The 72,089-nt window shown below is 44.7% G+C and overlaps 1 long non-coding RNA gene across 1 annotated transcript; it reads right to left on the bottom strand.

Annotated features, from left to right (window-relative positions):
• Positions 1-26,096: 26,096 nt before the first annotated feature.
• On the bottom strand, positions 26,097-64,531 carry LOC144149441 (uncharacterized). The gene is made up of 5 exons (XR_013318308.1): positions 64,417-64,531; positions 34,753-34,910; positions 34,515-34,612; positions 29,836-29,931; positions 26,097-26,243 (listed from the first exon to the last, which is right to left on the bottom strand). It is a non-coding gene; the product is annotated as an uncharacterized LOC144149441 (long non-coding RNA).
• Positions 64,532-72,089: the final 7,558 nt, after the last annotated feature.

The following is a 72,089-nucleotide window of genomic DNA, read 5'->3' as shown; positions in this document are numbered from 1 at the left end:
CAAGATCTCGACATCAGAAATTCATAGGGAAGGCAACTTATAAATTGTATTTTCTTAAAAAGTAAGGGCGCACACCTCCCATACGTCGGTTCAAGTGAGGTTCCCAGCAATGGTAGAAAAAAATAGCTACAAACAGCGCATACACTCCGCGTCCCAGCATTCAGTCCTGCAAACAAGGGGCACAAAAAACCAAACAAGTAAAGGACCAACAGCCGTCAGATATGCCCAACACGTGTGCCTCGAGGTGCGGGTGGAATGCGTTGACTTTCTTTTATTACTATTTTATGTGCGTACTAGTCGTGTGGCTAAAATATCTGCATCCCGCTGCTGTGTGTGACAACAAATAGATCACCATCTAGGTCCTACCACCACAATGATACAAAATGTATCCCTTCTTCTCGTCGTTGGGATGGTAGATCAGAATTTTTCGGAACATAACTTTACAAACATAAGTACTTTTCAATATTTCTAAAAACATTGCCAAAGGACATATAAACTCCACAAGCAGCGAGGGCAAGCTATCATGAGGGTCCTCTTGTTCCAAACCGTCACTTTTTCACGAATTTGTCTCTTCCATCAACACGCGCATCCTTTGATTCCCGATGTCTTACCCAAATGTTCGCGCCAAGGTGCAGTCGCCTTCGCTTCGAACGCTAAATTGTTTGATTATCACTTTCATTCGTGAGACACAAAACAGTTTAACGCAGCGTGTGCTCGTTACAACCGGCGTGAGCGCGCATTTCTGATGCCTCGACAGACTCCATATTACACAATTTTTCTGTATATTGTGTGCTTCTCTATACGGTAAGTAAAATAAACTTTTCGAGACCTGCGTTGTGATGTTCACCTATTTGCAAAAACTCAACACTGCCAGTTCAAGTGGTGCTCAGAATTTCGTTTGCGAAATCGATTTAGTTTTGTAAAGACACTCAGAATTCAATTATGGGTAAAAATATTGCTCAAATCGAAAGGCTATAGCACGAAATCTTAAAACACAATTATGCGCAATGATCAGGTTTTCCCGCACAGAATACTCCACGAAAGGAATCGAAAAATATTTATTGTTAAACTTGAGATGTGGTTAACTGTCGCACCCGGTTTGTGTCAATTTATATTGTATTTCTGGATCTTTTTCTCCACAGATAGGTTCCACTGGAAGAATTCTACCCGTCGGCCATCTCAACTTGCAAACAACGCCGCGGCGGCTGTTGCCAGAAATTTGCAACAACGGGGTAAATGACCTCAAAACAAACAACCCAAACCATTGCTGTTTGACAGTAAAATGGTTTTATTTAAACACTTGATTCTGTATGTGTTTTCTTGTAATCCAATAATTTGTCATCATTGTCATCATTGTCCTCATCAGCAGCAGCCCGTTCGTGTATATTGCAGAGCCACTTCCTCTGTCAAAAATCTCCAGCCACGTCGATGATTGTCAATTTATTTGGAAATTTTTATGAAATGTACTCAACCAAGATCGCCCAATTCTTGCTGGATAAGAAAATTGTGTTTCTATCCAAGGGAGCCTCACCAGGTGCGGTTTCTCCTCTCTCGTACAGCCTCCCGACGTGTCCGGCAATGTGGTGACCAAACCATAAAGAGTTTCGGACTTGGTTATATTATGAAGGGCGGTGCCTGAGCATGATTCAAGGTTCCTCAGAATGCACGAACCGATTATTTATGCAAGCAGTTTGTGACATCTTGAAAGCGGTTCTATTCTCAACCTGCGTCAGGATGTGCTGAATGTATGCGCTATTTATATACCTAAGCACACATGCCAGCCCATGGCATGACCTGTACATTCGACGTATATTTATTTCTTCCACGTTTAAAGACATCCAATAGGAAGACTGACGTCCATACACTGTAAATAATAGACGTTTAGCTGATGATTTTTTTAACTCCAGTTTTTACTCCACATTCAAGGTATCAAATAACACCAAGGTAATGCGCTTAGTGACCATCAACCCGCTGTTTTATTTCGTGTCGAAGAGGAGCGGTCAGTACATTTATACCCAGAAAAGGTTTATTGAAAAGGCATGAAGCCAGGTAAAGAAATTATACTACAGAATTGGCACAATCAATACGGAAGCCCTAAGGAACCCACCACAATCTGCGTACTATACTGAAGGAGGTCCTGTTCAACCCGTTGATGTACATCCTTTGGCAGGGCTGAAATAAAACAACTGTTGAGAATGTAGTTAGTAGTTTAACAAGACTGTGTTGGGCCAAAGAACCGAGAACACATGAAAACAGACACGGACTCCCAAGAAGGCTAAATAAGATGTGAGTAGCTTTTGTCAGTTTCTCAGTTCTGCGGTAACTCAACGCCGAATGGCATTACTGTGCTGTGTTCTGCTACTTGTGCTGACACTTGCGTATTTGAATAGTTGAGGCGCCTTTTTAAAACCCGTTTTATATTATGGTATTGCTACTGCATGGGAACTCACGCAGAACCTCCGTGGTTATTCTTTGCGTGAGACCATCGGCGCCGCGAGGGATTGTCAAGGCATTGATTTTTGAGTAGTGTGCAGCAAGCGCAAAGTCCTCACATTTATTCAGGTAGAAGAGAACGGTACCAGAGCAATTGTTTGTCAAACGGTCTGAACGCAACACACAACCGTCAACGTGTCCACACTGCTCTACACTTACATGCTTCACATAGGCAGGCGTGGATTTACCAAGTCGCTACACAAGTTATGGCAAAGCATTCGATAGATGGAATTTTTTTCGAAATATCCGTCAGTTTGATTTGTACGCGTTGACCTGGTATTACCACTCTATATGGCCCTATGATCCTGCCTAATACTCCTTAGAACGCCCGTAAAATATTTCCAGGCGCAGCTGTCATAAGCGATGATATCAACTACGCCTTCGCCGGAAATATCAGAACTAAGGCACAATATTGACACTGCTGAAACACACTCCGCAGAAAATTATAATTTCTTGTCTTTTCAACAAAAAACACCACAAAACGCTTACATTATGCCCGGCTGCATAAACTCCCAAAACGAAGTTTCCGCATTCAACGTTAGCAATTCATACAAGGAATCATTTTAAACGCTTGCATGAGAGTATATACGATGCAATGCCGATTAGCTCATTTAGTATTGAAGACAAGGGGCTTCGTTTTCTTCACGCAGAACATGAAACCCCAGTTCACCGCAGACCATCAATACTACACTTTTGAACGTGCATACAAATAAAAGCTTTGCTCCTTGACACTTCTTTCACTCTTTCTCCCAAAAAGTCATTCCGAATGGCGACTGTACTCCCATACGTCCCAACGGAACAACCTAATTGCGATAAAAAGGTACTGTTTAAAGCTGAACTGAAGACACCGCCATTTTTATCCATGTAATTCCTGGCACACGACTGGCCTTGAAGAAAAAAATATATTTGTTGGAATATAATACAGATGACAAACTACAACAATTTCTTGCAGCCTCATACAAGAAACTTGAAGTAGCTATGACCTAACTGTCAGTGCCACAAGTGTAACTCATCATCACCATCATCTTGATCATCCAAAGCTTATTTCGAGAAGACGAGTGGGAAAACGACTTTTTTTCCACTGGAAAAAAAATTTTGAAATTTATTACATACATTTCTTTCCTTCCCGGGAACGACAACTGCGTAGCTGTCTTCAACTAGTTTATGTTGTGACTTTTGCAAAGCAGAGTAATATTTTTTTCGCAACTTCGAGACCCTGCCTTGTATTTGTACAAGAGCAGTGGAGGGAGTGGGAGATAAATATGCGAGGAGCAAAGTGGTCCAGCGGGCCCCGAAAAAGTTAAAGCCCTCCCTCGTTTTCCAAAAGGAGCCGCGGAGTTATGGCGAGGGAAAATATGCAAGTACTAAAGAGGTCCAGCGGTCCCCGAAGTAGTGAAATTAAGAAAAAGAAAGCAGTGCACAATGCTGCAAAAAAGAAAACAAGGTAGCACCAATTCCACACTAGTTCCACGAGTCTCATAGAAAACGACAATGGCTGCGAGCCACAAGAAAAAATATAGCATGCAGGAACGTGGGTCGCCCATGAAAAAAACCGCTTAATTAATAAAGGGCAACCAAGTAAACGAGAAAATGTTGCCTTCACAAAGCAGGGATTGACATGTCTGCTGGAACCAAAGGCGGCATGATATGCAACCACATATGCTGATGTAAATTACGTTCTGCTGGAAACAACAATGAAAATAATAAAACACTGCCCTATATTGGTAATGACCGTGAATTAAGCACTTGTTATGAGCTTACACACAGTTACTCGCGTTTTAAATCGATAAGTGTAGGTACGGCTGTATATATGGGCAACTGGGGTAATCAGGTAACTGATATACACCCTGCATTGAAGCCATTGGTTTGGTTTATGCTAGTTTAGTTCGGGCTTAACCGAACGAATTCTTTGTCCACCAAAAACATCTTCTTAAACGGAAACTGCCAGCGATGCACATGCTTGCTTTTTTATAGTACGATACTATAACCACGCACGTGACACCGTTTGCTGACCCGAATCACATTGTTGCAACAAAACACGTCCCATATGCTACCCAAATTTTATATTTTTCCAACACAGTGGCAGCAGTGTCTTCCTAAGGGAGTTACGTAAAACGAAATAGTTGATCTTAAAAATTAAGGTTACATTAAATTGCTCTGGTTAGGCAGTACCGGACGCCACATGGCCATAGTTCACATGTTCACTGGACGTACCGTTTGTCAGGCACCGCCAATTTGTATTCCTTACATCATCAAAGGGGTAGTTCGAAAAAAATTCACAGCATATCCACGGGGTGAATGATGATGAGTGCGCGAAGCTCCTGAGGGGAAATCATCGGTAAAACCGTGAATCTTCAGTGAAAGTTTGCCCAGTACATCTGTGTCCGAACGTAACGTCTAGAAAGTCTCGCTTAAACCGCGCGTCGGCACCTTGGGGCTGAGCTCGCCTGATGCGTTTTGCAGACGCCTCACGAGCTCTCACTGCATCGGGGTCTGCCTGCCGATACGCGCGCTTTCTCTCCGCTTCCCGTTCTCTGACGTTTTGGAGATCCTCTTCGCGCCGCCGCCATGCCGCTTCGCGTACGGCAGGATCCTCGCGCCGTTGCCGTGACGCTTGGGCCTCTCGTTCTCGAACGCTGGGATCTTGGCGGCGTCGTCGCGCAGCCAGACGACACGCTTCGGCCTCCCGCTCTCGTACGGCAGGATCTTGGCGGCGGCGTCGCGCAGCTTCACGGAGCGCTTCTGCCTCGCGGGCTCGCACATCTGCAGCCTTATCCATCGGGCGACTCCGAGCGCGCGCCAACAGCGAACGGATTTTATTACAACGCTCCCCGCCATCTAGTAAACAATCCAAGAACTAAACTAGAGGTAGCCACGCCATCTAGTAAAGAATCCAAGCGCATCTTTTCATCATATACAAGTACAGTCGAACACGGGTATATCGAATTATTGTCTATATCGAACTCATAAATTATCCCCTTGAAAATTCTGTGTAAAAGTATAGGAATTCGTACGTTTATATCGAACCGTATTTTTCCCGACACTGGGTATATCGAACGCCGGTCGAGCTGGAAGGTGCGCTTCGGCGGTCGCTGCATCCCTGATTGAGGTTGAGGAGGATGTCGAGGAATGCGCGGGCATGGCGAAGACTGGCTCGCGGAACTTATCTCCCCTACCGGGACGAATTTGCGCTTGCCCAGTCGGGCCCCGCTACCGGCCGAACGGAGCCCGGTATGCTACATCTCTCTAGGCACACAAGCCCAAACGCTCGGAAAATGTGACAGTGTGAGGTAAAGATGCCCCGACTGCGCACGTTCTTTTTTTTCGGCTGCGTACGTTCCCCGGCTTGCCGAAAAAGAATTTTTTTCTCTCTTTCTCCGGGTCTGTCTTCCCCCGATGTCGTCTCGGGAAATGGAACAGGCAACGATGGCGCTGACGGCCTCCTCCTTCTTTTGCATTTTGCTGCTGTTGCGGCTGTTTGGCGAGTTGTCCCGCACCTTTCGGATATCACTGTTTCTCTCGGAGATGACCATCGCGAGCGCTTTGTTGGAGTCCGTTCAGAGACCCTTGGAATTGTTACCTTCAAAGTTCTTGTGGTACGTGCGCGCTGTTCTTCTTTTGCGTGCGTGTTGTGCATGGTGTGCGAAGGCGCAGCGTACTGCTGGAATTTTCTAGTTGTGCAGCCTCAAAAAGATCGAGACCAGCGTCGTTAATTTCATTTCCAGGACGAAGAAGCAGGCCAAGATCAGCAATTTTTTTTTCACGGAATTAAAGCGTCCTGTTGCGTCGTGAGTGCGTAATTAGTTGTCATTATTGAATGCGACAATCGGTGAGTGATCGTCCGCCATAGGTGAGGTCTCAGAGCCCATATTTTTTATATCGAATTTTTCATATATCGAAATATTTCGCGATCCCCTTGGAGTTCGATATATCCGTGTTCGACTGTACCGTCACCTAGTAAACAATCCAAGAACTAAACTAGAGGTAGCCACGCCATCTAGTAAACAATCCAAGAACTAAACTAGAGGTGGCTACATACATACGTCGAAGATGGACAGACCCACGCCTTAAGGAGCTTCGCCCCTAAAAGAAATTGTTGGTTTTCATTGATTGATGTGCGACGTTTTGACCCAGTTAGACAGCTCAAAGTTTGGCTACACTGAACATTATACTCTTTCTAACGTTGTATGGTTTGTAACAAAGCTGACGAATGGTCTGTTTTATGGTTTCTTAAAAACGTAAATAGAAGCTATTGTTCACTGTAGAAGAAAAGTGGAGAGGGTTGATAATGCTCAGTTTAAGTGTTAGGTGAAATCCGATGTACGTTTCTGCTACTTCCACCCCCTCTCGTCAGACACCCATGTTACATCATTCCTAGGAGGAGATTGCACTGCGGGCGGCTGCTCTTCACTGAATTCTAAGTAACTGTCTATGAAAGGGTTTAATCACGTTCAGGTTCGAAATGTGGGGTACTTGTAAAACGAATCCAGGTTTGTTCCCCCTGTTATTTCAGATCCTGGTTGGGGATACCGATTCGGCAGCATAGCTTCTCCTACAAAATATTTGTACGTAACAAAGGCGTGCGGAAAAAAGGAAAAAAAAATTAAAATTATTTCATGATTGCGAACAAACGTTTGGATGTCGTCGGGAATCGAATCGCAGACTGAGCAACACTTGGCGTCGCATAACACCTCGTGTTCGTCGACAGCAAATGTCCCTTCAGTTTATATAGGAAATCGAAATGGGTAGGAATTTTGAGAATATAAATTTTCGCATATAAAATTTTGCCCTATCGGTTGCTCTAGAAGTTTGCACCCAACAACATCAACTACTGCCACTACCTCCCTTTGGTAGCAGCGACACAAGCCGTCAGCATTGGAATGAAATTTGCCTCTTTTCTAAGACCCTGCACAGAGAAGTTTTTCTGCAGAGAACCAATCAAGTGTAAGATAGGTCTGTTTCCGACGACATATTCGTACCCCAACTAAGGAAGCAATTATAAGTTCCAACCATTACAAAAAAAGGTCGGAATTGCCACTGTGTGCAAGAACAACGCCCACACAAACCAACATACACGCACAACCGGAAAAAGGCGGGTGAAAGGAAACGTTGACGTACACCGTTCAGGTGTTAACGGTGGCACAAAATTCAATGCTGGCCTGCTCTAGCGGGATATCGAAATCCAGAATTTGCGTGCGGACCGTTACAGCCCGCTGCGCACGTAACGTCGACACTGCGGCACTGCAACTCCCAGAAAAATTTAGCCTTATGCTGTATGTGGACACGACTTCCAGGGTGACACAAGGTCCCGTTGAGAGAGGGCTTCACGTTTTGCCCCCAAATCATCTTGGCGATCAAGCTTCGCAATTCACACAGTGTAGGCCGTGCTTTGTGCTCGCAAGGCGAGCACACGGTTGGTATCTGAGATGAACGGTGACCCTCAAAAGCGACTACCCCTTTGGGTTTTTTCTTCACCTTACATACCACGGGCATCCCGACTAAAACCTCACGGCCATTTGCGAGCACCCAGTGGGCGCAACTAGGCGTCTTTTTTTACACACTCATGGTAAAGCTATCGAATAGTAATTGTATTTTGGAGCCTCGTTAGTATTCTCAGGGTCTGTGCGATCGCTGATTCCGACTCGTTGTGTTGTTTTACCTCTACCTCTGCTTCATACCACGCTTTTTCTCTCTTCCTCACAGCCTCTTTATGCGCTCTCTTAATGTTTTCTCGGTCTCCACACCTGTGCTGTTTCTTCTCGTCAGCCTCCTCGTGTTCAATTCCACTTTAAAGTTTCACTCGCACAGGCTTGCTCACAACGTTCGCAAACTGTTGAAGTACTGTTCTCTTCCTTTTCCGCGTTTTCTCGTTTACTCTCACTTTTTTGTCGCGTTGGTTTACATATTTCTCCTTCCAGCGAGGGGGAAATGCAGGTTTATTACCCAAGACCAGGTGCTGCTGTTAGAGCCCCCCCCCCCCCCCCCTCCCCTGGTGGGCCGCCCCTAGTGCGCGGCGCCCTGGCTTTGTCTTGCGCTGGCGGCCCTTTTCATGAGTATACGCTGGTTCCCTATGTAGAAATATATTGCAGGACACCCACCGCACGTATGAGTGGAAAGCGTAAGGGTTTTTCCACCGCCCATATTTCCGATAAAAAATCTTCTTTGCAGTTCGACTATTTCTCGCCCGCTCATCCGAACTTTTATGAAGGAGCTTCTTCTCTCTCTGTAAAGGCTGCGACGTGCTCGAAAACAAGGTAAGACGAAGGTTAAATAAAACTGCTAACTCTGTTGCCAACGTGCCCAAAGGAGCTTCGATATTTAAATGAGCCTTGGGGAAACAAAGACTGTGTTCCTGCACTGCCTGTTTCATTAACACGCATTTTGCGAGGAAATCTGATATCTCAACAAAAAAAAAACCACGTCCTTTGTGGCTACCGGGAACCTCAATACATTCCAACCCATCCAGTTTACGGATGAGCCTTGGATGTATGGCCTGAAAAATGCCACGTTTTTTAGGCAGAGCATTTCAGTAACTCACAATGTCACCCGCGTTGACGTCCGTAGTCGTAGTCCGCACCCCTGCCCCTACACTATATAAAAAAAATACTATCCGGCGCCCGGTTTCAATCCCTCGACAATGCGGGCGGAACGCAATATACATGGTGCTCTACCCACTGCGCCACAAAGCCGACACAGAATGGGAGGCTTCGAACGCGCCTTATATCCTTGACTGATTCAAACTACGTCAAGAAGCTGCTGATACAACGCATTCACTACCACCAACTCCTCAAACACTAAGCGTTAACGCAATACACCCACCCCCTATGCGACGGATTTACTCGAGTCCCCACGCGGGGAGATTGGCCCAATTTTTATTGTCATCGTCAAAAAGAAGGCCACTAAAAGAAACAAAAGATAAAAAGAGAAGCCTATGCCTTTTTAACGGCTTTTATAGCGGCCGCAGCTTTTTAAGCTCTACTAATCTATCTGGGTTTTTTTCTCGCCCCACCGTATGATTACGTCGAATCCTTCGGCTATTTATTGCCAACTGTTATACAATTTGACCAGTTGTACGTCAGCCATCGTGTCTGTCTGCCTTCTCTGTGGTGCAAGTATTCCCTCGCTCTTACCCAAGTGGGCTCCGTTAAACTACGGGAATTTTGGCATACAGTCGCAAAGAACCGGGGTTGCCGGCACTTGTAATCGCTCATCCTCGAACTTTTTTTATTCCTCCTTCGTTGTCTGCGCCTTTAGAAGGCGCTTCCGGGTCCACCTTCCCTACCTCCTTTTAATTTGTGTCTTTCTTCTGCCCGAAAAACGGCACTTGAGGCACTCTTTATCAACAGTGGAATATTTGGAGCGGATACTTGATGGTCTCCCACTTTTCGATCTCCCACGCGGCAACAAAAAAAAAAAAACGACGCTGCCATTACAAATCGGCAATTTCAGTCGCCGTTTTCTATGTTTTTCGGCCCGGCCTATCATATATGCGCTTCCTCATGGGATAGTGTGTTGTGAGAACAAAAACGACGGTGCCATTAGAAATCGGCCATTTCAGTCGCCGTTTCCTAAGTTTTTCGGCCCGGCCTATCATATATACGCTTCCTCATCGGACAGTGTGTTGTGAGAACGAATTTCTCTAAGCTGATGCACCTTGCTACCTCATCCTGTTTTCCCTACTTTTCGGCGCTCTTTACCCACTCGACAAGGTTCAACCTCAAGCTATAGCTGCATTCTCAATGCAACTAATCCGCCGACATTGCTGCTTGCCTAATCTTTGGCAGAACGCTTCTAGAAAAAATCGACATCTTTTTGGTATACAGAGTTTTAGTGTTGTATTTCTGCGACTGCTCTTTCCCAGGAAATCCTGGGGCCGGGCATTCTTTTGGAGTGGCATCTTTTCGCATGACAGTGCAACGTTAATTTTACGTAATGTAATGTCCTCCCCTGTCTTAAATGGTTGAAGCGGGGATGTAATTCCGCAAATTGTCTCTGACTCAAGAGCATAGGGACTGTAAGCTTGAAAGAATGCTTGCTAGATTATGCTATTCCAGCCTCAGCCGTATCTCCTCTAGCTCAAAACCACGACGTTGCGTTTCGAATTCTCGTTTCTTTTGCTCAGATTTCTCGGCTCTCTCGTGGTGCTTTCATGGTATTTCCACAAGACGCTCTTTGCATAACGTTTTGGCAGCTGCGCTGTAATTTTCTTTGGCCGCCACTCTTAACTCGATGAACTCGCAATCGATAGTGTTCAGCACGCGAATGGCGTCGATAATGTGAGAGATTCGCATACTTTGTGCATAAACTCCACTTTTGATAGGTTGCCTATCAAGACAGGTCGAATGTGCCCAAAAAATTGATGTTATTGGCTACTGCAATCAGGATCTGGGTACCTCATTCTCCTTGATATTCTGACACAAAAAAATTGTCGTCAAATTTAACACATCTGCTTGAACTATTCCAAAGAACACACACGTGGCATATTCATTGGACAGGAACATTTTTCACTAAAAAAACACACCAGCTCTAGCAAGTCTCGGCAATGCACGAGCCTTCCAAATTTGAAAGGGACAAAATTAGACTACATTGCCGTAGTCATCGCCTTCCGTTACCGCGTTCCATCCCACCGCACCCAGCTAATTGTTAGAGATCATGGTTTCGGATTAAATTTTGGTAGCGTGGCGGTTGTCTTGGAAATGTCGATAAGGAAAACGAAGCATGCTGTTGAAGGAGAAAACATTTTACAATAATTTACATGATGGTTATAAGAATTGGAAGTCCAGGTTCGCATCTAAACCACAACCAGCAAAAGCAACACTTGGCCCCGCATATAATCGCCATTTTCAGCAGAAGGTTCCTACACTTGCCCTACCGAATCGAAATGTCTGGTCCAATTAAAAGCATACAGTTCAAAACACATAGGCCCGCCCGGGCTCGAATTCGTCCCCGATGCATGCACATGCGTGCACGAGGGCGAAAAGCGGTTGGCGCCGCTGAGACGGGAAGAATTTTGTCCGACAACGGGAACAGGATATACCTGTGTGCTCCACTCACATAGCTCGCCGATTACCGATTCCACGGTCCACGCTGCGGAAGTCGCCCTCTTTGTCATCTGGTCCACATCTTTTATTGAAAGAGATTTATGTGTGGTGCTAATGTGTACTAGACCAACTTTCATCAATACGGGGTCCTAGACGGCATGTACCGAATCCTGTGCCAGGGACAAAACACGCGAAATAGCTTCGACGTACCGCGTCATGTTAGGTATGTCCAGAAACCAAACTGATCATGAAAGTGTTCTTGCCAGATAAGTTAAGCAATCATCGATCGGGGATCTTACGCAAACCTAAAGCATGCCATCAAAGTTTATTTACATTGTCCTTGAGTAATCTGAATTACGCCCCTGTAAATCGTCAGCACATCGCTTTTCCGAATTGCTGCCGTGTAAATGCACAGCAGATTGTTTTTTTTGTCTGACATCTTCAATGTAGGAGTAAAATTCTTTGCTTATATTATAGTTCTGTGTACTAACAGACGTAGCTGCCTTTATGTGAAGCAGTTAGGTGGTGATTGATTATTTTGATAATTGGTTTTAAACCATGATAGACTTGTGTCTTGGCAATGGGTCATTTCCTCGGACCCCTGTAATTTCTTTCGTTTTATTTTGCTGCGTTTGTTTTTATGCACTGCTCACGTCGGAATTCACTTCATTCGTAATGTTAAGTACGATATTTTTTCATCCAACTTTACTTTGTTCAGCAAGTGGATAATTTTTCTTTCTTTCTTCAGAAAGCTTTACTGCACGTAATTTCCTCCAGGCAGATTTTTTCAAGCCCACGCGCACCAAGTATAGAAAGGAATGGGCTTGTTGTATATTCAAGAAAATCGATCAATATTACGTAAAGAACGATAAATCAAGCCGCATTCAACACGGGTAAATAATAATTTCCCATCTTAATTGGCTTTCACTAAACTTAATTCCGTATTTTTCTGCGGCAAGTGCTTTACAATAAATTTGCGCGACCATTATTTATCGTGATGGAATGTTCTTTGCATGAGTCCACCTCATAAAAACGAGTGTACAGGTGTTTAACGGCACGCTGCGCACACACGCGCGCAAACACCCTGTCACCCTCCCCTCACTTGCGCACCCCCCCCCAAACACACCCACACACCCACTCACCGTCACGCACGCACGCATGCACGCACATGCACAAGCACACTCAAACGGACACATGTGTGTGTAGAAAACGACGGAGAAGAAAAAAGGAAGAAGTGGAGGAGAAAAAAATCGCCACCTGATTGTTCAACATTTTTACTCATCATCAACGTGGTTTTGTAGAATAAAAATTGGCCGCGTATCTGATCCTTTCGTTGCAAATCACCACAAAAGACGCTAGTCATTACCGTCTTTTGCCAAGAAATGCCTCCCTTCACTTTACCGCTCAGTTCTCATATTATTCTTCTTGCGTCGCGCTCCTCCGAAGGTAAAGACGCCAAAGGTTTTCTTAAATCATTTTAGACGCGACGCAGCTTACGGTCAAGCCTGTTCCCTCCGCCGTTGTGTGGGCGCCGCCCGGCGTCCACACCCCCCACTCTGCATGCCTGGCCAGGCACAGCTGATGATGATTGTGGCAGGAGGCCCCTAGGGAATGGCCAAACACAGAATCCATAGAGATAGCTTCGCGTTCAACCGCCGTCGTCATCTTCCCGCAGGGGAATGCTGAGTACCACACCCCCACTGCGCAACCTGGCCAAGCCCCGCTAATGATTATTGTTGCAGGATGCCCCTAGGGATTGGCCAACCAAAAAATTCATCACGAGACAGCTTCGCTTTCAATCACCGTCGTCATCTTGCCAGACGCAGCTGTGGATGCAACCTTGTCTGTAGGGGATGCCGCATCATACACTGCTTCCTCTCCACCGGGCCAAAGCACACGCAAGGGCCCGGAGCAGATGGAGACGGAGGAAACCGCAGTAGTTCCTACCACGCCGCACCATAAGGGCCACCCGGAGCACTCCTGACGCCCTCGGCGGTCGCGGCTCGCATGAAAGGCACCGGAAAGGGTGCCACGTCCGTGGTGTCCGGTCCGCCGGGTACCCTTTTCAGATCTGATGACGACATAGATGTGGGACCTTTCCTGTCTACGTCGCGCCGGAAGGAGCGGGTACCATCATCCAAACCTCCTGAGAAGGTAAAAAGCCCTCCCAAGAGTACAAGCACGGAAAGACCTTACGTCAATAGTAACACTCAAGTAGCTCTAACACATCATACTTGGAAGAAAAAATATTGTTCACTGGTACTGCAGATGGCTTCTGAATACTCTTGACGACGTGTACGAGATCCTGCATGGCAATCAGCCAAGTTTAATTTGTGTTCAAGAAATAAGTCTGAATTCTAAGCACACAAATTTCTTATATAGCTATATGGTATTCAGAAAGAATAGGAATGGCTGCACAAACTCTTCTGGTGGCATGGCCATAATCGCCCTGAAATCCTTAGCAAGGCACCCTTTCACTCTGAACAGTGTACTTGATGGTGTAGCAATACGCACAATAATATTTAGTAGGTTAATAACGGTATGAACCATTTACATTTCTCCTAATCTTGCACTTTTGAGCTCTGATTTGAGGCGCTCGTCGACCAGTTGCTCGAACCATACATTCTAACGGACGACCTTTATGTACAAAATTCTCTTTGGGACTCTTCTCGTACAAATTCCCGAGGTTGCCTGATAGAGAATTTTCTTTGGGGCTCTTCTCGCAAGAATGCGCGAGGTGGCCTGAAAGAGAAGTTTTTAACATCCTCTGGAGCATGCTTTTCAACAAGAAACCACATACATACCATAATATAGGACACAACACATACTCTTAACTCGACTTGGCTATTGGCTCCGCAGATCTCTTTCCCCTTCTCTAATTTGGTGTGGGCACGGACCTATGTGGTGGTGACCACTCCGCCACCTCGCTAACATTTATAGGTAAAGGCCCATGCAGTCCATCTTGTGAAAACATGTTCTATGAAGCAAGAGCTAACTGGAATACAGACACATCCAAACTACACCACACATCCATTGAACACCTACACGTTGATGAAGCTACCCAACTCATAACGGCGCACGTTCTCGACGCCGCCTAAAAGTGCATTCCCCACGCCTCTGGCGCCCCGCGCCACCAGAGGAAGTCGTCGTGGAGTGAGGACTGTAGGCGAGCGTGAGAGGCCCAGAACAAGACGTGGGGTATGCTCCGTCGGTATGCCACGTCGGGTAACCTTTTGTTGTTCAAACGGGCTAAGGCGTCAGGAAAACGTGTGTGCCGTGAGGCCAAACGAGGTAGTTGTCGTTCCATCTTAACATCAATAAACTCCTACACAGGCACACGAAAAGTATGGACACAAATACACAAACTCAAGAGACAACAAACACAGAGCCTGTATCTGGTCAGCACAACAGGGGACACACTCGAAGACCTGGCTGACACACTCGCATAACACTTCAAACACGTGTCCAGTTCAGCGCAGTACACAAACACTTTCATAAAACACAAACAAACGGCTGAAAAGAGGCCTACACTAGATAACAACATGTCAACATCTCCTTATAAATCAGAGTTTTCACTGCTTGAGCTGAGGGCTCTTCTGAGCACGTGTAAAACCTCACCTCCATGCTCAGACAACCTCACATATACGATAATACAACACCTACACGAAGACACACTTGAAAAAATTCTACATCTATATAATAAAATATGGCTTTTGGGCCACAATTCACACTCATGGAGGGAGGCCATAGTAGTAGGTTTCTTGAAGGAGGGAAAGGATCCGTCGTCCCCCTCAAGTTACCATCCTATAGCCCTAATGAGGTGTCTGTGCAAGCTCTTTGAGAAATGATTAGTGGGCGGCTCGTGTACTTGGTTCACTACAACGGTCTTCTCAATATCTTCAGGTAGGCTTTAGGGTGGTGCGATCGACGAACGATCAACTGGTAGCACTTGAATCGTACATCAAGGATGCCTTCGTGCGTAGGCATTTTTGTTTAACTGTGTTTGTACCTCGAGGAGGACGACGACACCGCTTGATGTTATGGGATTCTTATTGATCTCAATTCATTCGGTGTTTCGGGTAACATGATAAACATACTTGTTAGTTACTTGTCACAGAGAACGTTTCGAGTAAGAGTTGGTTGTGGACTCTTAAAGGTTCACTTGAAAGAAAATGGCGTGCCGCAAGGTGGCTTGTTGAGTTACACTCTCTGCATAGTAAAAGATGAACTCTCTTGGGAAGGCACTGCCACCTCCAATCTCTTATTAGATGTATGTAGACGACATTCAGGCATCTTTTAAATCAAGAAATATGTCAATATGCGAACGTCAAGTTCAGCTTGGTGTCAAGAAACTTGCCGGCTGGAAAGACAATATAGGCTTTAAACTGAATCCTTCAAAAAGCTCTTTCGTTGTGTTTCCCAGGAAGCGTGGGGTCTATCCGGACCCAGATATTACTCTTAATGGCGTGTCGCTTCCTGTGAACAAGGAGCACAACTTTTTAGGTGTTGCGCTTGAACACAAACTCACATTCATTCCACAAATCAAGGAACTTAAGCATAAATGTTTGAAAACAATGAATAGCCTTAAGGTTGTCTGCTACCATTCGTATGAGGCTGACAAATAACTCCTGCTATACCTGTATACGGCTTTGTTTGGGTCCCGTTCGTTCTATGGCAGTGTAGTGTATGGGTCAGCGACTAAAACAGCGTTGCGAATGCTTGACCCAGTGCTACGCTTGGGGCTACGTCTTGCGTCGGGTGCTTTCGGACTAGCCCGGTCCAATGTTTGTATGTCGAGTGTAACAAGCGGTCCTTTGAGAACCAACAAACGTACACGAACTTGGTTTACGCATTTAAAATTTCATCGCTGAACAACCATCCTTTTTTTCCTGTCTCGATCAATACATCCACATCTCTCCTCTTTGTAAATCGCCCATCTGTTCCTCTGCCCTTTTCGCTTAGAGTGAGAGAGCAAGCCTAGAATCTCAGCGCTTGGTTTTTAGACGTGTACAAATCATCCTTTTTAGGGATTTTACCGCCTTCGAAAGTTCGTTCTGTGTCCTCCGAACTTTCTTTTATGAAACGTGACAAAAATCGCGTATTGTGAGCTGCAATAAAGCAGCACTTTCTGTCTTTGCCGTTTAAATACAACATGTGCGGAATTTTGCTTTGACGCTTCTAAAACCTTCACTATGGTGTCCTGCGCTGCTCATGGTCCGGATTTAAATGCAGCCAGAACCATGAGCGTGCACACAGCATTTTTTCCAGGAGAAGCATATGAATCTTTACTGATTGTATGACACATTCTCGAAAATGGAATTCCCAATTCCATCATCTATGAAGATTCTGTGAGTATTGTTCGCACACTATCATCGCACAAGCCCCAAAAAAACTACAAATTTAATCTTGAATTCAACACTATCATGTCTGCGTATGCGCAAAAACATGAGCTGCTCCTTTGCTGGGTTCCAGGACATGCTGGGATGGCTGGGAACGAGTTGGTAGACGAGAGGGCCCCTGCTGCAGCAATCGGAAACACTGTAGACGTAATAACCGTACCATATACAGACCTCAAGCCGCACGTAAAGCAACATTTGCCTATAAAATGGCAAACACACTAGAGTGAACAGACAGAAAACAAGTTACACGTTACAAAACCACGCTTGATACCATACACCACTGACACATGCAACAGACACACGGAAGTCGCCTTGGCTAGGGTACGGATAGGGGACACCTATGCAACGCACTCGTTTCGGCTAACAGGATCATCAAGACCCCGGTGCAGCACATCGGTGAGGCCGTATCCGTAGTTCACATACTCATTCAATGCACCGCACTTTACACAACGCGATGCAAACACTTCCCACAACTATACAGACTTCACGTCCCACTACACCCAACTTCTTTTTTGTCTGACAATCCAATGTTTTCTGTCAAGTGTGTTTTTAACATACTCATTCAATGCACCGCACTTTACACAACGCGATGCAAACACTTCCCACAACTATACAGACTTCACGTCCCACTACACCCAACTTCTTTTTTGTCTGACAATCCAATGTTTTCTGTCAAGTGTGTTTTTAAATATTTAGAAGAAGCAAAATTTTTAGACCTCATTTTATACCACGCATGATCACTCCATGGCCCTATACACAAGCCAGGCTTATGGTAGTTTTCTGATTTTACTTGTGTTTCTTCAGACTTATCTTAGTGTTTACGGTTTCACCTCTGATATATAACCATTGTTTTGACACTGTTTGCCCCAGTTGGCCTTGCGCCAATAACATCCAACCATAATCATTATTTAGCGCAAGCTTAAAGTCGTTGACTAGCACATCAAGCCACACCGAGCTCATTGCAAGCTGTTCAAAGTTAAGCAGATATTAACAGGCAGGGACGGCCAGACACTTCATGTTTGCTGAAGACACCTGACGGACAGTGAGTTCATCAGGTGACCGGTACAGCTTTTGTACTGCATGGACGGATACTACAACTGAATTTCGGGGGCGGGAACACGTAGAAAACCAGGGATAAGTGACGAAGAACTAAAGAGAAAGGAGTCGCCATTGCCCGTTATATTTTTAGATGTAATCATCATACTTTCTAGAATAAAAATGTGTTGTTCGCAACGTCACCATGGCCTCTGCGATTCATTTGTAAGTATTTTAAATATACTGTGGGCGTGTGTGAGCGCCGTGCCTTGTCTTATGATATATACACATATATACACTACAACGGAACAAAAAAAATACGACGACCCACAACCATTACCCTTGCGCATCACTTTTTACCCACGTGGCTTTACAAATAGTTAAACCAAAGATTCTGGCATCCTTTACCTGGCTTTCGCTGGAACCACGTCTGTTTATGTCAATGTAGCCGCGTGACGGAACACAGCAGTAACGGCTGAACTAAACCGGAGAGGATTGTCTTGCGAAAGGGAAAGAGAAGAGTGCACGCGTGGCTATGGCCTTATCTAAATCACTGCCCGCCCCTCAGTCCTCTTTTATGCGTCGACGCCAAAGAGCGCCGTCCCTGCCCTCTCCCTCAGCTGACGCTATTCACGTGACGCTACTCGTTTCGCTGGTAATCCAAACCACCTTAACTCCTTTATCATACATTATGTCGTTCTCACTTCACATGAGGGCTTTGAATGAGCGTAGGTTTTAGTCTGGCCGATGTGCTCGCTGAGTGCACCTTCTGTCTCTCCGTCTCTTTGTGTGGGCGTAGCTTTGTCGGGAAGACGAAGAGTTCTTGCTCCGTTTCTCTATTCGGGTCGGGGTGCTATTCCAGGCCGTGGCAGTAATTTCTTCAATTTGGCCTCGCGTTTTCGGCTGCGGTGGACACGAAAATTTTATTAGCTGGTAGACGCATACTCTTTCGCTCGAAAAATGATCATGAATCTTAAAATGAAGGCCTTCTCAATTTTCTGAAGCCCCCGTAACTATATCAGAAATGCTTAGCTCAGCTCTGGACAGCACCTATTTCAGTGCTCGTATGGCTGACATTCATACATAGCGAAATTTGCGCTCTCATTTCTAATTATTTTGCTTCAGTGAGGCTGTCATGTGCTTACCGTCTCGGGAAGAAGATTGAGCATTGGCATATAGAGCTTCATGTGCACACTGCTGGCGAATCCCTTGGATTTTATCACCTCAGAACCTGTTTTGTAGGCGCGCAATAATGTGTTGCCACAAACGTATGTGCGGTTTTGTTTGCCCGTACCAGAGAGCACGAAGCGCAGTAACTACTCTAACCGCTGCATGCTCTTCTTTGGTAAGCGATAGTAAAATTGTCCATATGATTCGTCATCTTTACATCCGATGAGTGCAAAACGGCATCTTCGTAGGTTCGCCGAGGACGCGCTACCTTTTCATTTCTGTAGTAAGTGGCAGGTGGATAAAACATTTGTGTACAACTAAGACGTTTTCTTTCTGAAGGCATGAGAAGTTGAGAGTCTTACAAGCGGGCTAGAGGAGAAAGATAAACGCGCAGGATATCGGACGTCGTTTTTCAGGAATCCGAACACCGCCCGCAGCATAGCGGACGTCTTATCTATGGCCCAGCAGATGTGCGACTTTGACCTTCTGCTGTTTACGTTCCGGTATTCCGTCGGCCACATGCCAAATAGATCATTTCAAGGTGGTGGATACCTCGTGATCAGGAATTTGGCGGTTAGGAAAGTTTATCAGCAAGACGGGGAGGATTGTATGCGTTTGTCTTTCACGCACTGCGAGTTGTTCATCGGAAACGTGGTGTCTCACCTATCAACCTTCGGGTGAAGGGTTGCGGTGTTGGGGTACGTCTCGACAGCTTCGAAGATGTTCAAGAAATGTTTCGTTTACTTTATTATATCTACAGTGCAGACGATGCTTCTCCTTGCCGGATCGACAAAAAGCCACCCAAAAACAGCTTCTAGGCTTCCTAACGCATTGTGGAGACTCAATACCGTGCTGCGTTTAAATGGCGGCCTCCAAAATCTCGAAAGAAAGAGGCGAAACAGCCTGTAACGGCGGCAAATATCGACGAGAAATTTGTGAGCTTTCGGATGTAGTAAAAAAGCTATACTTTGCACAAAGAGCATTGAGCACCGAACTTAACGACTGCAGTTGTTCCTTTATGCCGTTGACAACGTCTTTCAGTGCTCCTTCAAAAAAATGCGCACCAATGCAACCTACGAAGACGGTCTGAAAGCGAAGCTGTAAATAACAACCACGACGATTACCCATGCGAAGCCACATGAAATCCCTTACGTGGTGCTACAAGAGTGAAACCAAAGACATGTAAATTCACTTCCAAAACCCTTTGTTACTTCAAAGCGATATTCTTTGCTAAGGTAAAATAGATTCGCAGGTATTGTGGTTGGTTGATATCTATTGGTAAAACACGTAAGTGGAGTTTTTTTATATAAAATCAAATAAGCTTGAAGTCATTATTATACCGTCTCACTAGCCCCGCGTCTGTGATGCTGCCGACGGAGGCGACGAGGTCGGCGGCAGAGACGGAAAAGTGAGATGACATGCGTTGGTGTAAGATTCCTGTGTGTTTTAATAACTCCGAGCATATGCGCAAGGCGGGCACGCAGCCGCTATCGGTGCGTTGGGTGTAGCGCAAAGCGGCGTGAGGTGTTGGGGTGTTCTATCACGTGGCATTCGGTGACATCACAGGGGTAAACTCACAGATTGACTCGGTGAGTTAAGCGTCTGTCTCCCCCGCATCGCGGTGAGCTCCTAGCTTAATCGGGAACAGCGTGGTCTCCCGCACCGTTTCTCTATTCATTCTAGGTTTGATTCGTGGCGGTGCAGGTAACTTCATGACTTCCAGTAGCTCAAGAAAAAAATGGCAGAGATAAAGGGAGGCGACCGGCACAAGCGCGTAACACGGCGTCCCATTCGCGGGGCATACAAGGGGCGCAGGAAATTTGTGCAGAAAATAACCCATCACACACCGACCCTTATTTTGTCGTGGTGCGCTTCACACATTTCTTGCATGGACACTTTGAGCCTACGCTGATTGTTGGTGCCGCCACCAATGGCGTAATGATTTCCGGACGAGTAGCTTCTGTTCATCACCAAGGAAAAACAATGACGGCTACCATCTCAGAATGCTGGCATGGCGTCCTGCTGGCATAGGGAGACGTAACCTCACATGCAATCCCCCTCAGGACAAAGCGCGTGTGAGGTAGCCCTGCGCCTTAACGGGTTGGGAACGAAATTTATGGGCGCACCTGGCAGTTCACGGACGCTTTGAAAGTTCTCCATAAAGCACTGTTAAACTTGTTGCTTCAGACCTACAGATTAAATGACATCAATAGTACATGCTCGTAGGGCACCTGGTATCCACACGCGGCACGGAGCAATGTGGCGCATCGGTTACTAGAACATGGCCGACCAGGAAAAATTCTGGTCTTTATACAGAAATACAAACAAAATATTGGGGCCTGATGTTAATCGAACCGGCTATAAATTAACATCAGGCGCTTGCGATAACAAAGTACTGTGTATGAAACTGATCGCTTTTGTTGTAGCTTTAAAAACTAAAAAAAAACACGTAAGAAACTATTCTAGGACGTTCATACTGCCCTGAGAGCTACCAACATGTGTGTGAATATTTAAATATCCCCTTCTCTATAAAAGTTCTACCCCAAGGTAATGCGGAATGTTTATTAGAATAACGCCCTACTGTATGTTGTATTTTCTTAAATTATATAGTTTTCCGCGAAAGTAAACAAACTATTGCATACGAGTGTACGTTGTCAATCAGAGTATTTATCGAGCGTCAATACTTATCCCTTCCTTGCAGCCCGTGTACAACGAATACTCTCAAAAAATATCTGAATCGCAGCTTCCCTACCCAAAATTCAATTCAATGACTTCGTTAATCCAACACGTTAAAAATATAGAACATATTTTTGGTTTGAATTACATAACAGCGCTTTGATAAAACAGAGCAATAACATCATTTCAGCCTGTAGCAGTACTCGAGCTTTACTAACAAAGAAGAACATCCGTAGCTATGACACGTTTCTCATGCACGGGCGCCCTGTTGGCCGTTACACCCAGCTTGCGGCACTAATCCCCGACTCGGTGCACCATACAATAAGGTAACTGTGATGATGCTGATGGTTGGTTTTTTTTGGCGCAAGGCATGCTAAGGCAAAGATCGTCAGACAAAAGTATATATCAGAAAAAAGTGGTACTAATTGTGTAAGCCAGAATAACCCTAAAATCAATTAAAGGCAATCGTGAAGGCTGGTGTGTAGGGCCAGTTGTGATTATGCATGATAGGAAATGAGGTTTAATGTGAAAACATCAGACAAAATATTAAAAACGCGTGAAACCGAAACCATGGCATTGCCACACCAAACACAAGGGTGGGTGGAGCGGAATATGCTGTGTGTATAGTTCTCTGAAGTGCCTGTGTCTTGTTGTGTCGAGTGATTTGCATGTGGGTAAGGCGTGGACTACAGATAGGCCCTCGCCACAATTTTAACGCAAGGGTCTTGGCGATCCAGTAAGCAGGTGGGAGGGTGTTAAATGTGTGGGCTATTCATAACCTAGCTGCGGTCACTTCTGTGTGTCTGTGAAAGCGTGAAATACTCCTAGGGGTGTTTCAAGGTGTCCCCACGGCCTCGGTGAGGCCTAAAAGTCTTTAAGAGTTTACCGAAAGATCTTGACAAGCACAGGGAAACTATTAGGTGAAAAAAAACAACTCTTCGCTACCATCGCATTTCTCTCAGTCTGTGAAGCAAGCCGAAAGTGGGATTGATGTTTTGTAAAAGCCGCCTTTCCTCTTGTTTGTAGCCTTAGTTTCTGTGCTTTATCAAACTGGAACGTTGAATTCATCTTTGCAAAAACTATTATCCGGTAGTTGTCACCACGGTCCTTCTTGGGCCTGCACTGTTTTTTGTAACGAAAGAGGCAGCACGTGGAGAATCAGCAGAGCATGCCAGGTTGTAAACTTTTTTTTTTACTTTTTGCGCTCCATTTTAGCTTGGGGACGGCATACTGCTAAGGAGGATCTACTGAATTCTTCGTAGCTCTGCTGCTGAATATTCTTCACGCATAAGAAGTGCGCTATAAGATTGCTGCCATAACAACTCTTTAGGTTTTGAATTCGATGATAACTCGCTCATAACGGCCGATACGCACCACGGAAAAGCACCATGAAATGTTTTTAGGTCGGGCATATCCCACTCACGTGACCGGTTTAGGGCTCCGCGCCACTGCCGAGGATTCTTCGCAGACTCTCTTTGTAAGCATGCAAACACTTTTTCTGTCCTGACGTCAAGATTTGGAACGGGTTTGGGTGGATTGATTCAGCTTGGAGGAAGGGCAGGGTCGCGTTGGCTGTATGAAATTTGTCGTTGTAGCATGGTGGAATGCTGTGAGACAGTGCGAAATTTTGTGTTACGACGCACCCTCCGCTCGCCCGTTCTCTTGTTTTTTCATGCTTGGTGCGTATCAGAGCTAGACTAATGGAATACGTTTTGAAGCGCCCCTTATCCGTAGCCCTCGGCCTCCTCAGCGTCTATCGCGTAAATGCCAATTCAGGTGCTAATCTTTCTAATAAGTTTTGAAGCGCCCCTTATCCGTAGCCCTCTGGCCTCCTAAGCGTCTATCGCCTAAATCCCACTTCAGGATATATTCTTTCTAATAGGGTTATGCGTCTAATAAATATAGTTTATGTAGTCCGCATTTGGGCTTGAATAACACGTGTAAACTTGTATTGGCAGAATTTAAACAAAAAAAAATGGCACTTGAGAAATGATAGTGGAGTGGTATGGCGAACGCTGATATCGTCAATTTAGTATAAACAGTAGAAGAGAGGGACCTATTGCGGTTGGTGTGGAAGATGCACAAAAATTACAGAAAGCAAGTAACATGTCCACAATCTACAGACGCACAAATTCCTAGTATCTGGAGTGCGTCTCATTGAAGCAGGACCGCAGAGAACCGTATAAATGGAATGTCACGTGTGCATCCTGAACCCGGTCTTGGGTCAACCCAATGTTACTTTGGTAATCTGGTTCCCCCGTCTTTATGGCGTATAATAGTGGATATGATTGTTATACATAGCTCCGGATGATTGCATAGTCCTGTGTGTGGCACCTTGTCTGGTGAAATGGGGATGATGACCTCGCGGTTTTTGTACTTCCGGGTATTTACATTTTCGTTTCTCAGACAATAACTACCTTTCTGTGTTACGTTTGCCTCGTATCGTTCTGTGTAATTGGCGGCCTCATCTTGTATCAAGTGGCAATGTAACACAAGCATTAGTTGAGCTAGAAACTGAAAAGTACGCAGGCGTTTACAAAGCTGGCTATAGAGCCCACGCATTTTTACTTGAAAGTACGGAATTATAAAATAAACCCACGTAGCACCCCCATGAATTTCATAAATAATGTTTTTTAACAGCCGCGTTTGCGGCTAGTGGGTTCTGCGACTTAAACAATATCTAGTATGCGTTGGTCGGAACAGTCATCGAGAAAGTCTTTGAATTTGCCTTTGGACTAACGTCATGACATTCGTCTCCAATCAAACGGAGACAAAAGCAGTTACCTGGACCAACAGAGCTAAGGGTGGAGACTTTTCTTGTATCAAAACAAAGCTTATGATAACCAAAGATCGTATGCGGTCTCATAAGAACCTAAGCTTCAGTATTATATAGTAAAACAGTGACCCGTTCGTTGCATAAATGCAGGTTCATTTTACAATTTCACACACAAGCCAAGGAGCAAACGGAAACCGTGCAGAAGTAATTGGCGGTGTAGAAAGGCGCCGCATTCATTATTTATCATCGGACCGTTACAACATGCTGGAAGGTCGATCCTCAAAGCTAGCCTATTTGTTCCAAGCGTACCAGTATAGCACCAGGGCCAATGGGACCACAAAGCTGCTCAGACGATTTTCTTCAATAGTAGTGACATCGTTCAGAGACTTAGCTTAAGAGATAAAAATAAATAACAATATTTTCCAATAGGTATATATGAGAGGCCACGAATATGTAATTCAACAGTGACTGACCAAGGTAATGGGTATTATGAACCAAATGCAGGGTCTGACTAAGCTAAACCTACTCGTGCGTGTTCAAATTAATATGTTATAGCTTAACAATAAATATTTTTTTTCTTTTTCTGACAGTTGTATTATAGCTACCTGAAGATGAATCTCAGCGTAGCGTTGTTTCATGGGCTAAAAAAACTGTTCCTGCCACAGTTTCGAGTGTCATGATCTCTACGCAGTTTTACCCCCCACTAACTTTGGTTAATTCATACTATCTCCTTGCACGCCTCATACTGGTACAGGTAGATAGATGCAAATTTGGTCCTAGCTACAGAACCAACTAATAGGAACATTTTCCATATGTTTATTTACCCTATGTGATGCACGGGTCGGGGTATCAAGAATTTATTTATTGAGGGGGTTATTTTTGTGTTTGTAAGTGAAGGGGTTCTTTGAGAAGAAAAAGTTGTGTTTATTTATTTATTCTCCATAAAGGAAAGAGTAAGAAATTTTGTAGCATTAGCGGTTTTCACAAAAACTGTTGCACGGCCGCACGCAAACTATAAATCTGTGGAGCCAATATTGTCTAATGAAAGTGCTCATTATGGAAGACAAAACCACAACGCATACTGGTTGGGTGCCCTTTTAGTGTTTTCAAAGTCTTATGCATCGCCATTGACCCCGAATTGTTGTCAGAGAAGCATACTATCTGGTATCCTTAGTTTCCTCATGGTGCTTCAAAACCACAGGTGAGTACATCCCTTCCCCTAACACGAGTGTGTAAATTGCGTTATCACAGCTCGAAATAACAACGTGGCGCCTTCGCCCGTCTCAACTATTATCGCATATTTATAACGAACGAAACCGTGAATACCGCCTATAGGAAGAAACGATACACTCTGTGGCGCGTTTATGTCTAAGATATGGTACCGGAGCAGCCGCAGAGAAATAAATAATTAGCAAAATATGGCTCGAATAAACTTTTAGTCAAAACAGCAGCTTGGGACGGATTCAAACGACTTTTTTATTACAAGAAATTTTAGTTACAGGTTTCTGCATTCGTAGCTATGTGATACACACGGGGAAGATTTGACTGCTCCAATAGGGCATTTTGTGTGTCCGGTGCACTGGTAGAACTCAGAGACGCAATACCTGTAATTTCCGTCTTTCTTTACACGCAGTAGACACATCTGTTTTATACCTTTGAAATAAAAAAACAGGATCCAAGCAATTGTAAACATGGGGAATAATAATTTTAGACATAAAGCTCACGACAATAATGAGGAAACGCAATACAAGGTCACGAATTTCTTTGTGACAGCATGCTCCCCAATTTAGGCAGTGCTGTACATTACATTGCGCTGCACACGAACGTATTCTTTTTGAAAAAAAGCAATGGTAAGGAGACCATGCACCTGAGTTTCAGATTTGTTTCTACTACATTTAAATACTGTCTCAACAAAGTCAACCAGCTCACACTGTGGTTCGAAATGGCTGCCGTATGCTTCTTTCGCCATTTAACCCGCCGGGGTGGCTCAGGGGTTATGGCGCTGTGCTGCTGAGCCGAAGGACGGGTTTTCGATGTCCTTCACGGTAGCTGCTTTAGAGATTGAGGCGAAAACCCTGTTCATCGAAACCTAGGCGCACGTGAAGATCTCCACATGGTCCAAATTAATCACCATTCCTCCAAACAACCGGCCAGTTGTAGATTCATCTTTCTTTACCCCACTATGCATTCGTTCCAGCAAATTTTAAATTCTTTACAAAAAAAAAAAACATGCTCGATTCTTTAACACTTTTCGGCGTTAACACTTTTCACTTGCGGGTATAACATAAGTCGTGATCTGGCGTAGTTACTGGGCAGCCTCCTTTCAGTTGCAGCAGAAAAGAGATTTTATAGCCACTGTAAACAAATAGCTAAGAAAGCAATACCGACACATTAAATCGTATCTGCTGTAACGACCAAGTAACAGTTTGGTGGTCTTTGCTTGTAAAATCTATAGCTTCTCAAGAGTCTTGACCAATAAAGAAATAAAAAAAAGCCACTATAGCGTTTGCACGGTTATAATACATTTGCATAACTCAAAAGCACGAAAAAAAGTTTGCTACTGAATTTCAGTGCTCTAGACCACGAAAATATCTTTTTATTACTGGAATGTTTCGGTTATTGTCATCATTTCGCCATTAGCATATTTACATTGTTTAATAACATAGATTCGCATTTGAGTGTTTTCTTTTGAGAAAAAAATACCTTTGAACACATGGTGATGAGCTGAACGGCAACATATATCACTAAGGGGGTATAGAGGGTTCCGCCATGCGTATAGGTACCGTACCATTGATCGTTGATATTTGGAATCACGTAATGCCACCATAGCCTAACCGATTCCAGACGCAGCTATAGGCATACCCTGTGTCATGAGAAATGCATGTACTATTGGTGTAAGAGTTTGATCAGTTGGAAGCGTTTTTTTGTTCGTATTGGTTGTATCAGCTGCATTATATTATGCTGCGAACTTGCACGTATATATTGTGGATGTAGTTATTTTCTTGATGTTCTTTTACTGGACAAGTTGCTTTAGATTTTTTTTTTGCAAACTTGCTCTGTACTCAAACTGTCTATATCTTTTGCGTAAAACGTACACGCAACGCTGTTGAACCGCAGAGGGACAGAGTCCTCGTCAGGGTATTTAGCCTTTAGTCTTTGTCCCTGTAGCACACTGTTTTTTTTGGTTTCTTCGAATAATTTATTTATTGATTGATTTAAGTTAAGGGCACAAATTCTTTACATCACAGCTCGACACAACTAAGCTTCCAAGTAATATAAACACAGCTATATTACCAGAAATAACACCAAACAATCTAATAAGTATTGTGCCCACTATATCTCCCAATAAGCAACCAGTTTTTGATGCCTTTAGGCACGCGATGATAAGGAAAATATTTATAAAGTGAATTATGTTTTCCTTTCATTCTTAATGGAATTTACACATCTGGGCGAATTCCAGATCTCGTGAAAATTACTGAAGTACGTCCAATACATAAACAAGATTCTAAGAGCGATCCAGGTAAGTACAGATGTATTTCAAATTTATATGTTCTATCCCACATAATGCAAAAACATCTTTCAGAAATTATGGTGAAGTTTGGCAGAAAAGTTCCAACTCTTTCAAAGACTCCGTTCGGATTTACGAAGAACAAATATTTGACAAAGTTGACACAGTTGATAATTTGACACAGTTGATCATGCAATACTTATTAAAAGCTGAAATGTATGAGCTTTAGGGGAAAGTTTGCCCATTTCTTTGGAAATTATTTTAATGACAGGCAACAAGCGGTGAAAATTGGTAACGCTATGGGTAACAACCATGACTGTAAGGTATAAAGTTCCTCAAGGCAGTACTATCGGTCCTCTACTGTTCAGCATTCATACAAATGACCTAACTTCACTCTCTCTATATCGTCTAATTTGTATCAATATGCAGACGACACTGGCTTAATTTATGTGCACCCTTTGAACGAACACGCCGTCGAAGTTATGCAAGATGATATAATCAAACTGTTAACTTGGATGCCGACAAACTATATATTCGTAAATCAAGAAAAAACGAAAATCGTGTGTATCAGAAGCCCTTACAAAGTACTCTGTCCAAACGTCAATATTTTTCTACCCACAAGAGACTGCAAAAACTGTTCTTGCTCGCCGGTAATGTATGTTAAGCATATAAAGTATCTAGGTATTTACATTGATGATCATTTAAACCGGGACGAACAAATTACGCAAATATTCAAAAAACAAAGAGTTAGGTCAGCATGTATTTATAAGCGGCGGGACGGTTGCAACATGAAAACCCGATACCAAGTGTATCAGACTTTAGCTGAATGTGTCATTCGATATGAAACAACAATATATCCGGGCTGTACTACAACCAGGCGAATGAAAATAAATTTGATTCTTCACAGAATATCCAAGAATATAGTAGATGGAACACGATTGCTTGAGTTAATAACTGCAGAGGTAATGAATGAATTGAAGACGTAAAGTTTTCACTCACTGTGCAGCTATAATATCCTGACTGCTCGATATCACGACACCGAATATAGATCACCCGTGAAAAAGCACAGGTTACTGTGACAAACAAAGCGATGCTACATCCCACGTGTTTTTACCAATTATGGAAAGAGAAAACATGATTATGATGTGCTGTTTTTGTTTCTTACCCTCCCTTCGTAACTAGCTAACATATCCAGCCTAAAAAATGTAAAGAAGACTATAAAGAAATGGTGCCTTCTTTCTTCATAACTTGCTCGGACAGATTTCCTGTAGATTGACAATGAATTTTAAATGTTATTGACTCGTGTGCAAAATGCATTGTTGTATATTGCCCTCGATATTACGCTTTATCGCTCCTTTGCTTGTCTTTTTTCACGGTTTTCTTTTTAGGTTTTTATTTCTACCTTTTCTTTTTTTCAACCGCACCAGTCCAGCACGCGTTTATCCTCATGATACCACATGTCCTTTTTGATCACGTCTCTTTTATATGTTAATGGCTGCTTGTCATCCCGATCTTTTTCAAGGTTTTTTCCTTTTTACACAAAACCACTTAAACTGCCCGTCTGGTGGGGTGCTGCTGTTCTGCCTGCCTTCCCACAAGCACTGCGTGCTTAAGAAGGCAAGAAAATTCTTGCACGACTATGATGTACAATAAACTATCTCTGTATCTATCTAAAGCACAAAGCAACTTGTTGTAACATAAGAAGAAACGAACTCCTAAAATGTCGAAGTTTTTTACCTGTGTTGTTAACATTTCTCGAAACAAAAAACACCGCACACTGTCCATTGTGGCCAATAAACAGCAAATACTCTTTTAGGACAACATCAGGCCTGCCTGAAAAGTTATAAAAATGTTTAGTTTTGCATTTGATATGCATGTCAGAGATGTCTATGTGCTAGAAGTGAAAACAAAGCAACGTAATATTAAGAGTATACCGATGCTGTTGTTATTTAGTTTTCTCCCTATTTAAGTACAGTGGTATATTGGGAGACGTTTCTTTGTCCTTGAACACGCCGTTTCCTATCTAATAACTTTATTTACCCTTGCTTACAAATCTTTACGAAAGCGGCTCTATCTTTTTGGTCTCTTGTTAGTAGTCGTGAAACGACAAAGGCAAAATAAGAATTACGAAAGAAGCACCTACCTGCATCGTAATTAATAGACGTGCATTAATGAACAGGATTTGTGATGCAACATAATTTACGGTAAAGTTTATACGTGGCTTTTTACATTTATACTCGGCTAAGTTACATCAGTGAATACGAAGTTCACTTAGATCAGGCGGACCTAAATTATTCACGCAGCTAAACAAAAATGCTTTAAAAAACCTTAAGGTAGCAAGCTTTGTTGAGAAATAATGTACACAGAATCTGTGTTAGAGACTTTTTACGTTAAAGTTTGAACGTTGTAGGTTAATGCCATCACTTTTACGAACATAAGTATCCTAATCAAACCAACGACTCGCCAAAAATGAAACTAAAAAATATTCACATGAGCAACACATCCATACTAAAGAAACCTTATCATGAAAAATAGTGAAGTAGTATCTTGAAATGTAAAATGATAGCGCGTTTTCTCTGCCCGGCCTGAACCTCTTAGACCTATATAAATGTACAAGGCACAATCCCCCCTCCCGAGTATGGCAGCCCCGAAACACTGCTACAGCGGTTATATAAAAGATGAAGATTTTCTAAATAACACATTGCTCGACTCGAGTATTGTTTGTCTCAGGACCTTGGAGTAAAATGCGTCTAGCATTTGTCTAATTTTGAATACATTTGACTCATTGATCTGGTGTTATCGATTTGCCAGGTTAACATCTGTATACGTCACGACATAAAGGGTTAATAATTTGAAATCTCATTTTGGAAAGAGGGTTCATAGCGCGGGAGTCGAAGACGAAGAAGAACGCAGCACAAGCGCTGCGCTTATCCTGCATTCATAATCCCTTACGTACCAGGCTCTCATACTCCCTTAAAATCGTACTCTCTTACGCATCAGGCTCTCGCGGTCTCTTCAGAAATTGTAAGCGATCAATCAATCTACCCTAATTTACTTGACTTTAGTGCATATACAAAAGTGTAAGGTTGTGGAAGCCCATAACCACATTTGTAAAAACACCATTTTTTTTGTTTTTACATCTCTTTTCATTCATATCCTTTCTATGGAATGTAGGCATGTAATATATACAACAGGTGTCTTAATGTTCTATAAAAGTAAGCATCTGATTGCAACAATAGCATGGTGTTGCTGCATAGAGTTCGTAAGTTTTTCCCAATATGTTGGCCCTCACCTATATTGCGCTGCGGCGATGTATTAGGAATATGTCCCTTGGCAGCAATTCCCACCTGGTACTAGAAAACGTGCCGAAGTATTTCTTATCCTCCAAGTTGTGTGCTCTGCTCCTAAGGCAACCTAAAACCTTATGGTGGGTGATGTAGTCCTGGTGAGTCACCCACCATACAATCTACCAGAGAAACGTGACTACAAATTTTCCCATGCCTTGTATATAACCCTATAACGCACGTAGAAATATACCATGCAATTGAAGCAATGTATGTCAGCACATCACTTCTTCTGCTAGCCAAAAAAAATTCACAGCATATCTACGGGGTGAATGATGATGAGTGGACGAAGCTCCTGAGGGGAAATCATCGGTAAAATCGTGACTCTTCAGTGAAAATTCGCCCACTACATCTGTGTCCGAACGTAACGGCTAGAAAGTCTCGCTTAAACCGCGCGTCGGCACCTTGGGGCTGAGCTCGCCTGATGCGTTTTGCAGACGCCTCACGAGCTCTCACTGCATCGGGGTCTGCCTGCCGATACGCGCGCTTTCTCGCCGCTTCCCGTTCTCTGACGTTTTGGAGATCCTCTTCGGGCCGCAGCCGTGCCTCTTCGCGTACGGCAGGGTCCTCGCGCCGTTGCCGTGACGCTTGGGCCTCTCGTTCTCGAACGCTGGGATCTTGGCGGCGTCGTCGCTTAGCCAGACGACACGCTTTGGCCTCCCGCTCTCGTAAGGCAGGATCTTGAGGGCGGCGTCGCGCAGCTTCACGGAGCGCTTCTGCCTTGCGGGCTCGCACATCTGCAGCCTTATCCATCGGGCGACACCGAGCGCGCGCCAACAGCGAACGGATTTTATTACAACGCTCCCCGCCATCTAGTAAACAATCCAAGAACTAAACTAGAGGTAGCCACGCCATCTAGTAAACAATCCAAGAACTAAACTAGATGTGGCTACATACATACGTCGAGGATGGACAGACCCACGCCTTAAGGAGCTTCGCCCCTAAAACAGACACTTGTGGAACCTTCATACTTGTGTTCGTAATGTAGACTAGTCGATCGTCGGAAGTGAATGTGAAAACTAAAGAAAAACAAACACAAACGCATGAGTCTATAGCCAAGATGTTTATCAGTGCATAGTGGTGAAGGTTACATTCAGGAATTCTGCATGGGCCATTGTAAGTGGTACTTGCGGCTTTTGTACTTTGGTATGACTATCGACATTGCCCCCCCCCCCCCAAAGAACACCTCGAAATTGCGGGGATATATCGCACGAACTCGGAATATTCTTGCGTATGCACTTCATAGTGATCAACTAGACCACCAAACTCTTACACGAGAGCGTGTGGGTTGCCCAGGATTAAAGTATTTTAGGGTATGGGGTTGCGTACAGAAGCAAAGGCGACGCTTTCTATATTGCAGTGCAGATGCAAGCAAAAGAGCAGGTGAACAGCGATTTTCATGTTTTGCTTTCAATATTCTCTAAACTTCCCATTACATTTGTGAGGAATGTGCAGCCAGCGCAATGTTCACTTGTTATAAATGTATTTCCATGCATTTCAATGTCAGTTCAGAGGTGCATATATGTAGAGGTGCATATATTCTTGTGCATATATCCTCGAAATATCTGTAACGTCGAGCAGTCGAGTTAACCTCGCCACCAAAAAGCTTGATGACATAGTACGAAATATTAGCGCAGCGTGCTCTAGTGCTGGAAAGCTGGAGAAACAGACGAGCTGGTTGCCCCTCGCCTCTCTTCGGGGAATCGGCTATTGAACCTCACACGGATTTTCGAACTTCGCGCTTGAAGGTCTCCATGAATAGCATACCCTGATCGTTTTATCTGCAGGCGTTCACTTCTTTCTAAAAGTGTACTACGTTACACGCCCTACAACCCACGGCAACCGGATTTGCGAAGTCGGCGTCCCTAGCACAAAGTCGGCGTCAGTGCTCTCCACTTCACCACAAAGTAACGTGAAGTGGCAAGGAGAACAGCACGCCAAAGATCACGCATCCCAAGCGCAGCGCACCCTACTTGGAGGCAGAATTAGTCGGTTACATGCGCTTCTTACGGGGCGTACATTTAGGTAACGTCAGTTTTTGTTGTAGGAATTTTTTGCGGGCTCTTCACCTCTCCTGGCATGCGCCCACGCGCAACCCTACACTAGGCCGGGCGCTTATCTCGAGGCACATGGGCACGTGCGCTCTACTGGGATTTGTTTTCTGGAATGCTCGATGGTGGTACTAAAAGTTTAAACATGTCTGTGTTGAAAGCCATTTGATGCGTCTGTAACCTATAATACCATCATGGTTACATGACCATCGTGTTCACTGTTCTATTGAACGTAAGCTGATATAATTTAACTATTCCCTAATGTTGTCTTGCGACCTTTATACGAACGCATACACAGCACCTAATATGTGCTTCGCTTCTTTTCTTTGCTTTTGGTTTTATTTTTTCGGTGGTACAAGCGTGAACCATGATTTTTATTTAGTTTTATACACCAAGTTTGCTACTTTCGGTAAACAATCCCTAATAATATCTCGAATAACTCATTTTTACATTAGCAAAAGTTCGAGTGCTCCTATTTGAGCATGCGTCAGTTTTTGGATGTATGATAGACTTAGGCAAAGACGGAAATCTTCACAAAAAGTTACAAAAAAAATTACAATCAGCGGACTATGAAAACCTTCTTTCTCTTTAGTTTGAAAAGTTGATTGGTCCCTGTTACAGAAATGTTTCTTGTTTTTTGCAAGTAATCCCGTCTATTTCTGTAAAAATGTATTTGTTATTTTTAGGACATGTATTGTTAGCTCTTTTATGTGTTTCAAAACCTATTTACAATTACTGCCATGAAATTGGCAAGAAATACACAATCAACCTTCAAAATGACTTACGTCATACCTTTACAATGCCTTACTTCATTTTGGACAACGCTTTTTACACCAATTAACCATTTTTGTAAACAATCACGCTCCATTTAAACGCAAAAAAAAACCTTGCTTGTTTCGGATGGCTCAATCCGAAAAGAGATTTCCTTTCAGTCATGTGAGAACACAAAACATGTTTCCCCTCTCCTGAATAGCGTATCAGTCGCCGTAGTGAATAATATATTTAGCGAAGAATTTCGAACCCCTTTTCGTATGTACAAGATCCAGCGCGCTATGGTGGTCTTTTCTGGTCCTCGGCCTCGGTACTGCACCCAGACTACCTCCAAACTGGCGTAGCTGCCTGAAAACAAATAAGTGTCCACATTTACTTGATGATACGTGCTAGGGCATCAACGAAACTAAGCTCAGCGCTACTGTACTTGGACGACACTTGGAAAACACATCATCGAGATAGACGAGTTGCGGTCAAGTTGCACTCACTTTGTTTTGTTCTTGAATGTCCATCGGTCTATTCGGTAATCAAAGTTACTGGTCGCATTCAGATCAGCTGTAATATTGTCTTTATAGCATCCTTTGGGGTGGTGCCTTTGGTCGGGTCCCATCATGGTCCACACTTCAAGGTGCTGTTTATCGTAAAACTGAATAGGAATACGGAGAAATGAAGTTCGATGAAATTCCGCCATGAATATATTACGCGGGGTAGTTATCTTTTAAAATAAGGCACACCAATGGTGCAGGGCTACGAGCACATAATATTTGTACTGTCTCTCTCACACCATCTTTTGGCAGGAGCGTTTTGAGTCACTTGGACAGTCACCCATTAGAGAATCATTGTGCCCGTAATTTGACTGGACAAATAAAAATCGATGCGTTTCCAAAAATACTCTGTGTTCAAGGTATCAAACTCACAAGGTAATATGCAGCCCAGATGGAAGTAAATGGGTCTACTACCGTATGCTCAGTTATTTCTCCCGTGTTTCAATGCAGCTGACTACGAATACACCTAAATTCAAAAATACGTAACTCTAGGGAAACAACTTTTTCTTCATAACCACACCTTCAATAAGAAGAAGCCGTGAAAGTGTTTAGTAGTATTGTTTTCATAACTGAAAACGAGGTTTCAAACGTTTATTTTCTAGCACCGCGTTCCGAATATTTAAAGGGGCCCTAAAAGAGGATTTGTGGATGCAAGGGTGTCAACATTTTAAAGAAAATCAATGGCCTAGTAATCGCATCCATCAGAATGTTTTCAACGCTGTATTAGTGGAGTTTTCAAATAAAAAGAGCGCATTGTGCACGCTGTTCGTTTGCCCCACTTTTCCGATTTTTTTTCTTCGAGCGGGCCAGCGCTTCGCTCAGATGTTGCGCATGATGCGTCAGTTGTCACTGGCGTCACCAACGACACCCGGTCTTGCGCCTCCGCAGTGTGGATTATCTGCACCCCAAGCATCGCTTTATGACGGGGCCTTCTTACACTCTGCGTTCCGTTAGCACTCTTTATTTGTTACTCGGCCAATGAATAACGCGCTCCGCTGACGGCTGAAAAAGTTTACAGAATGGGGTGGGACACTTACACTTCCACACCACGCCTAGAGATCGGGCGAAAGGAGAATGACCCATTCAGAGTCACCACACGGACGCGTCGACGGCATGTGTTGGTCCGTATTCGGGTTTAAACTGCGTGGAAGAATCATCCAACATTCACCTCAAAATTGGTCAGAACGTACGTGTGTTGTGATGGAACGTCGGTTGTTATATTGCTTAAATAAACGCTCGTTATCTCAAATGTCTGGCTGGGACGTCCTGTGATGACGCTAAGCGCTTGCGTAAACAAGAGTAGTTGTATTATTTTCTGTTATTCCGGTCGGTTATAAACATTTATAATAGTAACAAAATACACTAAAGGGATGAACGATACTGCGAGGGAATTCTCTTTTAGCTTGCGTCATACATTCGATATCCCCTCCCTTGTCCTACTTTCTAAGAACATTTTAAGCGACACCCGAATTATCAATTAGACAAGAACACCGTACGTCATATACAAGCGGTATCAGAAGAGTAGTCTGGGTTTTGGGACCGCCCCTGCAACTTTGTTCACGGTGCATATGATTGCACAAATGAATTATACGTTCTCAGTCTTCCCCTGCTCATGTAATGGCCTTTGCCTTTCTTTGAAGGCTGTTCGTTCAATTTTCGTGGCCAGTTGTGCTACATGCGATGTGTGGTGAGTTCTGTTGCCAGCCGGAGCTTTTTGTTCCCGCCCTCTCCCACCAAAACCACCTTGTGTCTTGTTTAGTCAATTAAAAAAACGTTTTACTCTATTACGGCACCAATTTTCCGATTTTGCTTATCAGTATTTCTTCAGCAGAAAGTACTATATTATTTTTTTTTATTTAGAAAGCGCTTATTGAAAACTGACATATTGCTGCAAACTACCATACAGTGTATTGAAGCTTGATTTAGTAGTTCTAAAGTTCAATCAAACTGGTCTGACTTGAGTTCGCGAACACGATTCGCGTACCGTGTCACCTAAAAAGGCAGTTTTTCGCAATGAATTGCTTGTTATTCAAATAGGTACAAAGATATATAGAGAACAACTCGTTTTTTTAATACTTTCATTCCCTTGTTAGTCGGTTTTCGATTTCAATATGAGACGATAACTTGACGCAAAGAAAATAAACGGACTGATTTGCACGAACAACCTATTAGCTCAGTGCTACAATATTTGCACAATAAAAAAGGCGGGGCATAGATCGCCATGTACGGAGCAGTAAATTGGGCGCATCCCGATGTCACCTTTAAAGACAGCAAACATCCTAGTTCGGACTCACACATATTTACAACCAGTCCATCGAGCTTGCGCTGTTTTCAGCTACAATATAGCCGCAGAAGAAAATAAACTAGCGACTTTTATTTTGGAAGACGCAGCCAATCCAGAGTCGAGAGTCGGGAGTTCAGAGTCCGAAGAGACAGAGAGCACTAACATAGAGAAAGTATACCCTAAACCGAAGATGCTCAGCCGGCTCTCATGGGTAAGAAATTAAACGTTTCTAAAATTGCATTCATAGAGCAAAAACACTTGTTCGTGTACTTTCAGTTAGTTGGGGATACTGGAAATATTTCCGCTTTATGAAAGGTTGAGAGACATAACACTGCTTATAAAACACCGCTACGCTACGGCGAATATTCCTTAAAAAGTTCGTTTCACTCACATCGTGTGCGTCTAACCCGACGAAAGAGCTTGTGAATGCAAGGCTGGTTTGAAGGCTCGAAATTAAGAAGACTCCGTACGCATCACTGGCTTCGAGCAAAGTTTGTGCGCACTAGACAGTATCTTCGACTTGTTAACCTGATGGACCAAGAGTGGTCTAATAAACGCCAAACACTGGCTCTGTTTTTCACGTCTTTAAAGCCTACTACAATTCCTTACGAAGCGTCGTGATTACAACACAGCGAGATATTTGAGTTGCGGGAAACCGCTTCGAGGAAGCTCTCACCAATGGCCCCTGCATGCAGACTATTTAGGAAACATTTTAGGCAGGACTACAAGTGCATTGCAAGGTGTTCGACAGGGAAGTGTTCTGTCCCCAACAATTTTCAATGCGGCTATGGCGGGCCTCTCTCGAGCTTTAAAAAGGATTGCCATTCAGTGGACCTATGGACACGGGCCGATAAGTTATAACTCTAAGTCTCTGTACATCAACCGAAGTGGTTAGCTATGACAGGGTGAGGTGTAGTATGTTCATCGCTGGGACTAACGGTCCACGCGGAAAAATCTTCGTTTATGCTGTTTCCGGTAAGGAAACGGAAAGCTACGCGGCCAGCTTAGGTGCCTTGACAATGCGGGAAGCTATTCGCGTGAAGTTTCTTGGAGTCACCGTCGACTACAAGGTATTTGAAGACGGACCATGGAGCCTCTTGGCGCCTCCAAGGTAACCCGAATAAATATGCTTAGACGAACTTGTGGAACCCGCTGGGGGAGTCACACGCCATCTATTCGTGAACCCTACTCAGCGCTCTTATTGATTCGGATTATTTACAAACTACCTTTATGGTCTCCTTGGGAGTCCCAGTATGGTGTCTGGAAGCATTAAACCAACAGGCGTTAAGATATTCTAATAAGTTGCCCAGGCGGCGGCAAAGAGAAAGGGTCTTAACGGGTCCCATTGTCCCCCGCTTGTCTTGATGGCATCTGAGCGGCTCCTCTTACACCTTGCCCGGCTTGAGGAGGCCCTTGCCGGAACGCATATGCTGAGGCGTGTCCGCTGATTGGTGGAATCTCGCTTACACGCGGCGCTCAACACTGTGACCGTTCTTTACCGGCAATGGCGGAAACATGAACCTCACTTCGTACCGCCATGGTGTTTCGAGGGTTAGAGCTATCAACTTGCCATCCCTGGAAAGTTATAGAAGAGATTTGCACTGTGGCGAAAGCGATAATGTTAGCGCTTGAACACATGTACTACTTTTACGGAGCTGGTCTTCACTTATTTAGGTACGTGACTGTGGACAGATATTTAAAAAAAACCAGCGATTCGTACTTTGTTATTCCGGGCATAAATATTCCTGGGCGCCTGAAAGTGACCATTGGACGACATCTAAAATTTAGGAGCGTATAGCAATTGAGCAGCATTAAAAAAAGACCACATCGCTTCGGGTGAAGCGTGCAGTACTTGTAACGGATTCAAGTCAGCCACACAACTTTTGAGGTTTAATTTCCCGTAGAGAAAACTTGCCGTCGCTTTCTTCGTCTCGTCTCCTTCAGCATCTAATTAAAAATAGCCGTAGCATTTGCTTCCGATGGGATCCTTCGGGAGCAGAAGTGTCTGGAAACGAAGCCGCGGACAAGTTAGCCCATGAAGCGACATCGTGTACTTGTTTTTGGAAAGGGGCCCTAGACAAAGGGCACATTTTAAAGCCATAATAAAGAAGATTTCCCATCTCTTTTACGAGCAGAACACGAACCTTGCTTTACCAAACGACTGATCAGGACAGAGAAATCACTATTCTTCCGTATCAAGAACAACTCAGCACGGCCACCAGCGCGGGTTCATCAAATAAACTGGATCTCCTCACCTGTGTGGCCAACCTCTAGTGTATCAGGTGATGTCGGACCTTTTTTTGTAAACTACCAAGAGCGTGCAACGATGCGGCCAGCTTTTTTTAAAGAACTTCTAGAGGGAGCCCCTCCGCATGGCTCACTGGACGATGTCATTTTCACTAATGGCCATGAGGTCGCCCTATAGCGGAACAAACACGCAAGGCTGACCTGGGCAATGGCTGTCCTTACCGGGGATGACAACTTTACTCCCATGGTCTATCTTCATGATGATAATGATGATGAATGGCGCGTACCCAGCGGGAAATTTAATATCCTCCCGCGCCCGAGATAATCGATATGTGCACAATAAATCCGCAATCCTAACATTTTGTTTTTTCAGTCCATAAGGTCAATCTTTGTGACGCGCTGGGGGAATGCTATCCACACTTTCGTTTCCACTGGTGCTTGCGCCGGCGTGCAGATCTCACGACCGCCGTGGGCCGCCAAGGTAATGCGGACGCCAACCAGACTGTGTGTCCAGCTGCCTCAGAAGTTTGCAGTTCTTTCGCCGTGCAGTTGTTTTAAAGAAGTCGATGTCGTGCAAGTCCAAATATCTGGGTGAAATAGTTAATCTGGTGCAGGGAGTCTAGTAGTGTTCTCCTGCCGGCCTTGTGCTTGCCTTCTGTATGTTTTCCCACTCCTGACGAGGTCGTTTTCGTGCTTCTTGCAAGCTCAATGCACGGTTCGGATGGCACTCCACCATGTCTTGCTGCCTCGTCGCACGCGGCAGGCGTGACTGGCCAGGGTTTCTCGCCTTTCCCAACTTCGCTGGGATGGAGCAACTCATTGTCGTAGCTGAGTACAACCTTTAGCAACACTTTGTTGTCTAGAACTGGTCGGCGTTTTATTACTTCCGGTAGGCGTTCGCTCTTGACTATGTCTGAAACGAAGATACATTCGATCTCGCAGGGTGGTGGCTCTGCCTTCTCTTTCTCGTCCTTGACATCTCCTGGGTCTTCGTTGTCTGTTTGGACGGCAGCCTCTGAGTCGTCTTTGTGTACGGCAGGCGTAGCATCGGTGTCGGCACCCCGCAACAGGCTCCTACTTGCAGGCCCTTTCGTTCAGCCTCGCCTCCCGCCTTGCATGTTGACGCCTGTGATGCAGCAACAATTTGTTTATTTGCGGAAAGTTCGGAGAAGGTTGTGGGCAAATTGGTTTCCATCATCTTCTCTTTGTCTGGTGTTGTAAAGAAGCGCTTCCTAGCGTCGCGGGTTGCATTAAACGAAACGGGTCCCTGCATGACCATCCTGGAGCAGTTGTACTCTGACCAGCCTGCTGGCCTCACGCTATCCCGAGTCGATGTTCCACACGTCGTCATGTGCACAATGCGGTGTGCACTCTCCCTTCCTTTTCTTGGCGTGATAGACGTGGACGACCGCGTATCTGCCAGATCTACCTCGGACAAGTCCCTGTGCTCGCACGTAGGCCTCTAGAAAATGCTCCCAAGCCTCTGCAGTTCACGCGGGTCAACCTTAACTGTGGGGACCTGAAACGTTCGCATGGTACCCTTGGAGCTCGATGTAAGTGAGCGCACCTCAGAGGGGTCGTTTCGATGTGTTTCCGGCCGAACGCCGTTGAACGCAAAAGTCAATGGGCGAGGGCAAATTGGCGTGCATGATGTGCTGTTGGTAGTGGTTGTCATGCCGGGCGACGTTTTTACCTTCAAAGAATCGTGGAGCCATAACAGGATACAGAATATCTCTCCTCGGCCTATCAACGCGTCGAAGTAGTCCTGATCCAGTTGGTACGGTCAAGCAGTTCTACGATTCTCCCTCCAATCTGGTACAGTGTGGCATCTTTACTTTCAAGGAGGTCATGCCACTTGAAAATCATGCGAAGATAGAGAGGGGGCTTCCAGAAGCTCATTCGCTGCCTTGAGCAGTCTCGAAGTAGCGACACGAAGCATGCGTTGCTGCCGGCGCAGCTTATCCATTCGACACTTACTGTCGGTCGTCACTGGATGGTCTGGGCCAGCCATGCCGACGTCCGGCTGAGGGCGGGGCTGATCAGCGGGAGCAGTCCAACGTGCGGGATTCTGCGAACCGCAAGCCGGAGGGGAACGTCGGTGGTCTCCTTCGTCGCGTGCGGTCATTCTCCCAGGTTTCACGGCACCAGAAATATAGCGGAAGAAAGACCGAAGTGAGACCGAAGCCATGGCTGCCCTTAGCGGAGACCGCAGCTTTACTCGCACGGTCTATCTTCGTGATGATGATGATGATGAATGGCGCGTACACAGTGGGAGATTTAATACGCCCTATAAGTGGCGCCACTGAAGCTAGAGGGCACCACGGTGAAACAACGACAAAAATGCACGCGTTTGTATAGGACCCTTCTGGGTCAAACAGGATTTATTTAGTCTACAGCGACATTATGCGGAAGGGGGCAGTGGAAATCTATGAAATGTACATCAGGCCTTGGCTACAACGGTTTCCGCAGCCGCAAACACAACGCGAGCTCTGGATATGAAAGCTGAAATTTTGAAAGAACGCTTGACTCATCGGTCTGTATAGGCACTTCACCACAGAGTGTTTCAGGCACATCCCCGCCTGGAATGGTAGTACCAGCACAGAAATAGCCACAGACATTAAAAGCCCACCCGACAGGCTGTAGAATCGTTCGTGGGTATGAAAAGACCGTGACTTTTAAAGAAGGGCTCTTCCTTTATTGTGAACACAATACGCCGACTAAAGTTGCAAGGTTTTTCAGAATTCACATTGAGGGTTCCGCCTTAAAGGGGAGTCATGAAGTTTGGCTATAGGTCAATTTATGAACATGATGAGTAGGTGGCTTTTAAGTTCCATACCTGTGAATGTCGGCGCAGATGCGGCAATTTATACGGCACCGCTTGCGAAGACGATAGATGCCCCACAGTGCACACTATACCGCAGTGGAACTTCAATCTACTAAAAGCTGCTCTCGAAGAGTATCGTTTTTCTGCCGCACCCTTCGTTTCGAAAAAACGGTCGTGACAGAGGTCTACAAGCGCGTTCATTACAATAACACGCGACAGGCCGTCGTTAAAACAAGCTAATGCTTCCAAGGTGAAAGCACTGATGAAAAAATGTCAGGATGCGGCTCCGTGAAGTACCGGAGAACAAGCCTAGCACAATAACAAAGAAAGATTTCTTTTACATTTTTCAGCTATTGCGCAACAGTAAGGGAAGTGGTACTTACACATAGCAACGCAAAACACACTCCCAGCGCGGACGAAGCTCCGTAATCCGACCAAAATTGGCAGCGCTACACGTATCACACACTATGTTGTGTGAATCGGTATCCAATGGCCATTATACGTCGTCACAGGGAGAGACAAAAGGGCATATAAGCCGGGCACGCTGACACATCGATGATGGTCGACCAAGCAAAGGGAAGTGAAGGCAAAACGCGAGATGGACACACTGCACACCGACACAGGCCAACCAACTCAACAGGTGATAAGTGCACACCTGCACAGCCTTAGGAGGTCGCAACAAAACCCGTACGTTTAAAAGAGAAGCTGTCGCCGCGACAACGATCACTTCACCTGCAGCCCCCCCGCCACCCCCCACCCATTTTTCTTCTCCAGCGCTCTACTCCTATTTAAGTGTCCGAATCATTACGAAAACACAAAAATGCAGGTGGTCACTGCTCTTTTTGTTTCCCTGCCCTGACCAACACCACGCGAAGAAAGCGGGGGCAGAGCGTGCTGTCGGGAGGGCGGTTCGGTGGCTCCTGCGAACTTGGGGAGGCTTTTTTTGTTTAGCATATCAATTCTTTCGCTGATATTGGCACGTATACAGTCTGTAAAAGTATGGAAGGTATTATAACTCTGCGGCGGGTACTGGGTGCGCCTACGTTGAGAGTGTTAGACCGAGTTTTGCAGCAGTCGGACAACCAGTACATGGCTGTGAATGCAGTTTCTTATCAAACTTGAATTTATTTCGAACGCCGAGAACTAACAGCGTTGGTGACTTCGCTCTTCCGCTTCTTCTTCTAGTACCTTTTCGCGTGCATCAGTTGTGCGGAGCCTCATAGCCACGGTAAGGATGACTGAGAGCGGCTGGTCTCGTATAGGGACGGCGGAACGGCAGGTACGTGGAAAAAACGGTGTAAAAACGGCTGAACGTCAGGACAGAAAAAACGTTGTAACACAGCCAGAAAAATCTTCTCCGGAAATGTTCACAGCTGGAGTAATTCTTTTAGATACACACATACTGAAAAGCACTCCCTAGAATTTCAAAAATAGCTAAATACTGGTACCACAGAAATATAAAACACCTCTTCTCCCATGTTGTAAAGCGTGTCGCCTGCTCTTGTTTCCCGTTTACTCATTTCCGTGTTGGCTGCGCTAGGAGCGCTACTTTGAAATCTCCTCCCCAAACGGCCATCTGATAGAAACATTAGATACTTCGCGCCTGATCGTCTGGTGTTTGAGGAACACATGCCGCAGTTGAACTTGGTGATATCGCGCATAGCAGTAAAAAATTGTTATAGGGGAAGCAATTTCCGGCCTACAATGCAAGGCGGGGTTTTTACGTTAATAAATATTGTTACGTGTGTAACCAGCAACAGAGCGCACAGACAGATCTTCTTCGTCGTCGTAGTCTGGGATTACGGAGCCACGCTGCGTTGCCCTCTTCATCGTCTTCTCGTGACATGGCCCCCCGGTTGAAAGCGACCGTCCCGGTCGACGCCGCCGTATTGCGCGATGTGGTGAGGACGAAAGATGAGATGGCAATGTACAATGAAGCCCTTGCCGCCACATAGGATGATGATGCTGTAGGCAATGCCTGGTCCCGCGACACGACCTCGTCAAGGCACCGACGAAACGTCGAAGGTATCCGGAACCACGTCGGACTACTGGGCTGGGGACACGTCATCGTCGTCTGGTCACGTCATCGGGTCTTGACGGTTCTGAATCGGCTGGTCACGGGCTGGGGATACGGGGCGGGGGGAACGTCGTCGAGTGCTGGTAGCGGCGGGGCTGGGGCTGCCCACGTGGGTAACGCCCCCTCGAAGATTGCCACGATGCCGATGAGGTGTGCAGCTGCAGCCAGCACGGGGAGGGACCCGCACACTCCACCAAAATGTAACGTGGTGGCAGGACAGACGACATGAACGATGAGACAGTCGAAGGATCTATTTAGAGATTATTTACATGGCGGCCAAGCCAGAGCCCGCGCAGTCAAAGCGCACAGACAGATCTTCTTCGTCGTCGTAGTCTGGGATTACCGAGCCACGCTGCGTTGCCCTCTTCATCGTCTTCTCGTGACAATATCAACACCACCCCCACTACCACCAACGCAAACCAGAAATTTTCAAGCCTCGAAAATGTTACACAAGAGAATTGGAATTACAAATTTGTAATGGCTCATTTCTGAGTACTGAATTATTCCGACGATATCAAATTTTGCTAATAACTCTGCACAGGGAACTTCGAATTGTTTTAAAAGATCTACACTGGCAGAATATTCAATCGCCAGACTGTAATTTCAAGAACTGCAAGGATATTTTTGTGTAATTGTTTGTTGCACAATAGTAATGAGGATGTAAATAAAAACACCATATTTGTGACTTAGCGCGTATGTTGCCCTCGCCCCGCCGTGAAATTGTAATTTCTTCTTATCAACCATGTGTGCTTAATTTTTCCCCGTAATACCTTTCGGTCAGTGCATTAGGTGTGTAATTCTTGTTCACGGATTACACATACCACAATTTTCTTCGTTTTATTTATGGTGTATATTGCTTTGTTGGGTACACGTACTATTCTATGTTGCCATTGTTGTCTCCAGCGTTGGGGGCTTGAAAGTAACCATCAGTTTCTGACATTTTTTACTGCTCGATTTCCCCGTCATTGATTTTGTGCATTATAAAAATGCAAGCAGTCAAACAAACAAACACGTGTTTTCTTTATGTTTATTTCTCGGCTGAAGGGTACATTTAGCAGGTCAATGAAGTCTACCGTATAATTATTTGTGAACCTACGTTAAAAAAGTCCAGGCAAATGATACGCGGACGCAAAATAATTGTTTCCGTGCAATACACAGGTGAGGGGGAACAACACGGTTCTTTGTTATTCAGCGGCAAGTAGGACATGCCGCAGTGCCAATAACAAGATAAGAACGTTTACCAAGAACATCACAAAACAAATAGTTTCGAACCAACCCACATTAGGATAAATACAAATGAAACCCACGCCATGTACCCATGGCCATAAAGGGTACGAAAGCTAATGAAGACACGCAGAAAAGTTCTCAAAAAACGTTCGCCGGTATGACTGTCCGCAAGACGTCGTGAAGCAGCCTGTGGAGCCCACTTGTGTGGTGTGCTCCGACAAAGACCTGTATTGCACTGACGCAGGGCGAAACGACCGCAAAGTGGAGGACAGCCGAAGATAAGTGGTTACCTACATGGTTCTTTGTCGATGTGTCGGATTTTCACAGGAAATGATGAGCACGCGAAGAAAGCTGCTACAGTTTGGTGGCTGTCCACGGCAAGAAGATGTGGGGGAGTTCCGGCGGGGTGGCGACGAAGGCAGAGGAAGGGGCAGATACGTGTCGTGTATGCTGAGTGGTCTTGCGGCTAGAACGCGTAGAAGCAGATAACTCGGCGTTAGCTAAGCGGGTTGCAGGACTACAGCCAGCGCTAAGTAACCAACTCGACGAACAAACAGCCATTGAGGGAAAACGAGAAGCAGCTGATAGGAAGCTAGAAAAAAAGCGTCATTTCGTCAAAAAAGGAAAAAACTCTCGGCCCATGCAATGTAGCGTAGCCATGCACCTCAGTGACACAACGGACAGAAGGTAAGGAAGGTATAATGCGGGGTGTTTTGTGGATGAGGATGTTTAAGTGTAACTGGCGGAGAAGAAGCAGCGTTTGATGGCAGACAAGGACAGTTATTTTTATGGGAGTGATATATAAACAGATACATAAGCGAAAGTTAGACTAATCTACAATAAGGATTTAGTCCAAATGGTGAATGTCCTAACAAAGTTTTTCCCTCAAAACGGTTTGGGCTCACGTGTGAGTTGGTCCCTGTCGGTGATCTGACTCGGTGCGCAGGACTTGGTGCCCTTGTCGATGCCGGTGCTGTGGGCGATGAGCGATGCGTCGGATTCAGCCCGCGTCCTCCGTGGCCGGTCTAGGTTGAAAGGTGCCTCGTCGTCAACGGGGAAGATGCGGCTTGGAGCGGAGTTTTCCCCAACGTTTGCGTCCGGCAGGTCACTCCCGGAACCGCGTTCTTTCGGGTCGCCGTGCCACGACAGTCTTCTTAATCTTGCCTTAAAAATTATGCCGCGGTGCTGTTTCCCGTGCGCTAGCAGATATCGGAAGAAGGCTGTAGTGAGGACACCACTCAGATGGCATTGGCAGTGCACAAGGCAAGGAGAGAAATGTGGCTCGGCTATGAGTCTCCTGGACGATCGCACCCAGCAGGGAATGCGCCGAGGTCCGTGTTCGTGCTGCCTACTGCTGGCCACCTCGCTTCTGATTCGGTTCATTTTCTTCTTCCTTCTCAACCTGATCCTCGTAGGCTACGCCCGAGCACTTCTTCTACCTCACGTCGAAGGTCTGCGACAAGCGCCTCATCACGACAGGGAAGACCTACTCCCACGTGCTGAAATATGGGTATACCAGACCAGCCGGAAAGGGGGGTGGCAGTACAGAACAGCACGTGTCAGCAGATAGCGTCGTCAATATTGAGGGATATTGGAAAATGAAGAGGACTGGCGCAGCCATTATGGAGATGTTAGAGTGGCATACACATATGAAGGTCGGGCATTTCTCCGGTCAGAAAATGTAGACGGTGATGACAAAAGCGAAGGGGCATCTGGTCTTCTCCAGTAAAGCTAGAAATCTTGTTGCGATTGCCGCGGGGCTAACGATGTTTCCAAGGGCGAGGAGCAAAACTTGGACAGGAGATACGAAAGTAGTAAATGAACTGGGGGCAACTGCCGAAAATGTGCTTAGGGCAGTGTGCATCGTGCCGGACGTGACAAAGAAAGGCATGCACACCGAACGGGCCGTGCTCGCTTCTAACACCGAGATCGACAGGCGCGGCAAGGAAATTGGGTTTCGAGGAATAGATGTAAACAGGGTTGTGGGCAGCATTGGACATGGTTAAGCTTTTTAGTGGGACGGGAATCACGTCATCTTTGGGCTAGTGAACAAGGTAGGGTGGCGCTTACGAAGAGTAGCGGAAGCTTTTTTGGGGGGCTGCGAAAAGCTAAGGAAGGCAAAATAGTCGACAAATGGGAAGTAAGAGACATAGTCACAGTTGAGACTGTGAGGTTGACAGGGCTAGAGTAGGGGGACCCGAAAAGCTAAGGAAGGCAAACTAGACGACAAAGGGGAAGTCACACTGAAGTCACACTCAAGACTTGGAGGCTGACAGGGCTACAGCTAACCGGAAAACCAATAGTCATAACTGATAAGTCAAACGAAGGCAGTTTAAGCGGAAAGAATACAGGGTACAATTAGCAAAGACAGAATTAACCACTGCAGCGAAAGATGAAGTGGAAAAGAAATGCAATAAATATTTAATAAGCAACATAACTATGAAGGGAGGCAGCTAACCCTGTACAGGGGGAGAAATCGAAAACAATATTCAACGGGAACACATGAACGTGTCCGCATCAGCCGACACTCAACTCCGAGACGTTGGAGCCGCGCCTAACATGGGCAAATATGAATGGCAAGGATGCAACAGGACCACTGGACTGAAGAGAGGGGGAGGTGCTGGCATGTTTATTCAGCAAAAGACCGACTGGAAGAGAGTGCACTTAGGCGTAGAAGAGCATATATGGAATATACCCACCATACCGTGGAAAATTCATGGTTAGGAGTTCCGTATCTCTGGACCGGAAGCATAGTTATAAAGAAAAATGAAGAAATTGTAAATTGCCATGGAAGAGGTATAAACGACTTTACAGATTCGGGTGAAATACACTTAATTGAATATCATCATCATCAAAAATATCACCATAATCATCATCATCAGCCAATGTATGTCCACGGCAGTGCAAAAACCTCTCCCATTATTTTCTAATTATCCGATATCAATGCCCACATAGAAGATTTGGATGGATACACAGATCATAATGGCTTTGTAATGATGCATTCATGCCAGGAAAACCAGCTAGTAATAGTAAATAAAGAAAACGAGTGTGATGGACAAATAACATGGCAAAGCGGTAACAGATAGCGCAGCATTGTCTGTACTTTATTCTTCGAAACAGTGAACGAAAGGTTGCCGGAAATTAGGATGGATGAAAACGAAACAGACAACTTAGGAAGCGACCACAAGAGACTTTGCACTTAGGTGGAGCAACGGGGTGAAGTTTAAAAATTGCTAAAGCTAGATTAACTAATTCGAAAAATTAAAAACGCAGGATTCTGGCGAATATGTCGGAAGACGAAATAATACGTAGAGCTGAAAAAACTGGGATGGAGACTAAATTATCGGGTTCAAACAGAAAAACAAGGATGAAGCCAGGTAATGAAACCAATGGAAAGCCAAGGTAAGGCCCAAGACCTGCTAGAATAAGTAAATAGTTCGAGCTAATTACTAGCGTAAAAAGGCGTTCGAAGAGCACAGGGACGCAAATTAAACTGGTATGAAGCCGGAGGTCGTGAAGGAAAAGTGGCATAGCTGCCCGGAGAAAAAACTAGAAGAGGAGAAAATAGTGCAAGCAAAGATAAAACAAACCAGCGAACAATGAGTGTTCGAAATACGGAAGAAGGCCAAACGCGCATAGAAGTAGTTTTGGAACGATGTAAAAACACTAAGCGTGAGGAAATATGTTCATCAAAAATTCTCTGTTGAAGAGGAGGGGAAACATCCAGAAGGCGAAAAGGCGTTGGAGCATGTTCATCGAGTGATTAGTAAGAAGTTTAGGGAAAGAGAGGAAGTGAAGCCTACACCGACAACAGCACACAATAGAAGACCGGGGAAAGGAAATAAATTCGAGCAGCCTTGATTAGTAAAAATCAGCGCATAAGGTTACCCCCTCCCAACAGCAGTGCGCCTTCGCCGAATTCCGATGCAGCTGATAAAACTACTTGGTCTAAGAATGGGGCATCGTTTATGATGGTATTAGATAAGGTGATACAAACCAAACATATAACGGAGTGTTGGCGGGAAAGGAGAGTGAATTTATATTTAAAGGTACACCCAACAAACCCAGTATTGATTCATACAGACCACTAACAGTAACGTCACTAGTGTATAGAATCGTATTGCAGCCGATAAAATTACGACTTGAGACTTGGATGAAAGAAACTAAAATATTTGGGGAATTGCAGAATGGATTTAGACAGGACAGGTGATTGGATGATAAGTTGTTCGTGAAAAACACAGTGCATTAAAATTGAGAAGCTCAGGATACACTAATATGGAAAACCTTTTGGACAATAAAGGGGCATATGACAACACAAACCGAGAACTGCTGTGGATAATGGTGAAACTTCAAGGCTTCGATGACGAGTTATTACACTTTCTTATAGTAAACTATCAACATACTAGAATGCACCTGACAGGGTAATGACAGAAATGCACAAAGTAGGTCAACACACATGGATTACTGAAACGAGAATGTCATTTGAGCCCAAGTCTGGGATTGGTAAAGAGACTGGAAGAAAGTCAGCTAATGTTAAATTTACGCTTAAGAGGCAGCGCAAAGTGGCACAACAGCGAATTCCGGGAAGGTTATACGCAGACCACATTGTTCTTTTAGCTGATAACTCGAGCGATGTGCAGCGGATCCTAAATATTAATGTCCAGAAAGCTACAGACCTTGGGTTAAGCTTTAGAACATAAAAATCTGGAATATTGGCTTTCAACGACACCAGCACTGACTCCGTGTCAATTCAGCATGACGAAAAACCCAGAGTAAAGGAATGTAAATATTGGGGGTGTTGATAAACGAAGAAGACAACTGCCTATGAATGCACGAGGAGCAACCAAAGAAAAAAGGAAATAGCGACGCAGCTTTGATCTGTGGGGTTATAGCAATAATAAATGATTAGATAAATTTCGAAAAGGGTAATGGTTCCGGGTCGCAGTTAGGGCAGATGTGTCTGCCCTGCACGTGCTACAACAATACCTTGAATGGGAAGAGGAACCAAACTAGCGACATAAGGGGGAAACAATAATCTTGTGTCCCAGCGCAAGTTGCGTCTACTGACGTGAACTGTGTCGTACTCGAAGCGTACAAAGTCTAGCGGGAAATTTCGGGCCGAACACCGTAGGGTACGGGCAATGGTGACTGCACAACTCGATAAGAGCCCTAATCATCATAAAACAATTTGAGCGAATTTAGGGATTTCATGCGTGCACCTTAAATAATCAAAACTGTAGCTGTAAAAGAGCCATGTCACATTACCTTCGGGCCCTGCTGGTGTTCAAATCCTAATAGCCAAGCTGGTTGATGACAATCTCCGGCGCGACAAACGACGTCAGAAGCTTGGTAATATTTAAGGCGTCATCTCCGCACGTGGGTACAGCGTGAAACGTAGAGGATGGTTCACGACGGTCGAGAATAACGAGAACATTCTCGTCCGCTTATCGGTTTTGAAAGCATGCGTCACGAAAAGCACAAAATTCAAATCCGAGCGGTCCTATGAAATGTGCATTGCACTCAATTTGTCCCGTCTGATGCAACAATTGTTTCCCGAAATCATTGGAATCATGGTGGTATGATGTGTTTTTCGGCGAAAATAGGGGCGCTCAGCTAGGGAGGCACCCACAAATAGGGTAAGAAGGCACCACTTCTGTCGCTACGTGGCTATCGAGAGCACCGTTGTGAAACATCAACCGAGAGATATGGAAGGGTGCTCCATCTGGCCAACAGGGCAGCTAATTCAGCGTGAACTTCCAGGTTATCAACGGCAACAGTTATACGCAGGTTACCGGCTTCTGTTCTGGCAAGTGGGCCGAACGGGTGGGGCGTGCACGTTGGAAGTTGGCCTACCCAGCAAAAATGTACTCTGTCAAATAGGCAAGGGACACAGTGAAGGTCTGGTTTGCGTTTAACGCGACTTTGTTAAACAGCTATAAACAAAGGTGACATTACATTTCTCAATTGCGTTTTTTTGAGTGTGCTCGTTGGGATTTTTTCTTACCAACACTTTCTGTAGGGAAGCTCAATCTCGTAACTGATTCTTAAGGAACAGGCATTATTACACGTTCCTTATGGAGCCTGTGAACAATTTTTCGCTCCTTTGCAATATTTTCTTCTTCCCAGTGCACCAATTTTCTTCCCTTTTTTGACTTTTCATTGATGCGCATCTCCTATGTGGGGTTACAATTAAGTGATTTTTATTAGTCGGCTCCTGCTACAGCTTAGAGAGACAAGAATTTCTTTGCCGGGCTCCAGGTCACTCGGCCTGGGGCGCTTTCGTCACAGAGACGGCTGGGGGACTCCAAACTACGAACAACTGCAAGTTTTATCTGGTCTCCGCGCATGATAATTACACGAAGCCGTTGCGAAAAGCCAGCGTCTGTAGTATCTGGGCGTTATGGGTTCAATGTCAGAGGTAGGGAAATATAAACGGAGATACCATAGGAGTCCATGACTATTTGCTCGGCCATGAAGAATCCGAATTCTAGTTGGTCATCGCGGGCGACAGGTCTACGAACCTAGTTTCTTACGAAAAAGCGTACGAAAGCTTCATGGTGAAAGCGTCACATATTCCTGAAGCTTGTTATAAAAGGGTACTTGGATTCATACAGGATATATTTGGAAATTAGTATAGCATTATTATCACAGTGCATTTACCCAGCGTCCACAGAACACGCATTCGCTCTGAGTAAGAGGTACCTAGCAAAATAGCTTTTTTTTTTCATTTCAGCCCTAAAGCTCTCAGTTGAGCGTGAAGATTTACTGAGCGTTTGCAACCGTCCATTGTTTGGGCCAATAGTCGGCTTCTTGCTTACTTTTCTCATGTTTTGCTTCAGTCGATTGTTTGGTCGTACACAGGCTGTAAAGCAGCCCAGCTTCGCGCGCAAACGAACATTTATTGTGTGAACTGTGACCATTTATTGCGTTACCTGTGTCTAAGGAATGCACAGCTTAGTTGGTCTGAGAGAAAAAGCCTCCAATCGAACCCTGGGTCGTTTAGTTATGTTTTCGTGAATGTCTGGTAGCAGCTGTTTAGAAAGCGCCTCGCATATACGTGTTCCTTTTGCGTATCGCGTCCCTACAGGTAGACACGTGCCGGAGCGTCAAAGTGTGCTTCATGCCTGTTCATATTTCTTCATGATTTTACTTCTATTCATTTCCCTCCTGAAGACAGTAAAAAGATTTTATTTCTCTAACCGATTTTGGCTCAGCCCAAAACCTAACCTATCCAAAACATTGCTGCGTGTCGATATCGCCATGGCCAAGTGACCTGGTAAATAGGGTAGCGATTCCGCGCGTCTGGACTGTAAAAGTAAATCGTATGACCGAAGGATAACCTGCCATCGGTGTATAAAATTTAAATTTGTTCTTGCAGTAATCACAGCTAATGTTTGTGGTTGTTTCTCACTCTCCATAAAAATTCTTCCGTAAGAACATTCGTAAACACGAAAAAAAAAAAACAATACACCCCTCCGGTCAGCGAGGACGATATTTGAGCGCAAGGATTTGTCATCGTCGATTTCTTGTTTGGCCAATCGCACGGTGTGCGTATGTCTGCTATGGAAGTACGCGCCACTTTCGACAACACCCAGAGCAAGTCTCGCGTGTGCACTCTGTAGGCCTAATGTGTGGGTTTGTGGTGAACGGAGCGAATCGGTACCTATTGCATGGAGTTTAGTGAGCAATTTTTTTTATTCGTTTGGTTTAGGTTGTTGAACCCTAACATACCACCTTAGAACTAACGTGCTCAACTTCAAATTCAGAAGTTACCCCGAACATCTTTAACTAAAAGTTATACGGCACACTGGGCAAAGGCATTCTTCTTGCGGTGGATTCAGCGCCAAGCGTTTTTCCTGTCTGTCGGTCTAATTGCTTCTGTCAAGCGCAATATAACTATTTATAAGATGTGAAATATTTCGACTTAGTTTCTGACCACCTACAATCACAACCTAAACTTCTACACCACCCATCCTCATTGTGCTTGAATGATTTTATTTGTGTCTTTCTCACCGATCTTAGTCTGTACGTCTTTAGCTGTCATGTATAATTCCTGTTTTGACACTTTTGCCGAACTTGGCCTTGCGCCTTTAACAGACAGCTATCTGCGATATTCTGACGGATACAATCATTTTCTCTCTTGAGATTTCGAAACCCCTCAAGGATTCGAAATGAAGAGATCGGATACACGCCGGCTTCATAAAGCGTGGGACGCCGGTTGGATCCTGTAGACGGGAAGCATGTTTTTCTTCACTTCACCCACAAGCCTATATCTTCATTGGCAGAGAAAGTTTTTTTCTGGAAGTCGTATTGTTATGCAACTGCATCAGTGAGGGCCCTAAAGCTTGGCTTTAAAAGTAGGTGATTTTGCCAGAAGGAACCTCAGACTGTTTTACAAATTATTGCAGTGTATACCCGAAGGAGCTTCATCGAATGGGAGAGTGGTGGAGAGTAATTAGAGCGCGAGGGGCGTTTTCAAAAATTATTTCGTATTTTTATATGGTCACTCACTGTTGACCAATGTGAAGCTACTAATTTCAAACAGAAATACTTTAAAAACAGGTAGCCGTGAGGAGGTACTCGGTGACGAAGAAAAAGAAGGCAACGAGCTTGCACGTGGGGAACATCAAATGGGTATGTGTCAATTAGGCAGGAAAAAGCACAACAAAAAATCAGGTGGGGTGGGGAGGGGTGGGCGATCAGTAAATTCCTGGGACGCGCTGAGATAGAACGTGTAGCCCAGTGATCGCCGTTCCGTAAAAACCCGGACCGCAACAGCTTCTATTCCTCAGAGCCGCCCGCTTCTGATCCCTACATCTCGTTGGATGCCCCGTGCTTGAAGCTGGGGTCGCGCTTGGCGAGAGAGAGCGGGTTTATGTTGATCTGCAGGTGGAACCCTCGGCTTACACTGGCAGCAACGCCACAAATCACTTACCCATGTGCAAAGTCTCCGAAGTCTGCTTAGTTTTCCCTGCCGGAATCAGGCGCGACGTAGAGCCGTTCATCGAGCCGGCCTGGCCGTGTCGTCTCCGCCCACCCCGCGCGCGCCGTGACGTTGCAGAAAGCGGGGTTTTCGAAAGACATGAAAAGAGACTCGACAATAGACTCTAGAACGCCATGTTGCATTTTGCTGCACTGGGTATAGATAGAATAAGAATGAAGAAAAAGATGGTCTGTTCTGATACCAGGTTCACACAGAAAAGAAAGAAGGAAGACGAGGAACTTTCGAACGTCCTGCTCGTAGCGGCAAGCAATTTAGTCTTCAGTAAATGCAATCATTCTTCCTTATTGTGGACTTGGACATATTTATTTTTTTATCACCTTACGGTGCCTGGAAACCCAGGAAGGGAGAATTCGGGGCAGCCAACGCGACGGAATGGGTATCAACCAAAATGACAGCCATGGTGACGATGTCCATAAGGTGAACGAGATCTCGGTTAAGTTTCATATGGTTCAAGTTCATCCGACTTTCCGTGTTTTACAAGAAGGACGGCAACTATGCGGCCAACGGATTGTTAAAATTTTCAGAGTATGGTAGTGCCTTCGAAAGCTCACTGGCGGGCTTGGGAGAACAGAATGCGACGACTAGGCATCTGGGCCACTAACGATTGCCCTCGATATGTCCAGGCAGTGATTCAAAGAACGGTGGGCTGAGTTGCACAGCTCATCGTACAAGCAAACATACTCTGCCTCGACAGCACCAATGGAGATTTGTTGTGTCTAGGGTGCTGCTTGATGAATTAAAAGAACAACAAAATAAAAGATTTTCACTCGAAATGTGTGCAGCGACACAAAATTAACATGAAGCTTGGACGTGAGGACCGTTATTTTGCGTTTTGTGCTGAAGAGTTTCCTGTTCTGCTTACGAAAACCTGATTACGCATGCCGGTTAAATGCAAACATGAACCGTTGAACAATGTTACACTCTTCAATGCGAATTCTAGGTTAACAATGAGGAATTCACTACCGAAATCAAACGTGATAAACATATGATTTACGTTATGAGCCGACTGTACCATAGGTTGAAAGACGCCAAGGCTTATACCAGTGAACAATGCATAATCATGGCCACATGGCATAGATCAGCCAATTTCAGAGGTTTTTTTTAACATCGACAAGGATGTGCTCCTAGCCACCTGGTGTAAATTCGCTTCTGAATGAGGACTATTACCAAAGAATTCGCCCCCGTCACATTTTTTATCCCAAGCAAAAAGAGTACTATGTCACATTCACTTTTTCATCCAAAGTGAAGATCCAAAGTGAAGATGACTTGGTTAAAGTTCACCTAACGGGCCCTCGGAGATAATCGAAATCAACATAGCCTCCTCATCAAGCTCTAAAACACCTTCACAAGCCCCAAATAGCAGATGGTGCCCGCATGTAAACACGAGCGACTCTCCTGCTAAAGTAGAAAGGAGAGGTAGAACATTTGTAGTACGCTGCCAAAGATTCTCCAAAGGTCCAGAGACTGCATTCCACATATTAAATTTCGTCGGTTGTTTAAAACAGGTCCCAAAGTGCGTTGCCGGAAGGGTAAGAATGTATGACACATCGACTGCAGAATTACGAAAACCTAAAGGAAGACGCGTCAGGAGGCAAACACGAGTTTTCACGCCACCGAAGCTATATCCGAAGAAGTACCTTCAAATACAAGAACGTCGAAAATGGGTTGCGAATTTTATCCTGCATACGTCGACTGCAGCTGTACTCTCGGAGTCTGACATCTAACGGCTCTGACATTATGCTGGACCTCTTTCGGATTCGCCTAATGAACAGGAAGGAATAAATTCTACATTGTTTTTGAAGCCTATACAGCCTACTTCCCAACGGGTGAACGCTGGAAGGACCTGTGCACTTAGGGTGTTGAATGGCAATTGGCTGCCTTCTTTTTTCTCTATGGCCGTAAGGATGTTGCGTCTTCTTGCGCAGGATATAGATAGAATCGGAATGAAAACGAGGTTGTTGAATGGTAAAGCCACGCACGGACAGAAAAAAAGAAATGGAGACCAGCAACTTTCGGACGCTATGCCCGCAGTGGCTAGCAGTTCAGTCTCGCGTGAATAAAGTTATCGTGTCTTATTATGGACTTGGATCTCCTGCTTCATATCCTGGTTATGGTTTCTCTGCGATAAAGCCGGTTACAAAGTCCCGGTCTGTCAGTCGAGCCCAACGTGACTGTACTGCTCTGAGTGTCATCGCTTTTCCCATGTCATCAAATTGTGTCCCGAAGCAGCCAACAACAAGGAGACGACATCGTGTTATGCGTCAGCACCAAGGCACAAATAAAATTTTTCAATGGACACGATACTTAGGTCTTCGTGTAATCATTCCTGGTCTCAGTGTGATCAAGATGCAACAGCTACCAACATGGTAGTACAGGTCAAATCCAAACTACTACGACTATCGGCGATAGGAAGGGACCTCTTTGAAAAGAGTGTTTCTATGTTAAGGTACGCCGGCAAAAACACTCTGGTGATGCTTCGGTCACTTGACCCTGAGTCGGCTGTAACAAGTGCAACAGTTACTCTGTCTTTTGCAAGCGCGGGGACTGTTGAGGTCCTAGAGAAACTGAAGGAAATTTCATCACCCTGTTGTTTCTCCGGATAGGATCTGGCAAATTGCATGGACCCTCCCATCTATAAAATTAACGTGAGCAATAACGAAACTGCACGCGATGCCCCCCGTCCCGACCCCGCGAGGCAGGGAAGTGCCAGCGAAGCACAGCAGAAAGAGACTATGCACAACTTGAGCGCCAAAGAGTCAACACAATTTATGACGCGGAGGAGAGAACCAAAGACAAGTAAAAGGAGTCCAAAAATGCCCTTGAACAAACAGTATCAAAGTTACCACTGAGCAGCTTAGCTCTGAACAAGAAAATGACGGTACCCTGCTCTTGTGTTTGAAGACGGTTATAAAACACGTAGCCGTCATGCGATTTGGTGCCAACACGTTTCTTTTATGAAGACCGTGGACTTCTTTAGCATCGTCACCAAAGGCCACAAGACGTGTTAGAAGTGGTGGTCGTCCCCAGGAAGTTCAGGTCCCAAATACAGCGCCAGGCGCACAAGAGTAGTGTGGTTGACCACATACTTAGGCAAAAGGGACTAACAGTTCGTTTTTGGGGGGACTGACGGCCTCTGCCACAATCATTACTCCTTTTGGGGACTAAATGTGAAGGGACGAACGGTTAGTCTTCCACCCGGATAGTCCGCTCCGATACTTTTCAAGGACAAACTCTTGAGAGTCGTAGAAAAAAGAAAACAAAATGTCGGCACCAGCAGGGATCGAACCACCGAGGCATGGCACTATACGCGACGAACCCGACCCGCAACCGCTGTACCGCGCCGCCTGATGGAAGCAGCGGTAGATAATGTTCAGATGTGCCACGTGTAATGCTGAGCCCAACGCGACAGATTCATTCCACCTGGTGTCTGAAATTCTTAACGTGCAAGCACAGGTGACCACTACTTGCGCTTTGCACTTTGCGCTTTGCTAATTTTATGGACTATTATTCAGTTCGAATCTATATGTACAGCTCCACAACCATATTTTTTTCTCGTAAAGAACACTCAACTCGCCGCCTAATTTAGATAGATAGCTGGGTGATCAGACGACGCATTTTAAAAAAAAACAAATTAGCGCAAACTAAGTGTATTCTGACTGTTCGATACATATGTTTTGCGCTCTATGACGTGTGGGGAACAGGCCATATTTTCTTGCATCGGCGAAACCAAGTTCGGTGTTGCTTAGCCTAAATTCTTCAAATTAGCGTCGATAGATGATTGCGACTGGGAAATGCCACCGGGTTTTACAGCAGTTTCAGCATTGTCATAGCTTTGGTGCATAAAAAAATTGTGTTCCGAGTGCAAAAGATAACTTAACTTAGGGATGCTCACTTGTAGCGAACATTTTTATTTTGCAGTTTTCATCAGCAACTAATGCGTTTTTTCTCGTCTGTTAAACATTGTGATGTAATACAGGCTCTTCTAACGATCCCCAGCGTTACGGACGGGAGAATAACGAGACAGGGCACCGGAGGACAGGTCGTGGGGCGCTGGTCCATGCTGTCGTTCTGTGGCCGTGCCTTCTAGGCCGTCGCAGGGGAACCACGGTCGCGCACCCGGTACTGGAACAGCGGCGTCCGGTCCGCAGGCTGCCCTCTTGCTCCCGATCACCGCCGAGCAATCCGGAACACATCGTCCCCTTCGCCGGAATCCTCTAGCACACCTCCTCTTCCTCTTCGTAGCACATACCCCACCATAGGGATTGGCCGTCTTCTTGGACAAAATGTTCTTCAAAAACGCACAGTTACGGCTACTTTCTCACAAACATATACATATTAATTATGCTTAGGAATCAATTTTTGCAATTATCACTAATATTTGTGTTAGTGTTGACGCGCTTGAAATATTTCATGGAAAGTTATTACCTCGCGAGAATCGTATGCAACACAGCGTATCAAGTAACCTCACCGAGAAGCATTCGGCCATCGCGCTTCGCTTCTACTTGCCATTACTCGCCGCTCCATTAACGTAAACAATTTTCTTTTATTAACATCGATAGTGTCTCCCGTGGCACCATCTAAAAGACCCACTGACTGATATGAGTTGTGTTTGGGAAATCCGAAACTGTTCACAGACATAAGCGCCAAAGTGCAACGACGACGTCATTACAGGGAATTACATACGCAGCAAAAAGACTAACTGCACGGGTTTCGTCTTCCCGTTACTGCTTAAAGAAAAGCGGGTACGAACAGTTATTCTGCATTTGTGCACATGGCACATACTCTGCCACATATACCCCCTTGAAGATGAACGGTCCCCCGTAAAGGCTAACGGCTGCATTTTAGTCCCTGTTTTAGTCCTTTTAGCCTAAGAGTGCACTTATCTGTAAAGAACAATACACGTCCCTTACAGAGCGACTTTTTTAGCTGCGAGTACAATCAAAGGTGCGCCTCGATGACCTTTTATGCCAAGCTTGTAAGTGGAAAGTACCAAAAGGTAAGGTCATGAAGCAACTGTTAGATAGCTGTTCCTCATGTGGTACACCATGCGAACAAACCGCAGTTAATCTCTGTGGTTTCTTGCCAGCACGTTCATTAAAGAGTAATATTAGCTGCTGCAGTGTCGATCGAAGGTCTGGGGGACGCAGACGCGGAACCAAGCAATGTGTTGCTGAAGTAACGCAGTTTTTAGATGCGGAGCAGCTCATCTTCGGCGCTGTGTCCCTCCCTCCCGTGTTGTTGACCGCCGTCGCATTCTACTGCGCATGCGCTCCTCTTCAGCCCCGTCAGCATTTGGGCTGACGTCAGCGCAGTCCACTGTAAAAAGAAATAGTTAGCTGGAGCCCGGTTTCAATTCCACGATTCTCTGGCCGTAACGGGAGGTACATGGCGCTCTTCCCACTGCGATACAAACCAAGGCGGGAGCATGTGCTACGAACGCACCTTATGTCCTTCACTCATTCAAACTACATCGAGAAGCTACTGATACAACGAAGGCACGTGAAGCTGAACGACAACGTAACGACGAACTCAAAACTAATGGGAACTTCAGTCGACCCTATGGCTGCTTCGCATACTATTGAGGGTTTCCCTACGGGAAGATGGTGTCATTTTCTTTTTGTGCACGGTCGCTTCGACGGGGTTATCTCCAGGACTAGGTGCCTTGCCAAAGATGTGTAATCTTGTATACTGAATCTATGATTTTCACGATTGCTATGTGCTTTTCTGGGAGCTTCTGGAGGCTTCCCGCCGTGTGGGGCGTATTTACGCGAAGCTGCCAGAGCTTTCACAATTCCATCACTAAATCTTTTATGTAAGATTTATTTAATACTCACTTCGCTTTGACAATGTTCTATCGCACCAAAATACGAAATTTGAACTCTTAGCTACAATAATTATATATATATATACACCCGCTCCTTTTTTCGGCATGTGCGTGACCACGTAGAGTTAGGTGTTAAGGCAAGCGACAGAAACCCAGCTAAATTGCGCGACAGCGTGGAGGCTTGAAAGCCATACTCGCATTATCCCGGGACTGTACAGGACACTTAGAAAGATAAAGCAGCTCGCTAGCGCATTTGTGGTAAAGTTCCACACAAAAGACCTAATGTAAACAAGTACAATCGTCATGGCCCTATCCGGAAAGTCGCTTGTTAAAATCACAAAATAAGCAAATAATCCACCCAGTGGGGCATCTAAACAGTTCAAATGGGTTTAAAATGCTCCCGCTACTTCGGACAGGCAGTTAGAAACAAGAGAGGCCGAATAACAGTGCTCACCGAAGCGTGGCATAAACACACTCCCGTAACACCAGCCTAACCGGGCTAGCCGGCTCTGGATAATTTCAAAACAAAAAGAAAATTATTTTCGAGGCAGCAGATAAAGATTCTTGGGAAAACTGAAAACGTTCCGCAGCATCGGACAGTAAGTTTCCAAAGTGAAAACTCTGTAAAATTTTCGCGCTACGTCACAAATGACGTGTTCATAACAAAGTAGGAATAAGTGAACACGTGGTGCACACAATAGCAAAACCACTAGCTATGACCGCCCTAGCTAGGGCATACTAGATATGCAGTGTGATTTGCGTAAAAAACACAAAAATCGAGATTTTGCACACCCATCGGGGTCTCAATGTTTCTCTGATTTTAGGGGCTGCCTTGCTTTTTCGCAGCACTGCAAAAAGGTCACCGTTGTTGCTGGAGTGAGAGATAAACACGTGTTTTTTTTTTCTTTTGGTAGTGATAAATACCTGGGAAGGACGCTTATACACCTTCAGTGGCAACATTGGTCGGTGGAGCGTCAAACTATCCATTTTGCGTAGCTATTAACATGAGCATAGAGCTGGCTTACTTTCCCAACGGCCAGACAACACTGAACCTCTAATCAGTAAGCCAACGTCTCAACTCATTCCTTCAGAACCGCGCGCATAAAAAGCAAACCAGATGAACGCTGACACTAAATTACTGTAGGCGTGAGAAGAAACGCAGTATGCGGCAGACCTCTCTCACTTCAATCTCTTTTTGTCTGGCTCTCTTTGCCCAACCTCAGCATGCAGGTATGGAGTACTGCCCGCTCCGGGAGTAATCGTCATACAGGACGCTTAAGAGGCTATACTAGAAAAGTTCATCCTTTCTGGGAAGGCTCTGAGGGACACAAACAGCACCGCCTTGCTAGAGAAGGATCTGGCTACTCCATTGTAGTAGCTGGCCGCCACCTCTTTTGATTAACCAACTCCACTCTAAGCCCTCCGCTCCGGAAGCGGCAGAGCAGCTGTCAACAGCGGCGGTCACCGCAGCGATACAGCAGAGGGTGCTAAGAATATTTGGGTTCTTACCGGCCGCGTTTTGATCTTAACACTGCCAACGTTGCGCACGCGACCTGCCAAGCCAGGTGACCTTAGCAATACTACGAGAGGAGCTCTCCGACATGAAGTCGCGTTTTATATTAAGGTTTCGCGAAGTTTGAAAGACAGGAGACGGCTTCATAGTGCTCACTATCGGAAATATTCTGCAGTTACTTAGCGTCCGTGAAACGGACGCTAAGTTGCAGTCTAGCGAGTGTCCTGGGTACTTCTACGTCCGCTTCAGTTTTTCGCTAGTCAAATTCCGTCAAATAGGGGAAGTTAAAAGCCACGAGGAGAAGTCTAGCAATCGGAAAAGACAGAATTTGTGCGGTTAGAAACGACCAGTTTAACATTATGCACAACTTGGGTGATATAATAAAGGCAGCAGAATAATTCTACACCAGACTTAAGGGAATGGCGTTAGATCAGGGGAAACTACTCAGAATAGAAGTTCAACTTGCGAAGTCCCACGAGTATATGAAGAGGGGATCGGAAGGGCTCTCAAAGGCAGGCAAAGCGGAAAAGCTGCCGGTAACGACTGCCTAACCAAGGATGTTTTGAAGAAGGGAGGAGATATCCTACAGGAAAAGATTGCTGTACTATTTTCAGACTGCTTGAAGACTCAAAAAATACCTGTAGCCTGTGAAAATGCCACAATCATTATCATTATAACAAATCGCACATTATCATATTATAACAAGACAGATCAAGACTTCAAGGTTTACAGACCCACCAGCCTCACCTCAGCTGCTTAAAAGCTGCTTACAAAAGGTATAGCTACCGTGTAGGAAACAGCCTGGATATATCTATTTGTTCATTGAAAATACCACTGCGGGCTCTCACTGAGAGGGTGTTAGATAGGTAACGGGAAACATAGAAAAAAGCCATACAAACAAAACTAACAAACATTGTTTTGTAAAGAAAAGTAGATACAATTTCGTGCAAGGCAAACATAACTGTACAGAAAATAACAAAATTGATATGAGGCTTACACATCCAAGAAAAATTTATTGAATTTAAAATGCTATGGTAGTGCTTATTCTTTTATGAAATTTGATTTTATTGGTGACAGTTGCAATATGAGATGGGAGGGCATTCCAATCAACAGACGAGGCATGAATGATTGCGCATTGCTAGAAGTGTGCACTTTACACGCATCCCCTAACGCATTGTCACCCCGGGGAAAATGACCGGTGACAAAGAAAAGAAATCAGCGTTAATTGAAGCGAGGTAGCACTGTTTTTGAAACAATAATAACCATGGTAGTTTACGCATATGTGAAATGATTGGTAAGGAAGCACGAGTTTGAGCCGTGATGCTGATATGACCTGAATTACCTGAAAAGATAAAATTAGCGGCACGATTTTCAAGGAATTGAATTCGGTCAACTAGATAAGCTTTGTGAGGGCCCCAAATGGCAGATGCGTGTTCAATTTTAGGCCTGACAGCAGTTGTGTACGCACGTTTGACACTTTTTTTGATGGAGTATGTTTCACTCTGTGTTTTAAATAGGCTAGTAAGCGGATGGAGGATGCAGGAGTGATCTTTACATAAGGATTACGTGTCAGTTCAGCGTGCAGGTTAAGGCCCAGGTACTTCCAATTGTTAGGAAGCTCAACGGTTTTGTTATGTAAGGAGTAACAAGTGTGAAAGCGAGATTCGGTGGATTTTAAAGACATCAGCTTAGTTTATAAATTATTCATTCAATATAACCTGGTAGAGCACACGGTAGATATTAAGTTAGCGTAAGTTTCGAGGACTAGTCTGTCTAGGGCGGAGGTTCTTTTACGAAAGATAACACCGTCATTGGCAAAAGGACTGACTGTCAAAGTAACGCAATTTCCAAGTCATAAACAAAAATTAAAAAGATTCAAAGCCCCAGTCAAATACCAATGTGAATGTTGAGTTGTGTAAGTATGATTAGCAAACTGTGGTGAGGTACCTGTCCAAAACCTTTAGAAAAATCTACAAATTTTGAGTGTATAAAAAAACCCAGCATAGACAGAAGAGCGATGAGAGTTAATAAATCATATAAGCTGAGTGCCGCATGAACGCCTTATTCTGAAGCCATGTTGACATTAAAAGCTACTTTCCGAGAGAGGTCATACGTTCTAGGGTTATCAAACCAAATCGTTTGGTTTGTTAACCAAATCAGACCGCTAAGTAGGTGGTGAATTGATACATTTATCATATTAACCGATATTAGGTCAATTGGATCATTTGACCTGGTTGGTAACAAGGTAAGTGGTCGTTATACAGAGCCAAAATCATCGAAGGCGTAACATCTACGCTAATGAACCGTATTCTTTGAAACCTCCTTACCTAGGTACGTGGTACCTTTAAGAATACTGTTCGCGTGGTCACCTAAACGGCCTAGAGTTCTGATACTTGCGGTTTTCCAGCTGCAAAAACGGCAGTCGTTAGACGTACATTAGTATTATATGTGTTGCTCAAGTGAACCGCCAATTCAAAAGAATTTCACTCGTTTCTTTCGACGGATTTTGCACGTGTGTTTGGTTGTAACGGATGTTCTCTCAGCGGAACCCTTTCAGGTCACTGAAGGCTAGCCAGACTGATACAATTTCACACGAATAATGCTCACCCAGAAAACAGGAATAGGAGGTAGCCCAGCGGGCAGGTCCGGAAAATGGGGGTTTTCGCTACCCTCAACTGAAATGATAAACGAACTCAAGTGCACTAAAAAAGCAATCGCTTCCATAACCTTTGTTCGACACGCAGCTGCGAAACATCGCTTTGCTGAAAATATATACGTCCTAGTCGGCATGACTAAATGTCGCATACACAGACGTCAAGCGGTTCGTTTTGACTGAAACATTTCAAACAATACAACTAACAAACATGCAACGTTAACGGGACCTTTAGGTCAATGAGACAGGCAGCAGACGTTGCTTGAAAAGAACGATGCGGTGCGTCGACTATTTTCAGGACAAGGATGACAATCCTCTCAAGTGAACAATAAAAATTCATTGATAGGTTTAACTTGCGTGAGCATATTTGTTGGGGACAAATGAGCGGAGTGTTAAGATACTTTAGTAGACATGTCAAAACAAAGCAACAAACTCCTCTAAATTCATAGGACGTCTGTGATTACGTTGTATGGGAATCTTATCTTCACAAAGCGGCAAGACAAGGGTGCCAAGAAACCATGTAGATGAAATGTAATAGCTTCAATATTTTCAAGGTAGTCATGTAACAGCTTGCGGATTGGTGAGCCCACGGCCACCTTTATATGAATCGTTGCCACCACAGCAGAAGGCTCAGATGACCACATAGTCTTCATTTCGTTACAGTATAATTCCTAATTACTTTTCAAGAACAAATATATACCTATATACTCGCCTGAAGTATGAATACATCCGCAACCTTTTCAACTTTTCCCGCAAATTTCACAGTCGTGTAGCTGAAAAATATCAACTTTGCAAAGGCAGAATAATCGGGTTTTTTGGGGTCCGGCCGCAATTTTTTCTTTTTACCTGTACCCTGTGACGGGCCTTTAAAATTTTATATCAAATGAAGCTGCTGCGAGGTAAGCTATATTCGGCTACGTGAAATTATTCTGCAACGTCTATCTTGTTTTTAGATAACTTCGAGACAAGACTAATTGTTTCAAAAGCCGATCAATTTAAGCTTTTAGTTCCGCGCTCGAGCGTTACCTGAAAGCTTGGACTAGCCACGTCAGAGTGCACCTTTTGTGGAGCGCCCGGCATCGGCCAAGTCGATCTCGGACAGAACTCTGCCTAGCATTCGTGGAGTGATCTCTCGTGTGCTATTCTCCTCGCAAGTTCGTTTGCACATGGAATACAGAGCACAGAAATAGAGTTCCAGCTACAAGCGGTGAGTTTTGAAACCGGTTGCCTCGATTGGGAACACGGTCTACTTTTCGCGAAATATGAAAGACCGCGGACAAAGCGATCACGCCTGCCAGTCATGGAGAACTTTCACAGGCAACTGCTGAAATGCTCGTAAACTTTAGCACGCAGCTCTCCCGCGAAGGCCGAGGCACCGCCATCTGTAGTTTGTCTCCTGCTTTGCACCACAATTCTTTTCAGCACCGATAATATGCCACAACAATCAGGTAGATTTTTTTTTCAAAACTCGATAATTTCTTGAACTTATTCATGGCGGGCAAAATTGCCCTCACTCGAAGCGCTTAGTACTTGAACATTTAGGGGCGCTTCACTACAGTCCTTGTGTGCAGTGCTTTACAAACTATCCAACGTGACCGTTCTCAAAACAAATTCACGAAAATTTCGACTAGATATACAATCTACAAGAAGGGCCCCAAATTTTAGGTAGCATAAAGGACGCAACAAATGAATGTTGTTTTGTGGGAGATTTTGCAGTTCGGGGATGAAAAACTGCGCGTCATCTTGTGCGGCTTGAGTAAGAAAATTAGGGGCAACCAGTTATTTCAGGCCGGCACAATGACCTCAATAAATTTGTCCCTTGTTCAGTTATAGAAACAATTGATTTCTTCTGAAGCGTGCCAAAGCTACACTTTGTAGCAACCGCTGCACCGGCTTGTGAATCCGCCAGTTAAAAAGTGTCCCCACTGTAATTGTTGCTTGAGGGCTCCCTGTCGTGTTTGTGAAGAGTGACGGGGACACGCTATTAAGTATAGTAGATTACACCATGGTGGCGTACAGCCTCCTGTTGTTCACTGTGCAACTCATGTCTATTCTCCCTATGACGATATTTAATTTGCGACTGTTTGATAAATGCTTTTTTCTCATGCAATGAAGCGCTTCCGTCATGGTGATCTTCAAACAGCACCAGACTTCCTTCGCGATCGTCAAAACACGCCAAGGAATAGGCTCTGAATTGCGTATTCTGCGAGGAAGTTTTGGAGCGGCCGGACTCAAAGCGGCGATGCGCCCATGCCTTATAAGGAAGAAATAAATAACATTGCCGCTCCAGCAGCTTTTAAGAGAAATTGTCTACGGGCAATCCAGCAGCGGAGGGCACACATCTGGGGTCCATTAATGATCAATGACGCTCCATGTACAGCTGGCATGCTTTCATCACGCTGCCTGCCCTGGTCTGGTCACGTAGTATTTTTGGTAGATTTTGCTTTTTCCAGTTTTCACTCGACATTCCGCTAAACTTATTGAAAAGTGTTCATCATACCTCCACAAGACAGGTATGAGGCTTTCGCTCTAATAAAACGCCGCGGAACATTATGCACTTGTTCTGCATTACTGATTTTCCTCTTGCGAAACTGCCTGGACCTATTATAAGGTCATAGTACCTCTTCTTACAGCAAAAATGTATACCTCTATTCCTTAACGGTTTCACTGCAGTGACAAAAACAGTCTCTGTGAGCAAAAAAAACTGAAGAAAGCTCAGACAAACGTGTGAAACGTGAAGGTAGCGAAGATGAGTGTTCATCACACCTCTACAAAACAGGCATGAGGCTTTCGCCCTAATGAAACGCCGCTGAACATTTTGCACTTCTTCTGCATTACTAATTTTCCTCTTGCGAAACTGCCTGGACCTATTATAAGGTCATAGTACCTCTACTTACAGCAAAACTGTATACCTCTACTCCGTAACGATTTCACTGCAGTGACAAAAACAGTCTCTGTGAGCAAAAAAAAAACTGAAGAAAGCTCAGACAAACGTGTGAAACGTGAAGGTAGCGAAGATGTATGACACATTTACGATAATCATGAAGGTTTTTCTCCACGGTTGCAGCCAATTAGCTACTTCTTTGCTGCTAAAACGACCTTTACACCATTGTTGTCGCTATATGTGTGAGATTCTTTCATTTAGTTTGAAATGATAGTCATTGGACATCACATTGGACGGGCGTACGCGTTGCGAGCAAGTGTTGTCACGATTACGCTGGAGCCTTTCTCTTAGCGAGCTAGTGTTTCCATGATTACGGTGAACGCTCGAGTTCTTTTTTTGCCGATCTTCCCCAATCTCCTCCAGTGGGTATGCTTCACTTGTTGAACGACCGCATGGGACGCTAAATTTTCACCGCGAGGCACGCAAGTGCACGCAAGCGCTCTGCAGTTTGTGGATATTTTTAGCTGCACACAAGTAAAATCACCCATTGCCAAACCGCTTCGCTGTAAAACGCCAATGCGCTAAGGCCTAAGACACCGAGCGCATGCGTCAGGCTCATCAGCCATGCAGGACAGAGCTCAGAATCTACAAACTAAAACACATAAACAAAAAATGCGCCGCCCTTGAACAGTCGCGGTTTAAACAAATACCACGTAATGCAAACTGAGCAGTGATCATAGAAGTGCACGGAATAGTAAGACAAAAGCGTGCCGATAATCTGTATGCTTCTCTAGTGACACTAGACCAGTGCAAACGACCAGCCCACGGGACGAAAAGACACGTTTCATATCGTCGTTCATCACCATTTGTAGTAGTTTGGAACACCTTTGCTGGACATCGACATTCTCGGGGTGGGATGGCCATCAATTTCTTATTATCTTTTTTTTTTCAAACAACGGCCTGGCATAATTTATTTCCAAAACTGTACAAAAAAACTACAAAAATCATACATCTTGATTCCACCCAGTACAATTTCGAAGCAAAGTGGTTACGATATTTTTTTCGCTGTAGAAGGGCCCCTATTATACAATAAAAGAACAAATAGTCGTTATAATACTCTCAACAGTAGGCTGCGATTGTAAAGTCACATTAAAATGTAGCTCTCAAATGTGCACTGTCACAATTTTTATGGGAAACGATTCAAAAGTTTGCGTCAAGTGATTCCGACATTTTTGTCTTCTATACTTTTTGTGGAACAGTGACATGGGTCACGTGATCTACAAAGCGTGCGAGATGCACATTCAACGTATTGTTCATGGACAGCTGTGTATATAGGAGGTAAACACCTCTCGGCCATTTTGTTACAAGAATGGTTCCTTTTGTTTTACAATTTTTCAAAACACTTGGGGGTGATTCTTCAAGCATGTCCGCAAGTTTATTTTAATATACTTTTCGTTATGAAATAACCAATTAAAGCGCGGGGGCGTTTCAAGCACAGGCTATGGAGAAAAGTAGTCCTAGACTGCAGATGGTGCCCAGGTTTACAATATATTGTAGAATGACGACAGTTCCGAAATTTATTTTGTGTGGGAAATTGATCCCGCTAACCTGTCGCGAAGTTTCGAAGGCATATATAACAAAAACACTAAAAGTCTCATAAACGTATCCCACGACCATGTCCCACGTGTCCGAAGTCCCTACACCTGTATGACATCAGCAAACTAGCATTTCTGTTATGGGTTTTAAGGAAAACTAACAGCAAATAAATTGAGTTTGCGGTGAATTTAGTAAGTTGAAAATCACTCTCTGCACCACAGCGAGTAAGTTTTGTATTGGAGTAATACTCCGTGGTTAGGGATCCACCCTGCAAAATTGGAATGGCTCCCTCTTGCATTGCTGTGTTTTCGTTATGTAAAATGTTTTGCAGTTGTCATTTGTTCTTGTTTAAGTGGTGTTTCAAGAAAATCGGTTTAGTGCTGCAACATTTCTCCTAGAAAAAATATGGAGCCGGAGTAAACGTAAGATTGTGATAGCTAGACGGTTTGGAGCGTCATCTTTGTGATAGTGCTTTTGGTTCTTCATTGGACAATGTAAGCATTCTCATAATTTCCATCGCCGCGTGCTGGGTGAGCATGACCGGTTTGCAGATACCTTCCACCCGGAAATGTGCGCGCAGAATAAAATTCCCTTTTCTTTCTGATCTCACTGGTATGCAAGGCGTTTTTAAAAGGCCACATGAATAAACTACAGGCGACCCCTGTGTCTGATTCCGTCGTTTTAATCTGCAGGTATTTGAATGTAAGGATTTTCTACTAGGGTATTATGAACGGCAAGCATTATTGTTTGGTATTTATGAGTAAAGGAAAACATCCCCCGGTCATATGGGTCTGCTTACCTGTTTTAAAGCGGAAATTATGACAATACTTACTAACAACCCTTTTACTGCGGCATCCTATATCCATCTCTGTTTTGCACCGTTGTTCCTTTTTCTTTCGGCCCCACTTATTTTGACAAGTTTGTTCTCTCCTAAGTCGCGTACGCGTAGCACCATTTGGTACGGAGGTGCCCTACAAACCCACCCCCGCCAACCATCCAACCGACGAGTACTGCGAGTGTGTGATGTGCAAGCTCAAGCGCCACCTCAAGCTCCAGCAAAAGTGTGATGAGCAAGCTGGCAAGTTCAAGCGCCACGCCACCAACCATAAAACCTATTAGCAGTTGGAGTGCGGGCAGTGCAGCGACCAGCTCAAGCACCAAACTGCACTGGTAAATGTTCTAGGACAGCGGCCGTGGCCCGTGGCCTAGAGGAATAGGACGGCCGCCCTTAAGTCGTCTTTTCACCTTCCCCGATTTTCGGACATAGATAGTTACTCTCTCTTTCTCTGTGTTTTCGCTTTCATCCACAGCCCTACGCTGCAAAATTAAGCCAGCAAAAGCACTGAAATAAGCCACAGTACCACTGTTCTAGGAACTGAGCAGCTGGCGTGAACCTGATTGACTCACGGGCCATCACATTTAGGTGGCACATGGAATACACAAGCCCAAACTTGAGTTCTAAACTTGTGTGGTTAGGTGTTGTTGCTGGAGTATGTATACTGTTTGACAAATAGACAATTCATTTTTAAATTAACACAGCAGAGGTACAGCAGCTGAAGTCAGAAGGCCAGGCGGTGCTAAGAGACAGTCCTTGATCGAGAGACCTCTTCTTATAATCAGTCGTAAATGCTATCGTAGCTCCTGTGTTCCCAAAATGTGGCACGTGCCTTCAAAGAGCGAATCCAGTATACATTGCACAGCGTATTTGCTACATTTTCAGAGTGAAGCAAAAATTAGTAACAATAAATTTGTTATTTTTTAAACAGCGAATCTCACCCTTTGGAAAGGGAATGTTGTGACAAGCCAACAAAAAAAAACAACAACTTTTTCTTTTCAACAGGCAACATATCACAGATTTTGCAGGGCCCCGAAGGTATTCTGCCGACACGGGATCTACATAATCAAATTTGATATATTTCTTTTTCTTTAGTGTAAGCAGCGGCGTACACTTTTTTGGATAAGAACAGAGATTACTCGCAGAGTGGACCTGCCTATTCTCTCGCATTGAAAACGTAATCCATTAAAGGGTCTCTTTTGAGTTATGTAGCCTAATTAGTTCCACTTATATCACCTTCAGCATGACCCTCCAGGGGACCCTGCGAACAAAATACCGATGCTGGTGTCATGTTTCCGCGTGTACGCACATTGTTTTCCCTCAGCAAAGTCAGTGTGTTTCTCGAGCTTCTGCTTGCAGTCGCATGGACAAGCACGATGTCGAACAAGCTATGTTGAAATTGCAACCTCTCTTTGTTATATTTTTGCACTTCTAGATCTTAAATTGAACACAATACCCAAAAGAAAACCTTCCTAATGAACTTTTTAACTATATGATTGTTTGTGTGTGTGTAACGCGGTGTGAGTATCAAGCGTCGCCAGTAACAAAACATTCTTGGTGTTCACACGGCCACAATACATTTCCCGGAATGTTCGATGGTCGTTCTCGGGGGTATTGGTCAATACTCGTACCGTTCTTCTTAATGACGTCATACCAAGCAATACCTCGGTGCAAGGGGAGCTGGAAGTATGTAGTGCAACGTTACTCCCACTTTAAGGAATGCTTCCTTGGCATGATGCCAGGAAAGCATTACTGGAGGTGCCTTTTTTTAGACAGGAGCGTTTTTTCTATTTTGGGCACGAACTACTGGCACAGCCTCAATTGCGTTGCAGTGCTTGGGGCTGGCTCTCCCCACGCTATGCTATGACGTCTGCGCATATTCACACCAACATTACCACCCCTCTTCCCATGAAGCCCTGGATCAAAAGCAGTTTCGCTTTTAAAAAAAACCTGCAAAGTTTTGCTCACCATGAAGTAAGAGCGTATTCAACTGCTGTGACAAATATATCGCCGCGATTTATTTCGCGCTCCCCTTAAAGGCGGATGTTACACCGCCGATGGCAGCGCCACATTTTTCTCGCAGCTACAGATAACTCAAAATAACAACAATAAAACAAGTAGCAGCGCACCTGTTCACATAAATATTCTGTCACACTAGGTCGTTAAAGATGAAGACTGGCTATAAATTACCAAGTTGGCATAAACATTTCTGTGGGATGTATTATGTATAGAAAGCAGCTATGTCAAAATGTCAGCAAAACAAAACTCCCCGGACCCTTTATCTCGATCAAGCTGAAGCAACCTTCCACCAT

Source organism: Haemaphysalis longicornis, unplaced genomic scaffold (genome assembly GCF_048455015.1).
Source record: "Haemaphysalis longicornis isolate Haplotype H1 unplaced genomic scaffold, Haemaphysalis longicornis Haplotype H1 scaffold_8, whole genome shotgun sequence".
NCBI classification, from domain to species: domain Eukaryota; kingdom Metazoa; phylum Arthropoda; class Arachnida; order Ixodida; family Ixodidae; genus Haemaphysalis; species Haemaphysalis longicornis.
The sequence above is the reverse complement of the archived record's forward strand: the minus strand, read 5'-3'. Positions and strand labels throughout refer to the sequence as shown.